The sequence below is a fragment of the Uranotaenia lowii genome, chromosome 2, assembly GCF_029784155.1.
Source record: "Uranotaenia lowii strain MFRU-FL chromosome 2, ASM2978415v1, whole genome shotgun sequence".
NCBI lineage: Eukaryota > Metazoa > Arthropoda > Insecta > Diptera > Culicidae > Uranotaenia > Uranotaenia lowii.
The window spans coordinates 162410096-162482184 of NC_073692.1; the positions used below are offsets into that span (position 1 = coordinate 162410096).

General features: G+C 36.2%; 2 protein-coding genes across 2 annotated transcripts; both read left to right on the plus strand.

The window, feature by feature from the left end:
- Positions 1-272: 272 nt before the first annotated feature.
- LOC129742043 (gustatory receptor 68a-like) lies at positions 273-44207 on the plus strand. The gene is made up of 3 exons (XM_055733889.1): positions 273-332; positions 42195-42356; positions 43533-44207. Exons 1-3 carry the CDS (start codon positions 273-275, stop codon positions 43653-43655), a joined length of 345 nt encoding a protein of 114 aa, XP_055589864.1. The 3' UTR covers positions 43656-44207.
- A 10473-nt stretch (positions 44208-54680) lies between these two features.
- Positions 54681-55196, plus strand: LOC129742044 (uncharacterized). The gene has a single exon (XM_055733890.1). The coding sequence runs from the start codon at positions 54681-54683 to the stop codon at positions 55194-55196; it is 516 nt and encodes a 171-aa protein (XP_055589865.1).
- The last annotated feature ends 16893 nt before the right edge of the window (positions 55197-72089 follow it).

A 72089-nucleotide genomic window follows, 5' to 3' on the forward strand; every position in this document is an offset into this window, starting at 1 on the left:
CAACTTTCAATTTGTTTATTATTGATGTAATCAAAACACACGTAGGATATTTGAAATACATCATCATTTTAAAAACTGATGTTAAAGATAAGTTGCATTTGTCGAAAAATTTAGAGAATTTAACGCATAGTATCGAACAGATTGCGAATTATCTTACGATTTCACTGTATTGGTGCACATTATCCTGCATAATTTTTGGAACCTTGGGAGTGTTTATGTTTACATGCCTATCGCTGCCGAATGATCGACTTGCAGCGCTGATTAGTTGGACGATGGTTATCACAATCCGGTTGGTGTTGGAATTGAGTATCTTCAGATATTTTGTACAGCAGGTGAGTTAAATTTTGATGAAATTTTTTATTGTTCAAGTTGTTTTTAAATTGGACAAAATTTGTTTTTTTTTAAATCATAGCAGATGTCATACACTATGTATTTGACCCATTCCAGCGTGATGTCACAACGTTTGCAAATTTTATTTTGGTATATTGTATGTTAGTTTTACAGGTCATATCGCACATTGAAAAAAAAATATACCTTCTATGGTCAAAATTTAATTCTCTACAAGTTGAAACCAAATGTATTTTTATAGAACAAATAGATCACGAAATACAAGCAAAAGGAAACGTGACGTCACAACGCGCTTTTTTCCATTTTTCAGTTTTTTTTACAACACCGCATTTTTCTGCTCTTCTTTTCGATCAAACTATATGAAAATTTCTGAAAAGTATCGATTCATTAAAACCAACAAATCGATGTTTGTGATTTTTTCAAATTTTGATTTCAATTTATTTTAGAGTGATTCAGTTTCGTGATTTGGTGATGAAATTGATCCATTTATTCCCAAAAAAGGGGAATAAAATCTCAAAGGCCCTTATAAGTAGATAAGGTTTTCAACACTGCTCACATCAATTTTATTCGATTTTTTTTGAGCGATCATGTGAATATCATTTAGAAAAAAACTAATGCTAGGAAATATTTATTCGTAAAAGCGTTAAAACGAGTTTTTGAATCTTTTAAATCTTTAAATAAATGATAATTTCAAAAGCCATCGATCTTTTATAAGTTAGCTAATGGACACTAGAGTGCCTAAATCAGCCGACTTATGAAAATCTTATAAGTTTATAAAATAGATTTTACGCCTAGCACAAAGTCCAGTGCCAAATTTGGGGATTGAATCACAGAAATAGATGGCACAATGAGCCTAAAATTTGTATGGAATTTTGAGAAATTAAGTTTGGAAGGAACATGAAAACCAAGTTTTGCACCAAGTTCCCTATCGGCTGATTTGTTTGATTTATAATCATTCACAAAACCTTCGTTATGACAAATAGTTCATCTTAAGGTCCCATTTCGACAATGGTTTAGTTAAAAAGGTTTTTGAGTTTCAAAAATTAGCTTCTGATGGGTCTTTTACAAAAAAATATTCGAATGATCGTTAATCGACGCTTATATACCCGTTTTGAACGTTATAGCTGATTTATGATAACTCTAATCGAAATGCGTTCTTCAGATGAAATATTGTCATAATTAAAGCTTTAAAATACTCAAATTAAAAGAAAAATTGGTTGATAAAGACCTAAATTATTGACGAAACTCTGTTTTTTTTTGTTCATGCCGAACAAAATCCACATAATTCCATATAAAGTTTTCAGGTGCGTTGCGCAACCTCTTTTTTTAGAATTATCCGGACCAAATTTTGCATGAGACCTTGTGCTAGTACAAATTTGAATTTATTTAACTTTGTAATTCAGTTAAAAGTCTCTTTTGTGAGATTTTATGTGAAAACGGGGTTCGATTTGGATTTTTAGTGACATGCTTTGAGTTGGAAATTTTAATTCAGGACAGTTTTTTATTAGAATAATTTTTAATTAATTTTCTATAACAGTCTTGTGTTTTTTTTTATATGAAAAGTTTTAGTAGAATAACTTCAAAGATTTTTTAAATCTCATTAGATAAAACACAATGGAATGGAACGTATTTTGTTTGAACATAATGCCAGAAAGAAATAGAAGCTACTAGCGGTGATTTCCATTCTAACAAAGATATATGAAGAACTTGATCTTTTGCAAGATTTTTATTCAAATCACAGATAACTACCTGCTTTATAATTCACAAATATTCATTTACAAAATCGATGAGGGTTTCATTTGTTTGAAAGTTTGTTTATTCTCGAATGAAGTGTTGAAGTAGAAATGTTCAAAACAACCGAGTTAATGCAAAAAAAAATTTAGTATCTTTAAAAAATTGATAACAGAATTCGTTTATTGAAGCGTATTGAACTTGTATTGAAGAAATACTATAAGAGTGTTGAAGTAGAAAGTCTTGAACGTTTTCGAAAAAAAGTAAATAAATTTTCGTGACGTCACAACGCATTCTTTACCCGGGTGCAACTCACAACTTCTAAACCGAAAAATTTTAAGAGACCTCCAATTTTCGACAATATGTGAAATTTCAGTAAATCATAAAATGAAAAACAGTAGAATTTTCGTGACGTCACAACGCTAAAAAATAGATACCTTTATCAACGATACAAGAGCGTAAACCAAGGTTGCCGAAAAAAATTCTGTGTTTTTGAGAAAAATAAATCTGTCTTTCTGTGATTTTACCCAAAAGTTCTGTGATGGTTTTCTGTGATGCTATTTCCTATAATTTCATTGAAAATTTATGACAAATTGGGTCTTTTTTATATTAAAGTTGATGAAAATGAAAAGATAAAGATGAAATCAATTAGAATTGCCAATCCTATCATACTTAACTGAATCACAAAGTTAAAATCTAAATTTTGTGTTGGCCAAAAAAATTATAATTTTGGAAATCCTTTCAAAATTCCAAAAATCTGTGAAATCTGTGAATTTTTCAAAATTTTGTGTTCTGTGACACAGATTCTGTGATGAAAATTTGCTCAAAATTCTGTGAAATTACAGATTTTTCTGTGATTTCGGCAACCTTGGCGTAAACTTGCAGTGACTGTTTTTTATCTAATATCATGCTTAAAAATGACTTTTCTACCATAATTTTGCAATAATTTTTTTTTGACATAGCTAGATTTTTGACAAAGTTATGTTATAAATCTTATATATAAAAATGGAGGCGTTTTCTTTGTAACACCATCACGTATAAATGGTCGGTCGGAATGAAGTGAAATTTGGTATACGAGGGTTTTTTGGGTCAGAGATTGTTTGTATAATAGTTTCAAGAATCTCACTTTTCATGGAAGGTGGTCCCAATACAAATTCAATTTTAAATGGGACACAAGCCATACAGATTTGTTACGATTTTCATAAAAATCGATTCGCGAGCACGATGAAGTTAAGGACGTTTAGATGAAATTTAACATTTATTACAATTTATACATTAGAAGGTAAAACGAAGTTTACCGGGTCAGCTAGTAAAGTATAATTGCAAAAATCAATTTAATTTCCTACTACTTTTTTTTAAATTTCAACGATAACATACTCAATTCTAAAAGAGGTTACTAAAAATCTTTTATTGGAAAATGACACTCAAGAAATAATCTTTCAATCCTTCTAACGCTTTGCAATTTATTGTTGGATAATGAAAAATAAAAATCGGGTCTCCAGTTGAGGGGTAATTGGACTGGGTCATTTGTTTTCGATTTGTGGTTTAAAACAGGGAATACTAAAACAGAATAGTAAATCAAACAAGTGATATAGAATTGTCACCCCAATAAAAACCTAAAGAACATGATATTTTCATCTAAGATTGTAAAGATTTTAAGAAATAATAGAAGTACCGGCATCAAGAAACACATAGCAACTTCAATAGCTTCTAAAGACTTAATTTGTCCACAGATAGTCATACCGTTTGTAAATCAAAAGTTTAAAGGATGATGAGACATCAAATTGGCGTAGTCATTAAAATTATTTGTTTCTCCAGTTATTTTTAACTTTACAAAAACGTGCGATTTTCACCCTTTTAAGAAAAGGGGCAAGTTACAAAAAAAATTGTCTGAAGAAAAACCAAATGAAAACGTTTTACAATTCATAGTTTTTGATATATTTGTGATGTCATTATGAATAAAGCATCAATTGCAGTAATTTTTTGTTTTGTTCGAACTAAATTTCACATTTTTTCTGGTAAAATGTTTTTTTTTAAAGCATAAGGATTGTGAATTCATTTAGGGGTAAAAAAAACTACAAAAAAATTCAACTAGCTGAAGTCATAGAAAATGATGTTTGGATGAATGAACTTTTAAAATAAAAAAAAACGCGTGATGCAAAACAATCATATTCGAGCCTAATCAAACGAAAATTTAAAAATTGAATCTTTGATATGAATTTTTATACATTTTAGCCCAAGCTGGATTATATATATATTTATTTAAAAAATGTTGATAATTTTCCGAAAAACATTATAGGATAACTAAACCAATATAAAGTTTGTAGATGATATCATTAAGCCAATCCGTCATATTGAGTCAAATTTTTTACGGCATCGAAAAACGTAGAAATTTGTACATTTAAAGCTATGATCATTAAGTATCCGAACACTTTCGGTGATAGCTACATTACTAGAGATCGGATATGCAAAACTTTAGTAGCGTTGTGTTGGTTTTGAAAAGGACTATCTTGTCTATTTTTACCAGATTTTTAAGTTATCGTGTGTTTGAGATATTTACGATGCAAAAAGACATGGTAAAAATGTTTTTGCACAAATTTGAAAGTGTGCAAAGATAAAAAAGAGATTTTATGAAAATGTAAGAGTATTTCTTGAAATTCTTGATAATATTTTTTATATATTTTTTTACATTAAATTTCATATTAACACCTTCATTTCCTCCATGGAAAGTTTTTCGATCAAATCGAAACGATCAAAAAAACCTACATGTTGAGTTTCAAATTGGGAAAAACTTGGTTTGTTTTTGAAAATTTCAAGTGTAAGTATAAATGTTATTTAAAAATCTTTAAATATCTATTTTTTCGAAGGCTCACAAACAAATAACCTTCCTGATAAGATCAAAACTTTTAGAAGCAGCAGGTTGATTTATGTGACGGTTCAACTTATTTTTCTTAGTAAAATTATAGTTTTGGTGTAATTTTTCTTGTACTTTGAGGTAAATTTTTGATACTTAAAAATAGGGATTTTTTCCCCGAGTAAGCCGGTATAGGACAAAAGGCTTGAAACCCTATCAAATGGTAATGTTTGAAGGAAAAAATAAAAGGGGAAAAGTGCCAGATCCTAGAGAATTGAATGAAGTCGAAATTTCATTTTTTTATTGTTAAAATTTTATAAGTAATGTTGAAAAATTAAGCCCCTTCGTTTATGCAGCATCATAGTCCATCTTTCGATTTTCAATTGTTGTTCGGCCCTAACACAGGAACTGCCTTTAGTTTATTAATGACTAACATTTGTAAATATTATGAAGGTGTTTTGTATCCTTTACGATCAAGAAAACTCGTTAAAACCGTCAAAATAGAGACTGATCTATGTTTCTCCAAGGCATCTAATTCTAAACAAAGACGAAATCGGCATAACAGAAAAAAATAATCGAGAAATATGAAAAAAAAAGTGATCAACCTCTGACTTATTTCAATTTTTTTTTCATTATTTTATCCTTCATGTTTTCATTATTACCCAGTGTTGAGAATATTTTCAAGAATTAATAAAAAATAATGAAATGAAGGGTTTATAACTGGGGTTCAACTTTTCGTCGCTTAGCTGAACAACGCAAAATTTGTAACAAAAGCCATGTAAAGCAAGTTAATGAATTTGAAAATAACTTTCTTTTAACAGGTTTCATGTAGTTGTAAAATTCTTTAATATAATTTCACAATGGATTCCGAATTGAAAAATAAATGAGTGAAATAGGATGATGTGGGTACCGGTAATTTTTATCTCAAAGTTGAATCTGGGAAACATCATCAATCACATACCTGCCAGAATTTCAAAAGATGGGCTGTAGGTAATTACCATGCTGTTGTTTTTTTTTTATCAATTAAGCGCTTACAAAAACTAACACTATAATAACAGTTCAGCAGCTTTTTGGTCAATTGTTTTAGTGGATGAAACTGTGAAACGTCAACATCAATCATGTTCGCGATTGATTTGTGTTCGGATGTTCTGCGACTTACTCGGCTTTTCGGGTACACAATGATTCAGTGGGACGAAAAATTACATAGCTTTAAACTTACGAAAAATCGTTGGGTATTCTTCGTTTGCAACTTTGTAGTAGTTTTTTCACTGTATGCGTTGTATACAAAAAATGCAATGATCTCCTTTTCTTATTATTCCCAAGCATTTGGAGTAGTGTTTTGTTTATTCGCATTATTAGACAGCGAGCTTTATTTTGTTATAGCGATTGTGACCATTTTCAACGGATTGTTTAATCGCAAGGATTTGCTTAAATTGTTTAATCTGTTAAACCAAGTCGTTGCTGCTAATACTAGCTTGAATGTCAAAAAGTTTAGAACTACAATTCATCGATTGATGTTTCTGAGCTTTTTCTACATCGTGGTTATCATCTATGGCTACCAATGTTTTTATGCCTTTTACTACGATTTTTGGGATGATGTGTTTACTCAATTAATTTTTATTACACTTGAGCTCATGAACGATCAGTATTACATTTTATTTTTTATCCTATTAATTGTTGTCAAGGATGAGTTGAACCTGGTGGAGGAAAATTTGATACAATCCATTGAAACGAATGTTAACATAGGCGAAACAGTCAAAACGTATCGGGAAGTTTTAAAGTTAATGCAACTGCTGATGAAAGTGTTTTCGATTCCAATTATTTTTTCGATTTTTTTAGTTTTCATTGAAGGGACCGTACAAATGTCGCAAATTTATCCGATGCTGAGTGATGAAAGCCAATGTTTCACCAACATTTTAATGAACACTTTTTCGTTCGTGGTGTGGTATATTCATTTGTCTACTAAAATTATTGTGACACTATCATTGGCAGACGAAATCAGCGGTCAGGTAAGAATTATTAAAAAAAAGTAAACATCGTGAAAAACAACAATATGATAACTTTAAGAATGTTTAAGTGTTCATGTTTTATGATTTTACTCTTGAATTTCAATCAAGCTTATCCTTTTTTCCTTTCAAATTTTTTGCATATATGTAGGGTAACTTATTCCTGGTTTTTTGGGTATATTTTGGGCTTGGTGTAGGCGGCAGTAGCCGTTAGTTAAAAAGCGCTTTTCTTTCTTCATTTTACATAGTGCATTCCGTTATAATGACCCCACAACTTGGTTTGTTAAAAATTAGAGATGTACCGAATATTCGGTCGGCCGAATATTCGGCGCCGAATACCGCCGAAAAACCGTTAAGCCGAATATTCGGCTCACCGAATAGTTGAGCTAAGTATTCGGCCGAATAGGCCGAATAGGCCGAATATCTACTACAGACTTGTAAAATTTTTCAAAGATTTTGGATAATTTATAAAAAAAAACCAAAAGTAATGTTGTAAAAGCTACACAATCATTTAAAACTTGTGGTTTCAGCAAAACATCTAAGGTGTATCCGTGTATCTTTTACTGTGGATCGTACAGGAGAATGCCGACAAGTATCGTTCTATACTTTGATTATAGTTTATCCCAGATTTTCTGAATTTAGGCTTGCCCATAAATCCAGTATAGATTCCAGATAAGTAAAATCAGTAAAGATTCCAGATAAGTAAAATCTGGCCGGGATGTCCAGATATTGTATAAAACTTCGCGGATTTTTTCTCGGATTTATTCAGATTATTTGCCAAATCAAATAAAAAACTCAAGTTTTTCTTTGAAAATTTTAGATTTGTGTTCAATAACGATTTTTACAAAATGTCTAAATAAACACAAATTTTAGCCTTTAGCCTTTTTTCTCGACGTCTGACCGTGTGAATACGTGTGTTTGAAAGTATGGAATGCTTAAGGTTAAAGATCTTTCTTTTCAACAACTATTTTGAAGATATCTTGCTCAAATTGGACCTTTATTCAATATCCTTGGATTCTATATCTAAGAAGTAATTTCAAATAACTTGGCACTTGTTTCGACATTTCTTGTCCCAGATTTCACGAGAACGCAATCTTTTTGGTGATAAACGCCCTAGAAGTGACTAGTCATCTGATGTCTTTTCAGTTATTGGTGATATTTTCAAATTCAGAACGACCCCAACTTAAAAAATATCTAGTAATACATCATCCGATTATATCATCTGGTTGAAAATAATCGACTTAAAACATGAGAGGCATAAATATGGAAGAAATCAAAATAATTAAAATAATCACTTAAGTGTTTTTCACTAAAAACTCAATAGAATATTCGACCGAATATTCGGCCGAATATTCGGCCGAATATTCGTTTGGCCGAATAGTTGGAAAGGTCAATATTCGGTATTCGGCCGTTCGCCGAATACCACTATTCGGTACATCTCTATTAAAAATCTTTGTTTAGTACTCAGGTGGATTTTCGTATCTCTTTTTACCAAAAAAAAATTAACAGCTTGTTCCAGGTGGTGTTTTAATTCGCAGTTCCATCGTTGCAAAACCGAATTTGGTCTAAATTATTTATGTTTTATACTTGTACTACCTGACCCGGCAAACTTTGTTGAGCCTGTATTTTCGAGAATTTTTTTTTATATTTTAGCACTGTTCCTTAGTCAGCCTTCCTTTTGAGTGGATAAAAGCAAGTGGATACTCTTGTGTCAGAAAAAAATCCAGAATTATAGTTCAAATATTCAAATAAGTTACGCTTACTATTGGTTAGCGAACTTATTTTCTTCCGGTAACTTAAGAACGCTTAATCTATCAAGTTTCAATTTAGTTTAGCCATCATTCCTATTCAAAAATTCCTATCTGATCTTGTAATTTAAAATTGATGAAAACTGATTTGAACAGAAAATGGATCTTTTTTGCTGGAGTCTTCATGAACAGAGTTTTTTTTTCGATTTGTGTTTACCTCTGTATTTAAATACATTGAAGTTTTCTTTAAGCATAATCGTCTGAATAGAAAACTAAAAAATGAATTGGACAAAACCAGAACATTCAAAGAATAATGAAAATAAACTTAATTTTAATTTAATTTTTTTTCATTATTTCAAATGTCGTTTTTTTCGGACTTTGTACTAAATACACTAATTTAATTTTGTTGTGAATTGACAGAACTGAGATTGACAAATATTTAACAATTCAGGAAAAGTCACTATTCATCTCATTTTACAGCAACACATTTCTAATCAATATAATGTCTGAAAATGTCTTTAAAATTTGTGTCAACATTATCTTTTTTCAATTTTCAGTTAGGGATTGACAAATTGCACTATAAATTATGAAATTAAAAAAAAAAAATTTAAACTGCCATGTTTTCGGATAACTTTTCTCTTAGCATTTGAAACCTTGAATGAAAGCAAATTTATTTTGAGTGTTTGGAAAAAAAAATTCAAAACAATCACAAATTATTTAAAATTTTAGTTTATGATCCTAAGAAAAGAAACTGTAATCCAAACAGTTAAATTTAATTCTGAATTTTATTGTTAATTTATATCAATATTCTGAGTTTGGCTTCATGAATCTGAATTTTCTGTTATATTTGAACGTAAATTTAAAAGCTGATTTTCTTTTATCTTGATTTTATTTTTGTTGATCGAGTTCAAGTGTTTATATTCTTAAGCTCACTTATGCTTGATAGATTGTTTTTTTGATCTGATATCTGGTACGAAACTTTTTTTTTGTATTTTTGTGTATTGGTTCAGATTTTTCTCTATACTTAAATGTTTCAAAATTTTAGATGGCATGCTTTTTACTTAAATGTTAAATTTTTATATTCTTTCATGTTTGATGATATTTTTGATTACGATCCTTTTTTCTGCCTTTTGAAACTGAGAGTTGGATCTAATATCAAGTTTAAGTCCTATATAGCTTAACTTTGGAAATGTTCCTTTTAACCACTGAGCATAAAAGGTAGTGTGCATTTTTCAATGTTTCCTGATCCTCCAATCTGTTCTTATGATAGTGATGCAATTTACTTGGAATCACAAAATTGATAACATTCAATTCTCGAACTGACTGGATAAATTCCTAACATCTTCTAAAAATCAACCAAAAATAAATAAAGGTGATTTTTTATCAGTTATATGGCTTTCTATTGGTGTTATCAAAACTCATCAAAAATGATTTGGTAATGGTAATGTTTTGAGTCTATCGAAAATTTTACATCCCTATAGCTTGAATTACTAAAAGAATTTGATATTTCAAAAAAAAAATTAACGGTGCACGACAGGCCCGTGCGAAGCACTTGTCCAAGGGGGAAGAGGGGGGGGGGGGGGGGGGGGGGTAGGGTTTCGAAATTCAAATTAAGTTGAAAATAATAACAATTTTTTTTGGGGATATAACAATAATAAAAATACTAAAAATATCCAGTAAATAAAGAAATGGATTTCTAACATAATTTTCTAACTAATTAACTTACAAACTGACAATAAATTTTTAGTTTGTCTGATATAATAAATACGAATTTTCAAATCTAGATAATTACCCACAATGAAAGTTGCAAATCAATTCTTTTTTCGGTAAGTCATCGATAAATTTTTCAAAATGATATTCCTTATTCTACATAAGAAATTTTCTTCATAAGAATTTCTATGCATTGAAGTTTTCAAATTAAAAAAAAAAATTCCAAAATACACATTCATACAAATCTGAATTCTTAAATATCTATCCGATCAGGTAAAAAATTACCCATGATAATAACAATTGTGACTAATAATTAATCATAATTTTCAATTCTTTTCTTCATTTTCAACTGAAGAGTTGATTGAACAATTCTATAGGATTTCAAATTTTAACAAATAGTTCTTTTATTTTTATTTTTCAAAGTAAATTTTCGATTAGTGAATAATATCCATTTTGAGCTTATTAAATTAAATTATTAAATTAAATTAAATTAAATTAAATTTTATTTGATAAAAAGAAGAATATATTGAATCTTATTTCAAGAGTGCAAGTGATCGTACACAGATATACAATCTTTTTTAAAACATAAAATAAAAGGGATAAAAATTCAATTATACTGACAAGGAAACGTTAGAAAATGGGTGATTTCGTGAACGATTAATGAGAAACTGATAAAAAATAAAAAAATAGAGATTTCCAAGTCTTGTTCTAAATATTGAAAGCACACAGCACAAACAAATTTAATTAACATTTCGCATTAAAATTCAGTTTTAAAGTTACTACTTAGAATCTTTTTTCGGACTTTTTAAAAATTAATTAAAAAACCATGATCGATTCAAATGAAAAGTTTTTGTTTTTCAATCGCAGGTTTTAAAGTTTAAAATTACAAGCTCTGAAGGTTCTGTCATTTTCAATTGTTTTTTTTTGTCCTGGAAAGAACTAAAGGTAGAAATAATGTTTTTTTTTTCAAATCTGATTCGCATTCTGTTTATTTTAATATATTCAATTTAGGAATAATGTTATGATAATGGTGATGCATAATCTAAAGAAGTAAAATTCAACAGTCTTATTAAAATTTGGGAAGAAATCATTACAAGTATTTTTGACATAACTGCAGAAAGCTAAAAAATAACTTGATTTCATTTAACAAATTTGCTGAAACGGGAAAAACGATTAAATTTATATTTTAAAAAATATTTACACTTGAGGAGCAATGTTGGCCTTGACCGAGAACGGTCGTTTTTTTTCCGCGACCGCGTTTTTCTTCTGTGGTCTTCAAATTAAATTTTTGTTTTCCATTATTAAGATTTTTTTCGAAGTTAGTCATTGTAGTGTTTAATTAACTTAAACATATTGAAAATTCTTGATGTGTTGGTGTAGATAGATTTTCGGGAAAACCGGTAATAGAAATCGAGTTCAATCCGTGCATTTTTGTCGAGTTGTGGAGTGAAAAAGATGTCAATTTAGACCGGAAGGAATTTTTATCCATTTGAATTAAAGATTCAAATAAAAAATATTTTGAATCAGTGATGAAGATGCAGAAACTTTAGTGATTTTTATAAAGTTCATCATCTTTTTGAAAAGGGAAAATATTTCCGGGTAAAGTAGTGAAATAAGAGTGCCAGCGTCGAAGCTTTTTTATGCAGATTGCTTGGATTTCTTCAAGGCGAAAGGAATAAAATCAGCTAAGTATCATTTGAGATTGATCATTTTAAATTTTATTATATTAAATAGTAAAATAGCTTAACTCTATTATTGGGGATTAGTGGGGGGTAGGACAGGGCATCAAACGAGCGGAAAACTGATATACAATGGATTGTGGGTTCAAGCCAGCCGGAGTATCTCGGCAAATTTGGAATCTGGAATAGGTTCCTTAGGGACCTTTCCAGGTATCTTTATTTGTTTCGAACAGTTGGAAGGGAGTAAGATGAGCCAAACCTGTCCCAAACCAGTGGTAACGGACCCCTTGGTTGTGCTGCAATTATTGTTGATGAGTTAAGAATGAACAATATTTGAATGTGCGATCGAGACTTCCCGTACCGCCCCGGGTCAAAAGACCTATCAGCCACTGGTGGGTTGAACATACATACATGCATATACATACATTTTAAAAAATATTTACACTCAATTTGATTTACAACTTTTTGAACACTTCGTTAAATGAGGCAAGCTTAACAAATAAAAAACTTTTAGGACGTTTTTCAGGGAACCCGAAATTATTTGAAGTCTTGAGAAAGGTTGATAATATTGATAAAAAAAAAAGTTTAATTGTATTGTTTTAAAGTTTTGTCAAAAAAGTGGAGAAATTTCTCAAACGTTCTATTTTGAAGAGTTATTTCAATAACAAAAGCTTATAGAAATATATTTGGATTCAGGGCACTCAAATAAGTCAAAATTACCTTTCAAGTTCATTGCACCTAAGAAAAATGTTAATGTGTGTGCCTTGTGTAGTTCATCAAAAACTTTTAAAATATTATGTTGAGAATTTAGAAGAACAAAAACACGAAATAAAATTGAGATTTGAGTTGGTTTCTTGAAAAATATTTCATATCAGCGTAACATTTTTATAACATAAACTTTCATTCAATCAAAATTTGTAGTAATATTAGATTATAGATATTAGATTTTAGTTTTTTTTCTGTTTATTCTGTTGACCATCGTGAGAGGTGAAATTAGTTTTAAAGTCAAAATGGATAGTTTCAAACCCTGCTCTTGTTTAGTTACACTTCTTAATAAAAACCATTTCTAAAGACAAGGTACGATTATTGTATATCAAGTCAAAAAATTGATTGAGTTTCAATTCAAATTAACATTTTGAAATTAGTTTCAATTCATGAACGTCTTATTGTGTCCTAAAATGAAATGTGTCTAGCCTAGGGTGATTTAAGTCTAAAAACCGCCGGAGGCGAGCCAAGTTTATGACTTACTTGATAACACTTATTTTTAAAAACCTTTTAAGATTAAGTAATTTTCCTGTACTACATTGAAAATTTTACTTGGAAAAAATCTCCATGGGGGGGGGGGTTAAACCCCTAAACCCCTCCCCCCCCTCGTTCGCACCAGAGGACTGAACCAGCTGTCAAATCGCATACAAACGCACCGTACCAAATTTTTGGTACCAGAACGTCAGTGTGGTTCCTGAAATTAAACACTTCACCCCATAACAGACTCGAAATAGGGTAACATTTTGGTTGCCAAACGCATCTGTTGTTGTCATACTGCAGATTTAGAATCAATTTTAACAAGGATTATGCTGAAAACTCTGCATTTTGTGCCCAACCATAATTTATTAATGTTACCAAAGATCCCTTTGATTGACATTCCCGAGCCGCAGATATCATTTTAAGGATTATTAAAAAATTGCCTCTGGTTGAAATTTAAGCAATGAGGACGCCATGTTGCCCCTATACGTGTTTCACTCGTTTCATTTTTCTTCTTCCTGCGGGTTTCTTGACTGAAAACTTGGTACGGGAATTTTTGTTTTCTTCAGCCCCTTGGTTCGCACGGCCTTGGTGCACGAACAATCATCTAAGAACTGATAGTACATTAGTAAGCCTTGATTGCTTTTGGCGCCTTCCTACTCTGGGAGATTCGAATAAAAAAAAAATGGAAATTGGGTGCCATGACTTTTATTTCATACGAATAAAAACTAAACATTAATTTTCAAATTCCACAAAAACATTTTCGAAACTATCTCTCCGTTGTGTTTTTCTTCGCGTGAAAACGAACACAACAAAAAAATCGCATGCAAATCGGATGATCCAAAGAAGTGTTTTGCGTGTTCGTACATTTCTGTCTCTCTCCCTGTTTTATATATATACTAGCTGATCCCATACGAACTCCGTTTCGCTTTAAACTTGGAATATGTCATGAACAGTTTGTATGAAAGTCAATTGCCAAGCATTTTCCAGATTCATTGTCGTTTGTCGTCTGCTACTAAATATGAAATCATGAATTAACAACCACGTGTATAAATTTCGACTAAATCATTGCATAACAACGCAATTATTGCCAAAAAGCTAAACCCCTTTCGGGGGCTCTTATATAAGCTTTGATAACTGAAATCGATTGCCCTTCCCTCAAAACTCCCGTGTGCAAATTTTCAAAGCAATCCATTGTATAATAACGTCAATATGGCTAAAAACAGTGAAAAATTAATTTATATGGGCAACTCCTTTCGTCCACCCCTGGCAAAATATTTGACATCTGAGATCGATTGTCCGTCCCTGAAAACTACCGTGTGGAAATTTTCATCCCAATCCGATGTATAATAACGTCGATATTGCAAAAATATTGAGAGGTTTATATGGATGACCCCCTTTGCCGGCCCCTTAAACTGAATTGAATACCTGAAATCCATTGCTCATCTCTCAAAACCCTCGTGTACCGATTTTCTTCTGAATCCGATGTATAATAACGACAATATTGCATCAACAGTGAATAGTTAACATGGACGATCCCTTTGGCCGACCCCTGATTTTAGTTTGGATAAGTGAAATCAGTTATTTGTCCCTAATAACTCCGATGTGCAAATTTTCATCCCAATCCGATGTATAAAAACGACAATATCACTAAGATACTGAAAATTTAATATGGACGACCCCTTTTGCCGGCCCCTTACACTAAATTGGATACCTCAAATCGATTGCACGTCACTCAAAACTATCATGTACCAATTTTCATCTTAATACGATGTATAATAACGTCAATATCGTAAAAACAGCGAACAGTTAATATGGACGACCCCTTTGGCTGTCCCCTTACACAAAATTTGACACCTGAAATCGATTGCTCGTCTTTCAACACACTCATGTGCAAATTTTCAACACAATCCGACGAAAAATAACGTCAATATCGTGAAAACAATATTTGTCTTGTATGGACGACCCCCTTCAGAAGGGGTCATCCAAAAATCTGAAAACAATTTTCATCCTTCCTGGTCCTAATGAGCATCCATGCCAAACTTCAGCACTCTAGCTCTTAAAACGGCTGAGTCTATAGAGGACAAACAAACAAACAAACAAACAAACAAACATACAGAAATTGCTTTATATATATATAGATTTATAGATTTGCGTTTTCGTAGTAATAATCCTGTTAAAAAATAAAAAAAATATTTTGTTTGCCGGTTTACATGCACACGCACAGTGCTCGGCTAATTCATTCGAGTATTAGACCGAGTCGATTTGGGGTCATTTTTGAATTTTTCAAACCCTGGGTTTCAAAAACCTTCGTTTGGATAAAAACTCAACCATGATTTTTTGCAGAACTTTTAAGTAACGTTTACATGAGTATATTTGAACATTAATGTTTGTATGGGAAAATTGAATATTTTGTACTGAAAAATCGACATTATTTTTGTTTCTTTTGCAGAACCAAGCCTGCTAATGGTGTTTGTGCCAATTTATAAATTTTATAAAGTAAATTTTCCGCTGAAAAACATTGTCGAAGACTGTAACTTCGTATTTTATAAGGCAAAAAAAAATATTAGCAGTTTCTTTTCACATTGATATACAATAAATTCAATTGACATCACTGTAGTGATGCAATACCATGATGAGATCTACCCAGCAAACATTTTTGTAGGTATATTTCTCAACAACTTTGTTATACGTTTCATATATCTACATTAAAGAATTATCGTATGAAACTTGAAAAAACAGCATTTACCTACCAAAGTGGAGGCATTATACATACAAATTTTCAACTTCTGGCTAAAGCGATAAGAGTATACGATTTAGACACCATATTCATACATACTGAAAGAATGCAAGAGAGCACAATATTTTCACCATCTGATTTTTAGCAATCTGGTTGCACTGCTGGTCGCTGAGAGAATAACAAAGCTGTTCTCTCTTTTGACCCACCCGGAAGAAAAAAAAGGAACGAAATCGTCTTCAAAATCTGCAAACATGGCGGACTTTTAATCATATCCGATTTAAGCCATTTTATCCGACTTCGAGTAACGATTTATACGACTTTTACATGCGTTAGTTGGAATTACGATTTGCAGTAACGTTTTTAAAGACTTGAGTTATCATTTTTAATGCGATTTTATGTTTGCTGGGTAGATATGGTGGTCTCACTTTGGCAAAAAGTAGAGGGTTGGATGCGGAGGAGGAGCCGAAATTTGGCAGCTGGCTGTTTGGCTGGCTGCTGGCTGGCTGGGATGCCAGGTGCTCTAATTTTTTGTAAAACACGAAGTTTTGCCAATAATCAAGATATTGCTTAGACAAAGATTTCGCCTTGATTTTTGCAAATATAATTCATGGAATCGAAACCAAAATCTTCCGGCTGAGCTCCGGGCTGGTAAGCAAAGCTGGAAGAGGTTGGACCTATAAACGACGATGCCAGTTTTGTCGGTAGCATGGCGAGGCGTTACATTCCATCGTCCGAGAAGCGGCTGGCCCTCCTGCAGGAACATCCGATCTTCATCGAGATGAAGAAGCTGCTTCAGGAGGACCCCATCTGTTGCCATCGCTGCTTCAGAAGATCCAATCGAGTAATCCGGATCTGATGGGTAGCATTTGGGAAAACCAGATGAAATTTTTGGCATTTTTGAATGGGGGAACCGATGAGCTGAAATAGGAAAATAAGCGCAACGTTAGGCGCCTGAGCAGCATGACGATAAGTCCGATAAGTGGGTTGGGGAATCAGTTCGATCCACTGCAGACTGTTGATTGTCCAGAATGGTTTGAGCCCCTGAAGGATTCTGCAGGTGATGCTGTCCAATTGCTAGTCATCCTCAAGTGCAGCAAAGCTCCAGCTCAACGCTGCTCGTGGGTGGTGGTGAAGGTAGAATAACTGAATATGTTAATATTAAAAAAGGCTTAAGCAGTATTTACATGATGCAACAGTTATTTGAGAATAAAGCTTCGAATCATAAAATCGTTTATCATTTAATCATGAAAATAATTAATAGCAGAATTTATAGCATTGCTTTAGCAGAACCGATTTACTTTTATTTTCATCCAACACTTTTCGATTGGAGGGAAACAAAATAGCTCTTTGGATAAGGTAACAAGAATAAGGAGCAAGCAACATCCGGTATAGGGTTTTGGTTGTTTGTTCCACCCTTTAAGATCCTTTCTATCATAACGGTCAATGAAAAGTTTTTTTTTTTCGGAACATACTGGTAGACCGAACTGTATTAAAATTTTATTTAAAAAAAAAGTGTTTAGAATACAAATTAATTCATTGAATATACTCATATCATTGCATTTTTCCGGAAACTCAATTTAAATATAATAAAATAAACTAAACCCCAGTACGGTTTTAAATCTTTTGATCTTTCGTTTACGATTAGCTTGTGCACATACACACACTTTTTTGCCATTTGATTTTTTATCTCTAACACCTGGCATACCTGGACCCCTTTTTTCGTAAACACTACATCTAGCTGTCAAATTTTTTTTCAATATGGCGGAATGGCGATTTGGCATATGAGATCACCATACTAGAGCCATCATGCTCCAGTGTGCTTGCAAAACGTGGAACGTGAGAAAAGTACATTGGAACGGGCGGAAATTCACCAGATGTGCAACCAAATTCATTAGAAGTGCGGCAGAATTCATCGAGTGTGATCAAAATTCACCAAGTGTGCAGAAAAGTTCAGCAGATGTGCATCCCATTTTTGATTTTCGTGCTGAGTTTTGCTGCATATCTGGTAAATTTTCGCCTGTTCAAATCGTATCAGGAATGATAACTTAAGCCGTTAACAATGGTGTTGCGAATCGCAATTCCCACTGCGTAGAGAAAAGATCGTATAAAATGTGCATTCAGATGGCTAAAAATCAGATGGGAATTGGGTAATATTTACCAATGAGAGAACTGGAAAATTTTGTCGCTGGCAACGATTTGAAGGTTATGAGACAAAAATCTTGCGCTCTCTTGCATTCTTCCGATAGGTACGAATAAGGTGTCGGATAACCCCCAATTAGTGTAGTTTTCTTCGCTTAAGAAAGAAATGAAAATTACGTATTTTGCCTCCACTTTGGTAGGTAAATGCTGTTTTGTCAACTTTCATACGATCTTTCTTTGATATATATGGAACGTATATCAAAACAGCTTAAGAATATAGCTTCAAAAATATTTGCTGGGGCACAGTTCGTGCACTTCGTTTTTAATGAACATTGCACATGGCTGGCTGGAAAGGGCGCAAATTTTAGCAGATGTGCAGCAAAATTTAGCAGATGTGCGGCAGAATTCATCAAGTGTTAAAAAAAATTCACAAAGTGTGCAGAAAAATTCACCAATTGTGTAGAAAAGTTGATCAGATGTGCGTTCCATCTTTGATTTTCCATTTACCTACATGGAATTCGATTCACACCTCTGGTTCTATCAAGCTCTATCGTAAAGATCATATCGTAAAGATTATTCTGATTATCGGGTCCAAAAAAACACTTTTAAGTTACCTTGATGCAATTCTCATTATTTGATTAAGTGTTCCTGGAATTTCCAAGGCGTTCACGCGGTACCAAGTACTTATCTTTTTACCAAATCCATCCAGCACACCCTAATTAATCCCGGATAATCGAAAATGGGTCTTAATTTTATTTACCAGCAAGGTCGGGCTGCCAAATCTCTTAAAACCCCCTCTAAAATATTTGTAATATTTGAAAACGTCTACAAATGTAGCTATCTACTAATCTTATTTCGCACCTTTTTTTACATTAACGATCCTCAACGCCAATTGCTCCATCAAAACAAAAAAGAACATATACTTGATTTATTCGTTGAACAAATTTAAACAATTTGTAGAAGAAAATTTTGATGATTTTCAATCATTCATATTTTAACAGGCCAAATAAATAGTGGACCTAATTCTTGTGTCGCTCACTGTATAACCGGAACAGTGCACAAATCAATAATTTATGATGGAAAGATTTCCATTCTTAGCTACTTGATATGCAATATCCAACTGGCGACTGACATCTGGTGTTTTGTTTGATCCCAATCGCTACTTCTACCGCACTCTACTGTGGTTGATTTTTACTACGCCACAGTTAGCGGTTACGCAGAACATCGATAATGTCCGCGGAAGGTTTGCTCACTAACATCCTTTGTGTAAATCGCGCTTTTTCCTACGTGCCAGTGCAATGGAATAAGAAACTACAACGTTATGAACTGTCAAACTTCCTCTGGGCGATAGCAATTTCAAATCTTGGTTTGGTCGCTTTGCTTCACGGAATTCATATTAGGAATAGCTACGGCTCAATCAAGGCTGACACAGAATTTTTCGGTCCAGTGTTGTATGTGATAATATTATTAGACAGCCATGTGTATTTCTTTGTCGACTACGTAACTGTTTTAAATGGGTTGCTCAACCGGAAATATGTTTTGCAGTTTTTTGATTTGTTGAACGAAATGTGTAAAAAATCCACTTGGAGATCTAGTTTAAAGCTAAGGAAGTATAAAACTATCGCTTGGAAGCTCATGTTAACTAGCTTCATTTCCGTTTTTCTCAGTACGATCGCGGTTCAGTATTTTTACACCATTTCTTACGACGATTGGTCGGATCTAATCGTTCGAATTATTTTCGCGGTAATCATTATAAGGAACGATCACTACTTTATACTATTGTATATATTGTTGCATTACATAAGAAACGAACTAACGTTGATTGAAACAAGTTTATTGAAAACTGTCAGAACAAGTTATAACATGCTTGAAGCAACTGGTGAATATTTCATGATGTTGAAGTTGATTCACTTATCGATGAAATCCTTCTCTGCACCGATAGTTTTTAATGTTATTTTGCAATTTTCTGAAGGTACAGTGCAATTGTATTTGATTTACAAATTGATTGGTGAAATCTGTTCAGGTGATATGTACAATCGCATTCTCGAGACGCTGACCTTCATGATTTGGTTCATACTGTTGTCAATCAGATTTATTTCTATAGTATCGTTCATGGGGAGTATAAGCGCTCAGGTAAGATTGTGTGTTTCATAATTTTTACAATATTTTTATATGTGATGTATAAATGATCCATTTTATCCATTTGTATAAATGATCCATTATATAGCTCACTAGCATTAGGATGTTTTATTATGGTTTAATAATGACATATTTTTGAGCAACTCGTTTTACGACGGTTTAATTATGGTCATGCAAAACGCTTATATTCTTGAATCGACCATATGTTTACAGATAATTTTAAAAACGCCTTTAAAGCTTTTATAAACATACTGTTTTAGTTCTTTTGAAAGAGCTATGAATGCTTTGTTTAAACTATAATTGTTCTGGGTTGTGGGAGGAGAAAAACGCCGCTTTGATAGCAGTTGATAACAGTTTCAAACTGTGAATTTATTTAAGTGTAATTAGGTTTTATAAATTTCAGAATTTATCAAATTTAGATGACTTACATCTTTTTATATTTCCGACAACCGGAAGGGTCCTTTAACTGAAAATCTGGCCAAATGCGGTTACGGAAATGCAGGAAGTGAGCTACGATGAGAACGAAGCATCGCTGCTGTGTTAGCAGTGCCCCCAGTTGCCAACAATAATAAAACACACACTAAGAAGTTTGCTCCAAGCTTTCTTTTGCATGTTCTATAATAGCACTCAGTGCATGATTTTTAAACCGCCATAAAACTTAGTGACAGTTCCCGATCAAGATGTCAAAATAGGGCAGGTTAGGTTAGAAAGGGATAGCACATACATATTTGAATTGAAATTCCCATTTTTACACACTTTTGATAAGTTATGTGTGCTGGTTTTGAGTTAAAATTAAAAAAAAAATATATAAAAATCATTGAAAACTTCAAATTACCGGAAGTTGTATGAATATCTTTACAATACGAGTATTGAGTGGAAGAGCCAAAATAGTAGGAATTTTTTTTGCTTAACGCCATAATTAATCCAAGATGGCGGCTTCCGCTTTTATTTCCAAAGCTGTTATTTAGTAAATATATCATGAAACCTTTACAATATGATTATTACGTGAATGGGATAAACGAGTAGAAGTCGAATTTTGTTGTCCGTCGCAATCTTAAATTCCAATATGGCGGCTAAAACTCAACTTCAAAATACTTCAAATTAGAGATGTATTTTAAACAGTAACAGAATTTTCAATTTTTTCAACTTATGTTAGATGAATTACAAAATATGCCAAAGTAATGTTTAAAAGCTCATCAAAAACTTTTGGTTGCAGTAAATCATCTTAGATGTATCCATAGATCACTATGAAAGCTGTTCCAAGCTCGTGTGTGTTGCCGCAGCTCTGGTAGATGGCACGAAAGTACGGAAGTACCGGTGACGACAAAGACGAATTCTACGCGCAGCTGGAGCGTGAATACGACCGTTGCCAAAACATGATATCAAGATCGTCATCGGGGATTTCAATGCTCGGGTCGGCCAGGAGGAGGAATTCAAACCGACAATTGGGAGGTTCAGTGCGCACCAGCTGACCAACGAAAACGGCCTTAGACTTATTGATTTCGCCGCCTCCAAACGAATGGCCGTACGTAGTACCTTTTTTCAGCACCGCCTCCCACACAAGTACACCTGGAGATCACCGTACCAAACGCAATCACAGATCGACCACGTTTTGATTGACAGCCGGCACTTCTCGGACATCTTAGACGTCAGATCCTGTCGGGGCGCCAACATCGAGTCGGACCATTATCTGGTGATGGTGAAGATGCGCCCAAAACTTTCCGTAGTGAACAACACGCGAAACCGGCGCCCGCCTCGGTTAAATATCGCGCGACTGAAGCAACCTGAGGTCGCATCAGACTACGCGCAATCGGTCGAAGCAGCGCTGCCGGCAGAGGGCGAGCTTGACGAAGCTCTCGAGGACTGTTGGGATACCATCAAAACAGCCATCAACAGTGCTGCGGAGAACGTCATCGGTTATGTGGAGCGATCTCGACGGAACGACTGGTTCGACGAGGAGTGTAGAAGGGTGATGGACGAAGAGAATGCCGCGCGGGCGGCAGTAGTGCAGAGAGGCACCCGTCGAAAGGTGGAAAATCACCGACAGCGGAAGAGGCAGCGAGTCCGACTTTTCCAGGAGAAAAAGCGCCGCCTGGAAGAGGAGGAGCTCGAGGAACTGGAGCAGCTGCATCGTTCCCAAGAAACGCGAAAGTTCTATCAGAAACTCAACGCATCCCGCAAAGGCTTCGTGCCGCAAGCCGAAATGTGCCGGGATAAGGACGAAGGTATCCTGACGGACAATCGTGAGGTAATCAAAAGGTGGAAGCAGCACTTCGATGAACACCTGAACGGCGCACATGCAGGAGATCAAGACGGTGGGGGAAGGTACCCCAAGCAACCAAAAGTTCGAATATCACTTAAGGAACGAACTAATAAGTTCATATATAGCTGTACAAAAGTTCTGTGGAACTTTTTTGCTGTTCAAAAGGCTTTTTCGAGGTCCATGGAACTTCATTCTTTATCAAGTTCAGCCAATACTCAAAAAAAGCTTTAAAGTACTGTTTTGGTTTCTGTTTCTACTTTTTGGGAACTTTAAAGTTTGTATGAAGAAAAACAATCTACTTGTTACGTACTTCTCATTTTTTTTCAAAATCAAGTAGCTATCAAAGGGTTGCAAGTCTTTTTGTACAGCTCAATAGTTCGTAAAAAGTCTCTGTTGTACTATTTTGTAAACTTGAAAGTTTTTAATCAGTCCCAATGGGCGTTCAAAAGCAACTTCGTATTATAGAAACTTTGAAGTAGATTTAAAGGCTAAAATCTACTTTTTTCAAACTTCAACACGTGTTTGCATAAATAAACACATCGTTACTTGGGAAACAACTATATGAAGTACACATTAAGTTCCGGAAGAACTTTTTAACAGCTTGAAAGTGGGAATTAAGTAGAAATAAAGAACCTGAAAGTCGTTTTAAAGAAAATCATCACATCGAGTAAAATCGTTGCCTACTTATGATGTTCATATAGGGCAACAAGTATGGATCTCAACTTTCAAGCGGTGAGCTCGGGTTCCAGGCTTGGTAAGAACATGTTTTTTAAATGTAATGTGAGTTAGTAACAAATATAGTTGATTTATATGAATCAAAATATTCTTATCTAAGTTTGTGGCATATCGGCAAATTGAAAATCTAATTAGAGAACAATTAAGACAGACATGAAAATTGATAGGTGGAAAGGTCAAAGCTAGAGCGCTTTGAGCAGAAGAAACAAATAGATGGTGAAAATGTGAGCTTAGGGCATTGTTTTTTATCGACAGCATGAAACTGCTTGTGTGATTCTTTACCCAGCACCTGCTGGCTGTTTGTAGTAAGTGACGAAGAAGCCACATTGCTACCCACAACCAGCTCAGATGGGTCGAACACATGAGGTTGCGTTCGACCGGGCAAAAAATCACACAAGCAGCGCTCACAAGTGCTGTTTTAATTGCTGAAACAATTCTATCGATGCGTGCTACTTGTTCAGGTACATCAGATGGTTGCTACTTATTGTTTTTTCGCATGTTATCCATCCGCTGCCTTACTTTTTCGCCAAGTGCCTCGTGTTGAATTGTGTTGTTATTTGTTTTCCCATTTCCCCCCTTCTTTTTTTAGCCATTTGATTTTGTTATCTTATTTTGATCGCCGCTTGGATATATTCTTATCTAAGTTTGTGGCATATCGGCAAATTGATTGTTCTCTAATTAGTAATTAGAGAACAATCAATTTGCCGATATGCCACAAACTTAGATAAGAATATATCCAAGCGGCGATCAAAATAAGATAACAAAATCAAATGGCTAAAAAAAGAAGGGGGGAAATGGGAAAACAAATAACAACACAATTCAACACGAGGCACTTGGCGAAAAAGTAAGGCAGCGGATGGATAACATGCGAAAAAACAATAAGTAGCAACCATCTGATGTACCTGAACAAGTAGCACGCATCGATAGAATTGTTTCAGCAATCAAAACAGCACTTGTGAGCGCTGCTTGTGTGATTTTTTGCCCGGTCGAACGCAACCTCATGTGTTCGACCCATCTGAGCTGGTTGTGGGTAGCAATGTGGCTTCTTCGTCACTTACTACAAACAGCCAGCAGGTGCTGGGTAAAGAATCACACAAGCAGTTTCATGCTGTCGATAAAAAACAATGCCCTAAGCTCACATTTTCACCATCTATTCGTTTCTTCTACCCAAAGCGCTCTAGCTTTGACCTTTCCACCTATCAATTTTCATGTCTGTCTTAATTGTTCTCTAATTAGATTTTCAATTTGCCGATATGCCACAAACTTAGATAAGAATATATCCCAGCGGCGATCAAAATAAGATAACATGAATCAAAATAGCAGACTTGAGAAGGCAATTGAAGGAAGGAGTCGAAGAGTAATTTTTTCGATTTTTTATGCTGCTTATAAAGAGGATTTTGAAGCTGGTTAGAAGTTGTTTGGCGATTTATGCGAACTTTTTTTCAACTTTAAAGTTCGTTTAACTACTTAAAAATTGAGCTGTAAAGAAGTTGTATTAGCATACTCGATTAAGCTGATTAAACCTGATAGAGGAATGTTATCCGAACTTTTGGTTGCTTGGGACATCGCCGGCGTAGCCAACGACGAAGAGGAGCCACTCCCAACGATGAGTTAAAGAAGCCATTCGCCAGTTGAATAGAAACAAGTCGGCTGGGAAGGATGGCATTGCAGCTGAACTCATCAAAATGGGCCCGGACAGGTTGGCCGATTGCCTACACCGGTTGATAATCCGAATCTGGGACATAGAACAGCTACCGGAGGAGTGGAAGGAGGGGGTTATATGCCCCATCTACAAGAAGGGCGACAAATTGGACTGTGAGAACTACCGAGCGATCACTGTCCTCAATGCCGCCTACAAACTGCTGTCCCGAATCCTACTCCGCCGTCTAACGCCACAAGCAAACAGATTCGTGGGAAGTCATCAGGCCGGCTTCATGGAGGGACGATCAACGACGGACCAGATATTCACATTACGGCAAATCCTCCAAAAATGCCGGGAACACCAAGTCCCTACGCACCATCTATTCATCGACTTCAAAGCCGCATACGACACGATGGACCGTAACGAGCTATGGAAAATTATGGACGAGAACGGCTTTTCCGGGAAGCTGATCAGACTGATCAAGGCGACGATGGATGGAACGCAGTGCTGTGTGCGGATCTCGGGTGAATTGTCGAGTTCATTCGAATCGCGCAGGGGGCTTCGACAAGGTGATGGTCTATCCTGCATGATATTCAACGTGGCGCTAGAAGGTGTTATTCTACGAGCGGTGGGCGAAATGCGGGGCAGGATTTTCAACAGATCCAGTCAACTTATCTGCTTTGCCGATGACATTGATATAGTCGGCAGATCATCTGCGGCGATGGAGGAGATCTACCGCAAACTGAAACGCGAAGCAGGAAGGATTGGGTTGATGATTAATACGTCCAAGACGAAGTACATGCTGGCCTGCGGATCCGAGACCGACCGAACCCACTTGTCCAGTAGTAACAAGGTCACGATCGACGGCGACGAGCTGGAGATAGTCGAAGACTTTGTCTATCTTGGCTCACTGGTGACCGCAGACAATGACACCAGCCGTGAGATCCGGAGGCGAATTATCAGGGGAAGTCGTGCCTACTATGGACTCCACAAGCCACTGCGGTCGAGAAGACTTAGCCCTCGCACGAAGTGTAACCTGTATATGACGCTCATTAGACTGGTTGTTCTCTACGGGCACGAGACATGGATATTACTCGAGGAGGACCTGCGTACACTCGGAGTATTCGAACGACGAGTGTTAAGAATCGGCGGCGGCGTACAGGAGGACGGAGTGTGGAGGCGAAGGATGAACAACGTGCTCGCGCGACTCTACGGCAAACCCAGTATCCAGAAGGTGGTGAAGGCTGGCCGGATACGTTGGGCAGGACATGTTGCGAGAATGCCGGACGACTGTCCTGCAAAACAGGTGTTCGCTACGAATCCGGTAGGAACAAGACGAGCGGGGGCGCAACGAGCGAGGTGCTTAGACCAAGTGGAGCGTGATCTGGCGAACGTGGGGTGCCCGAGGATTTGGAGAACGGTTGCTATGAACCGAGTGAATTTTAGGAATTATGTTCGTCAAGTTATGTCGTGAGACGGAATACTATGTAAATAAAAATAAATAACTATTTATATTTCCGACAACCGGAAGGGTCCTTTAACTGAAAATCTGGCCAAATGCTGTAATGGTATGCCAAAGTTTCACTAATCGTACTTGCATGTGCATGACAAACTAACCTCAACGTACATTTCTGAACTCTTCAGCCTGGATCAGTTTAGAATACTACTTTTCAATGTATATAGTAAATTTAAGCACTATAGAATGTAAATACAATTAGTTTGAGGCAGGATAATTAATAATTTGCATGTTTTTACCAAAGAAATAATGCTAGTTAGTAACTATGACTTTGCACTTTTATCTGGAACGGCTGGATGTACGTCTGACACGGTTACGGAATTGCAGGAAGTGAGCTAGGATGAGAACGATGCGTGTCGCTGCTGTGTTACCAGTGCCCCCAGTTGCCAACAATAATAAAACACACACTTAGAGGTTTGCTCCAAGCTTTCTTTAGCATGTTCTATAAAAGCACTCAGTGCATGATTTTTAAACTGCCATAAAACTTAGTGGCAGTTCCCGATCAAGATGTCAAAACAGGGCAGGTTAGATAGCACATATTTGAATTGGAATTCCCGTTTTTACACATTTTTGATATGTTCTGTTTGTTGATTTTGAGTTAAAATAATAAAAAATTATAAAAATCTTTTTTTTTCTTTTTTTTTTTAAACTGCGACCCAGAGATGGGTCTTGACTCAAACATTCAATCAGCGAAACTTTTTTTGTAGAGAAATGATCCTGCACGGGTTGTCAGTTATGATGAGGATATGAGAAGGCAATGCAAATCTTGCCGTGCTTAAAAATGTCCAAACTTGATTCCAACTACCGTAAGATGAAATGATGGGAATAGAAATAGACCAAGAAAAATGATTATGATCACATGGGAGAACTATTCCCTTCATTCCGATAGACATCGACACTCAACCAGTATAATATTCACACGCCAGGTTGGTCTCCTGTAGTAGAATGTTAATACATGGGCCCCGGAGAGGCGCAAGATGTGGGTTCAAGTCCTACCGGGAGAGAAGGCGAATTTTTTTCGCATGTTTTTCAACATCGATTTTCTCTTATCTAGTCCTTGAAATTTCATCTAAGTTGGACTCATTTCTCTACAAAAAAATTATAAATATCATGAAACCTTCTTAATATTGTTATTAGGTGAAAGTAATAAACGAGTAGAAGTCGAATTTCGTTGTCCGTCGCCATCTTAAATTCCAAGATGGCGGCTACCACTCAACTTGAAAATACTGTAAATGACTGAAAATAGCCTCAAACCCTTACAATATGCATACCCATGGGTATTAGTTGAAAGAGATGAACCAGTAAAAGTCGAAGTTCGTTATTTGACGCCATCCAAATTCAAGATAGCGGTTTCCGCTGAACTTTAAAATGTTGTATATGACTTATAATCGTATGAAACCCCAACAATATTGGTATTGGGGAAAAGGGCTAAACGAGTAGTAGTCGATTTTCTCTTTTCGCTTTTCTCTGAAATGCTGTAAGTGACTCAAAATCGCACAAAACAACCACAATACAGACCCCGATCGTTTTTGGCAACATTCGATTTTGGCAACATCCGATTTTGGCACATGTCCCTAAATCAAACAAATAACAGAAACAACATCACCTTATAGTTTTTGCTATAATAGGACCAATACAATTTAGACATATTAGCATGATTGACATAATACAATTACATAAATAGCAAATATGGCAAAAAAACAAAAGCTATCGACAAAACACGAAAAATGCTAAATGCATCAAAAACATGATAAAAAATGTAGTAATAAGTAAAAACAAAGTTGGGAAAAAATCGTTCGATTTTGACAACACAAAATGTTCGAGCGGGTTGCCAAAACAATCAGAGTCTGGTTATTCTAGTTTATCCCTTTCAACGAATATCAATATTGTAAAGCCTTCGTGCGGTTTTTAGTCATTTGCAGAATTTTATAGCTCAAAGGAAGCCGCCATCTTGGATTTCAAGATGTCGTTTGATAAAAAACTTCGACTTCTATTCGTTTGGTCCTTTCACACAATGCCCATATTGTGGGAGTTTCTTGCGATTTTCAGTGTTTAACAGCATTTTAAAGTTCAGTGAAAGCCGCCATCATGGATTTCGAGATGCACCTGATAGCGAAATTTGACTTCTTCTAGGTTGGCCCTTTTAGCCAATACCCATATTGTGAGGGTTCCATGCGATTTTTAGTTATTTACAGCATTTTAAGGTTCAGCGAAAGTCGCCATCTTGGATTTCAAGATGATCTGATAGAGAAATTCCACTTAAACTGATTAAGCCATTTTACCCAATGACCATATTGTGGGAATTTGTAGTGACTTTCAATGATTTCAATCATTTTATAGTTCAGTGGAAGCCGCAATCTTGGAATTAAAGATGACGCCTGATAGCGAAATTTGTATTCTACTCGTTGATCCCTTTTAACTTATACGCATATTGAGGGAGTTTCATGTGATTTTCAGTGATTAACAGCATTTTAAAGTCCAGTGGAAACCGCCATCTTGGATTTCAAGTTGACGTCCGATAGCGAAATTCGACTTCTTATAGTTTAGCCCTTTCATCAAATACCAATATTGTGGGCCTTTCATGCGATTCTCAGTGACTAACAGCATTTCAAAGTTCAGCGGAAGACGTCATCTTGGATTTCAAGATGGCGTCGAAAAGAAAAAAGTCGGCTTCTTCTAGTTTAGGCCTTTCAACCAATACCCATATCGTGGTTGTTTAATGCGACTTTTTGTCATTTACAGCATTAAAAGTTCAGCGGATGCCGCCATATTAGATTTCAAGATGGCGTCTGATAGCAAAATTCGACTTCTACTCGTTTAGCCCTTCCACCCAATACCAATGTTGATGGGGTTTCATGCGATTTTAAGTCATTAACAACATTTGAAAGATCAGTGGAAGCCGCCATCTTGGATTTCAAGATGGCGTCAGACAACGAAATTTGACTTCAACTCATGATTTATTCCACGGGTGATTAACAACCAATCCGTTTTTATTTAAAATGTCTGTCCTCATTTACTGCACTAAGGATTACCAACTCAGAAATGAGGAACTCATTATAAGCGTGTAATTGGTTGGCTTGCGAGAGAAACGTCAAATCGAATTGACTAACGCCATGTTGGTTGCAAAATCGAAGAGCACAAAATGACGCAATGTTGATGGATCCACAATGCAAGCATTGGAAAATATTTTTTCAGGCCTATTTCCCATCAATTCCATCATGATTGGCCATCAGATTTGACGAGGCGCATTTATTTCAAGATACTATTTCATACACATTTTACCTAAAATTTTGACTGGCAGTACAAAAGAGGCTCGTAATATGATTAAAACATTGGTATTTTGGCTATTAATTTTACCAGATCATATCTCAATAATGCAATCATCATTCATCAACCATTATGGTTGCTGGAAAAAAAAAATAAAACTCCGAGAACTCACAGAATCGAAAAAAAACAAAAATTCCTCACATGTTTAATAATAGCTTTTTAAAAGCTTTGGTGACCAACAATGATATGTCATGATGACGTTTCTAGGGTAGGGCCAAATAGCCTAATTTTGGTTTTATTAGAGTCCAGGTGATGTTATAGAATGCGCTTTAGCTTTTTATGAAGATTAATGCGATAGTCCAAACGAAATTTTGCTGACCATCATGGAGCTAAAACTGTTTTATGCTAAATTTAAGTCATATAAACTCAATATTAACAAATACATACAAAGAATTTTGTTCACGATCTCTTGAATGAGATTAAAAGAATGTAATAAGATGGCTGAGATATGGCCGATCAAAATTTTCATGTTTTTAAGGGGGTGATCCGAAACTTTTGGCCGGCAGTGTATGTATAACTTCTCAAGCACTGAAATGTTAATATTGCGGTGTTTCATTTTTGATGATCAATCAATAATACCAGAATAGGGCATTGTCCTACATTTCGGACACGTGCTCACAATTTACCTCCTGAGCAAATAGCAATTTAATCATGTTTGTGATCGATTTGTGCTCAAATGTACTTCTTATTAATCGAGTATCTTGTTATACATTGGTGCAGTGGAATGAAAAATTGGAAAAATTCGAGCTGCCCAACCATTGTTGGGCGGTAGCTTTCGGAAATTTATGTTTGGTTTCTTTATTTCAAGTTCATTACTTTCATTATATTTGTAGCACATTTGCCGCCGAAACCGAATATTTAGATTTGGTGGTTGAAATTTGGAACAGTCAATTATATTTTTGTATGCGTTATATAGCAATCGTAAATGGATTTTTGAACCGGGAAACTATTTTGGGTTTATTTAATTGTCTTGATCAATTGACACGAGCTAATCGGGGAATTAGATTTGGAAAAATTCAATCGTTATCCCGCCGATTAGTTGTACTAAATTTCAGCTATACTCTTATCTGCATTATCAGTTATCATATATTTTATGGATTTTATACAGGCTATTGGACTGATATGAACATTCGAGTATCCACAGCTGTTGTTCTATTTAAGAACAATTATTTTTTCATTTTACTTCTTATTTTATTGGAAACTATTCTGCAAAAGTTTTGTACAATAAAACATTGGTTTTCGAAATCTCTTCGAACGAAGTGTAGCATCGAAAAGATTGTACGCGAATACTGTAAACTTTTGAAGCTAACACATTTGTCCATGAGAGCGTTCTCAGCCCAAATTACGTTTGCCACCTTGGTGTTGTTTACTGAGGGTACGGTGCAAATGTATCAGATGCATATACTCATTAGTCAAATTGATTCGACTAATGTAGCTGCTTCAGTGATTGAGTTGTTTTGTTATGTTGTATGGTCCGTTCCTATCGTGTTTATAGTAGTGGCAACGGTGTCAGTAACCCACAGCATTACCCGACAGGTAAGAAACTATTGTAAGAACATATTGTCTGAATTATGATTGAATTTGTTTTATTTTTTTTTCAATCGTTTGTGGAAAGCTAGAAAATGATTGAGGGGCTGAATATTTGGTTGCAGGTTATCAGATCGTTATGCGTTGGTAGCCAACTGGAAGGATATTTGGAATGCGATTTGTAAAGGGTGATACGGTCAAAATTTGGTCAACTTGAAGAATTTCTTTCAATTTTGCATTTAAAAAACCTGAACCCCCCTCATTTCGAAGGTGTGTGTGTGTGTGTAGAATGTTGCTCCTATTTTGATTTTGGAATTCACTCTTCAGTTGTCAAAATGCCGTCCAAGGAAGAAGAGCAGCGTATCAAAATTTTGCTCGCGCATCGCGAAAATCCGAGCTACTCGCACGCAAGTCTGGCAAAATCGCTAAAAGTTGCCTAATCAACCGTTACAAATGTAATCCAAGTGTTTGGGGAACGTTTGTCGACAGCCAGGAAGTCTGGATCGGGGGAAATCGAAAACCGGAAGCCGCTGAGACGACAAAGAGAGCTGCCGGTAGTTTCAAGCGAAACCCTAACCTCTCTCTCCGAGATGCCGCAAATAGCTGGGTGTATCGTCTACAACCGTGCATCGAGCAAACAAAACGAGCCAGACTATCGACTTACAAGAAGGCAGTGACCCCAAATCGCGATGATAAACAAAATACGACGGCCAAAGCACGATCCCGGAGCAGGCTTCCGAAAAGTACCGGCGAACGAAAGTATTCTTGCTAACGTCGCACAAGCACCTCGATGAAAGCTTCCCGAATATTTCTTCCTCGACAGTTTTAAAAGGAGTGGTCGTGCGATGTACAGCAATTCCTTGTTTTACCCCATGCGAGAGTTTGTTCGTGGGTATGAAAACTTTTTAAGCTACGTGACAGTTTTTCGAATATCTTCGTGACAGTTTTCAATGCGTTGAATTTTGCATGACAGTACTACTAACTCCGTTCGACTGTAGCCGAGATTAGCTCGGGCCGAGTTAATTTCGAACGAACGTATGAATTTTCCTTTTGCTTGAAGCTACTGTGGGCGGTGTTCACCCCAATAACCCTCCCCTTCCCTTTTCGCCTAACCTGCACCGGCACCACACATCGCGTTACGCCTCGGTCGTATGCTGCTGCTCGGTGTGAATATATGGCTCGTTCGATCTATTCGAACCGAGCAGCAGCACATACGATCGGGCATGGGTACGATATGGGCACGACAGTCACCCGTGACAGTCCTGCCCAAAACTGTCACGGCCTGCAGCCAACAGTTAGGATAAAATTATTTTCGAAACAGGAGGCATGAAGGGATGAAAACCGAACTGTCGATTTGGTTCGCTACAGCTTAAAGCACAACATTTTCGGCAACGCATGCTTTGAGCCGATTGTTCAGATACAGCCTGGGTTCTCGCACGTGTGCGATGTAGCCGAAGCGTTTCGATTCGTTGCCGACGGTACAGCAGCGAACCGAGTGGTAAGGAATACCGAGGCAGTTTGTTTGGCAAGAAAAAAGCTGTCATAGCAAAGCTGTACTTTTCGGAAGCCTGTCCCGGAGGCTGTACACGACGATGCTGATGAAGTTTGACTGCGTGGTAAAGGACGACGAAACCTACGTCAAAGCATACTACAAGCAGCTTCCGGGACAGGAGTTTTATACGGCAAAAGGAAGGGGAAAGGTAGCAGATATTTTCAAGCACATGAAACTGTCAAAGTTCACGAAGAAATATCTGGTTTGGCAAGCAATCTGTACCTGTGGCTTAAAAAGCAGCATTTTCATAGCTTCCGGGACTGTCAACAAAGAAATTTACGTAAAAGAGTGTTTGAATAAACGTCTGCTGTCTTTCCTGAAGAAACACGGTTGTTCCGTGATGTTTCAGCCGGATTTGGCATCTTGCCATTGCGGTAAAAAGGCCATGGAGTGGTACGCCGCCAACAACGTGCAGGTGGTCCCCATCCTGAATTTTATACTAATTAAACTTGAAAAAGAAATTTAATTTGATTTTTTAAATAAACGATTTCACAGATTAACACGCGTTTTCCCTTGACCAAATTTTGACCGTATCAGGCACATCGCACAGTTGCCCGACATGAATAATGAAATTGTAATATGATTTTAATCGTTGTAATTTTTATGATTCTAATTTTAAGTGTAGCATGCTCGGCAAAGTGAATAATTTGACCGGATTTTTTTTTATAGAATATGGATGAGAGGTGGATAGACAGGCATTAGGAGTTCTTATCAACTTTGCAACACTACAGTTTATGTTGAATTATAGAATTTCAAAATATCCTACTGTTCAGTTTGGTGACGTTTGATGTTTTCACAAGAAATTACTTACTAAACCAACGCATTTATTATTGATGAGCTCGGGAACCAGTTGACTCACCGTTGAGTCATGGAATCAATGCTTTGATAACGAACTGTACCAATTTGCTGAAAGTGGCGTCCTCAAAGGCAGTAATGAGCGTAGTGCATGCAGTGCTGAAAGAAATTCTTTTAACCACCAAATGGTTCGCCTTCTGCCCGGTGCAATGGAACCCAAACACGAACCGGTACGAAGAAACAGTCCATTCGAACGTCTTTTTTGTTGTGAATTTTTTGGAAATTTTTGCCATAAAGGTTTACTACATTTGCTACGTGATGGATTCCATGGGATGGAGATTGGCAAACGATGGGCCTTTTATGAGTGCTGTAGTTATCCTGGATAGCATTGTACTTATATCATACCACTACTTGTTGTTGGTAAATGGACGCTGGAACAAAACTATCATGCTGAAAATCTTAAACTCGTTGCAGAAAGTTTCATTCTCACAAACCGAATTGGAAACTATGAACAATCGAATGTGTCAAACCATGATACTTAGTGTGACCTATGCAGTAATTGTCGTTTTAGGATCTCAAGCACTGAAGTATTGGTCGTACAACGATTGGGAGGGCGTTTCCATAGATGTGTGCTTCACCGTTTTGGAAATTCAAAATGACTATTGTTTCATTTTGTTTAATAGTTTAATGCCCATTATGAAGGGTGAACTAGTGAAAAGAAAACATAGCATCTATTTAGCAGTGTCACATGGACAAGTCGATATTGATGAACTTTTATCTCGCTACTACGAATGGTTAACGCATATACAGTTATTAACGAAGGCTTATGCAGCTCCAATAAAATATGGTCTTGCAGTGATCACATATGAAGGAACATTTCAACTGTTTCAAATCTACGTTTGCCTATACGGTATGAAACTTGACATAGTGCAAACGATTTATGATGGTTTGCTCTACGTGGTATGGATCGTTCCCGCATTCGTGAGAATTATTTTCACAGTATCAACCATCGATAGCATGAAATCTGAGGTAGGAAATCTTTCTATTGTTATTATGATTGTCTTTATACCAATTTTATGAAACTAAAACTAGAAAAAAGATCTGATAGAAACGTATGTTAATAAATTATCTATTTCTTTCGTCTAATCCGGATTTGTATATAACGGGTACAGCTACCATTGAGAGTTGATCGGACTAATGATACGAAGTTAACAATATTCTGTTAGTATTCCCCTTTCTTTTGAATCTTGCATGCAAGTTTTCATGCAATGTTTGCTTTGGAATCAAGTACTTGTATACAGGGTTGCATTGTCTCCTACCTTGTAGTCAAACTTTCATGTTTTTGTTAAAAACTCTGGAAAGGTTGAGTACAGCCGGGATATTCGAACCTCAACCAATTAAAAAAAACAAAAATTTTAATGAAAGGGTCACAAAAAGTTAAAAAAAAAATTGGTCTGAAAAACCTACTTTTCATTCGATTGTTAGTAAAGACTGTTTGAGGGGCTGTTCAGTCCGACGAGTCGACTGAATAAAGAGCGAGCGACGATGGATAACCGCGAGAGAGCCGAACGGAATGAGCCAAGGCGTGTAAAGCTTCAGGTGTGTTCTTATACCAATGCACGGAATCGTCCATCTTGTGACAGGCAATCGTAATCGTAGGCATGGTAGGCGAACAATTCGCTGTCAAAAAGCGCTTCGTCTCCACCCCCCACCAATGAGAAACTTTTGGTACCCCTTGCCTACTTTTCCTCAATATGCATCCACCCGTAGCTGGAGGCACTGTGGGAATGAGCAACACGGCTGCTCTCGCTAGAAAGTTCTAGTTCTAGGAGGTTCCTTCTGACGCAAGCACGTGATTGTGTGCTTCCGGCTAGCCTATTTAAGGGCGCTTTCTTTGATGCGCCTGAGTTCAGTTCGCTTTTAACCACCTAACGAGAAACATATAAGAGATATTAAAGTGTTGAAAAATAGTCCAGAGAGAATAAAAACAGATATGAAGTGCTAAAAATTGTGTTTTCTGTGCTCGCTCCGGCATCTGCTCGTCCCGAATCCAGCTGCTGGAATTAATCGGCTCTTTTCAGAGCCATATTCGAAAGAGTACGATCTCGTAGGGACGAGGTCACCGAGAAGTCTTGGCAGCCAGGCAGCATCGTAATGATCTGCCTCCACTGATGAGATAACAATGCGTGATTGTCTCTTGAGGTCCAATCCCACGAGGGGAGCGGGCATGTTTCCCAATCAGTGGTAGTTTTCAAGCATCCGCATATTCAGTCCACACGCAACAGGGGCAGTAAAGTTTTTAAAATAATATTCTAATTCTATCATTTTGTTGTATTTAAATACCAGCAGAAGATAATCATCTGCGAATCCATAGGTTGGAATTCCACGGTCATTGAGTTTTCTCAACAAGCCGTCTGCAGCTAGGTTCCACAAAAGAGGTGATAGTACACCTCCCTGTGGGCATCCACGTGTGCTAACTTTTGTAATTGAAGCCTGTCTTAGAGACGAATGAGGATAGAAGATAAAAAATAGAAAATCACTCATTTTCCTTGCACAATTTGACCCATTTCTCCAATTTATATCGTGTAAATTTTAGGTACTTTAGCAAACTTCACTGGCATCGGGAATTCCCGAATTTTTTATTCTCGGGAATTCCCAGTCGGGAAATCCTGGGTAGAACACTCTAAACAGTACGATAATATTCACGGGTTCATATAATCTTCAACTTTTGTAGTGGAAATTCGAATTTGGATATTGCGAACGTAGCTTATATCCAGGGCTGGAAAACAGAAAAAAGAATTAAATCAATCGCTCAACACGGAAAATAATAAAAAGGTAAAATTTACCGAGATAGCAAGGTGAACGCTTGTGAAAGCCAAAAAGGTAACTTCTACCTCTTCAAGGTGAAACTCACCTCACAGTAAAGTAAAATTTACCATACAAAACGGTAAACAAAACGGTACAATTCATTGCGGAAAAAAATAACTATTTGCCGTATCCGTTTATTGAGGTTAAGCTTTTTTTTAATAATTCTTTAATTGTATCAATTCATCATTACATTTATATTACATTATTTCATTAAATTAGGTGTTCAGCTCAATAATGAACTGTTCAGAGCCCTATAGTTAACTAGATATTAAAAATTTATTTGTAAGAATTAAATTTGCTTAGCGCAATTAAGTATTTAATGTAGGAGAACATCCTGTTATGGCAAAAATATTTTAAACTTAAAACTAAACACTATCCTAAAATTAAACTAGTTATAAAGAGAACGGATCTCTGCGATGGAAGACTGCATCGATTTTTCTCTGAAGTTAGAGATGATTTTGTTGGCCATCTCTTCGATCGATTCAATGCCCGCAATCCGATGAAGATCTTCGGTGCTGTGCCAAGGTGGAAGCCGCAAAATCATTTTCAGAACCTTGTTCTGAATCCTCTGGATGGCTTTCTTCCTCGTCGCGCAGCAGCTAGACCAAATCGGAACTGCATACATTATCGCTGGTCGGAAGACTTGCTTGTAAATAAGCATCTTATTCTTCAGGCAAAGTCGGGATTTCCTGTTGATGAGAGAATAAAGAGATTTAGTATATTTATTACACTTGGATTGAATATCTTCAATGTGATTCTTAAAAGAAAGATTCCGATCAAGTGTGAGTCCCAAGTACTTCACGTGATCAGACCATTCTAATGAAACCCCATTAAAAGTTATGGAATGATTTTCATTAGGTTTTAAAAATTGAGCTCTTGGCTTATGGGGAAATAAAATAAGTTGAGTTTTGGAAGCGTTAGGAGAAATTTTCCACATTTTCAAGTAATTCAAAAAGGAATTTAAATTTTGTTGCAATCTACTGCGTACCACCCGTAAATTTCGACCTTTGGCTGAAAGCAAAGTATCATCAGCAAATAATCTTCTACCTTTTCCTTCTGGTACATCAGGAAGATCAGAAGTAAAAATATTGTATAAAATAGGCCCAAGTATACTACCCTGAGGGACCCCAGCTCTAATGGGTGTCCTTTCAGAGCACGAATTTTGATAGCTTACTTGTAAGGTTCGGCTAGTCAAATAATTTTGTATAATTTTGGTGAGATATACAGGAAAATCAAATCTAGCTAATTTAGCTACTAAACCTTTGTGCCAAACACTGTCAAAAGCTTTTTCAATATCAAGAAGAGCAACACCAGTTGAATAACCTTCAGATTTGCTAGCGTTAATCATATTAGTTACACTCAAAAGTTGATGTGTAGTAGAATGTCCATGACGAAAACCAAATTGTTCATCAGGGAAAATAGAATTCTGATTAATGTGAATCATCATTCTATTCAAAATAACTCTCTCAAATAGTTTACTTAAAGAAGGAAGCAAACTAATTGGTCGATAACTTGAAGGCTCTGAAGCACTTTTTCCAGGTTTCAAAATTGGAGTTACTTTGGCATTTTTCCATTTATTGGGAAAATAAGCCAAGTGAAAACATTTATTGAAGATTTTAACTAAAAAATTTAAAGTGCTTTCAGGCAACTTTTTAATAAGAATATAGAAAATCCCATCTTCCCCCGGGGCTTTCATATTTTTAAATTTTTTGCAAATCAATTTAAGTTCATCAATATTTGTCTCACAAGAACTTTCAAATACATTTTGTTTAGATAGAATATCATCAAATTCAAGGGAAATTTGAGCATCAATTGGACTTACAACGTTTAAATTAAAATCATGAGCAGACTCAAATTGTTGGGCCAATTTTTGAGCTTTTTCTGCATTCGTTAAAAGAAGTTTATCCCCGTCTTTCAAAGTAGGAATTGACTTCTGGGGCTTTTTCAGAATTTTAGTCAATTTCCAAAATGGCTTTGAGTAGGGTTTTATGTCCTCTACTGCTTTGGCAAAATTTTCATTACGAATGAAATTTAAACGACGTTTGATCTCTTTTTGAAGGTCGCAATAAATAAATTTCAAATAAGGATCCCTAGTACGTTGATATTGGCGTCAACGAATGTTTTTCAGTCGTATCAAAAACTGAAGATCATCATCAATTAAAGGTTGATTAAATTTATGTTTAACTTTAGGTATTAAAGCGGCTCTAGCATTGACTATTGAAGTTGTCAAATTTTCTACAGCCAAATCAATATCTTCTATTGAATTCAATGGAACGTTTACATCTAAATTACGTTCAATAAAATTCCTATATCGCTCCCAGTTAGCCTTTTGAAAATTAAAAGTTGATTTTGAAGGGTTTTCAATGGGACTTTGGGATAAAGAAAATGTTACTGGAAGGTGGTCTGAATCGAGGTCCGCATGAGTAAATAATTGACTACAATGCTCGCCTAAATCCGTTAGAACCAAATCAATTGTGGAAGGATTTCTAATCGAAGAGAAACAAGTATGCCCATTAGGATATTCAACGGTATAGTAACCTGCAGAGCAGTCATTAAATAAAATATTCCCATTTGAATTTGATGAAATATTATTCCAAGATCGGTGTTTTGCATTAAAGTCACCAATAACAAAAAATTTAGATTTATTTCTGGTGAGTTTTTGTAAATCTCCCTTCAAAAAATTTTTCTGTTCACCGCTGCATTGATAAGGCAAATATGCGGCAATAATTATAATTTTCCCCATAGAAGTTTCTAATTCAATTCCAATTGTTTCTAAGACTTTTGTATTGAAAGAAGGAAGAAGTCTAAATTTGAGACGACTATTGATGACAATAGCTACACCCCCACCTTGTCGATCAAGTCGATCATTTCGTAAAATTTTAAAGAAAGCATTGCTTTTCAAGTTATTGTCTGGCTTTAAAAAAGTTTCAGTGATGGCAGCAATATGTATGTTTTGTGTTTTCAAAAATAAAAAGAATTCATCTTGGTTAGCCAGCAAAGATCTAGCATTCCAATTCATAATATTTAAACATCTATTTGGATCCATGAGGGAATCGTAAAGTCATAATAATTTTGTTAGCATAATTAAAAGAAGTTTGGAAAGCTTCAAACATTGAATTTGCTTTCAACATAAGTTACATCATTTCCATTAAATTTTGATGCAAAAATTTTAATTTTTCCTCAGTAATCTCACCCAAATCAACAAAATTGTTAGAATCAGAAGAGGAAGGAGAAGAAAAAGTATTTGAATTTCGGGGATTTTTCCAAGCCTTCGCATGAACGTTGAGACTTGGTTTTTTCCCATTTTTATTAGTTAAACCTGCAGAGGGCAACCCATTTTCAACCACCTCTGAGAACGATAAACAACGAGTCTGTGGCGCAGAATCAGCCCAGGTAACATTAAAATCACTTCGGGTATTACCCAGCCGTGATTCCAATGTAGGCCGAGGCTGACTGCGAACAGGCAGGTTGTTTGCTGGTCTGACGTGTGTAGACGAAAAAGAGGAAGGAGGAGAAGAAACTTTTCTGGAAACTTTGGGGTTTTTCCTAGAAGCAACAATTTTTGCCCTAACGGGACAATCTAGAGAATTCGAGGAATGATTACCTGCGCAATTCGCACACTTAAAAAATTCTGTTTTTGGCTTATCACCACCAAAAAGGCATTTAGATTTTTCATGATCGAATGAGCCGCAAAACATGCATCTGGCATTCATTCTACAATTTTTAGTGCCATGACAAAAAGCTTGACAACGACGACATTGCGTAATATTTTGTAAAAAATTGGTATGGGATTACGAAAAGGTTCAAATTTTACTCAACAATGAAACATAAGACGAGCCTTTTCCAAAATTTTCAGATTATTAACCTGATCCTTTTTAAAATGGATCAAATAAAGTTAAGGAGCAAAACCAACACTACTGGTATTATTCGTGTTGGTTCTTTCCTCATTTGAATTACTTGAATTGGAGAAAAGCCTAACAAAGAATTTAATTCATTTGTGATCTCATCCGGTGTCTGATCGCCGGTGAGACCACGAAGTACAACTTTAAAAGGACGATCACCTCTAGTGTCGTACGTAAAAAATTGGTGTTTTTTATTATTCAAATAATTTAAAATTTTTTGAAAATCATTAAAAGATTCCGCCAATATACGAGCAGTTCCCCTTCGACCGATCTGAAAAGAAATCTTCACATCCTTGACGGAAGTGACGATTTCTTTTCGAAAGGCATTGAAGTCAGGAATCGTGACCGTTATTGGTGGAATCTTTTCGTTTTTAAGAGTATAAGAAGAAGAAGAAGGTTTCTTAGTACTCTTATCAGAATTAAATATGAATATTTCCTCATCACCGATGTTATGAAGGGCATCGAATGAATTGAAAATTTCAACTTTTTTGGCAGATGGCCCTGGATTAGGTTCAGCAATCCGTTTTCTTCCGGCCCTTGAGCCGGCCGAAGACTTCCCCATGCTGGAAAGAAAAGAGAAAATATGAATAAAAAAAATGAAAATAATTTTAGCACTGAAAAGTGCTGATTGAAATACAGGTAAGGAAAAAATAAATAATGTAAAATGTTCCTGCAGGTACACAGCAACGATACGATGCTCCGGCGTACGTGTTGACGGCTCAACGGTACAGATGGAAGTGGATGGGGAAACGGTATTATTTACTATTTTGCTAGGTGAATGCGAAAAAGGTAAAATTTATCTTTTTCCTAGGTGAATTGAAAAAAGGTAAAATTTACCTTTTTGCTAGGTGAATGAAAAACAGGTAAAATTTACCTCGATAAAGGGGTGGAAAAAAATCATCTCGCAAAAAGTTAAATTTAACTTTTTTTTTTATTTTCCGTGAAATGTCTAATTGCTCTGATTAAATCACCGATCAGTGAGTAGGTTACCAATTTGGTTTCTTGAAACAAACCATTATAAAACATTTTTAAGTGAAAGTTTTTAATTGAACATGCCTGCAAATTTCATCAAACGGAGCATGCCTCATACATAAAACAATACTTTTGTTAATTTTGTTTGGTTCCGGAATAAATTTTTATTTTAGATGGTTACAATTTTTTTCGAAAACTGCTCAGTTTTTTTTGTCGAAACTTAAATAAATGTTCCAAAAATGCTGCAGCGAATTTCTATTTGCCTTATCTCAAGGTGGCAGAATTTTCTCCGCACGTACCCGAGCCATACAAATCCGGGAAATTTTATCTAAAAACCTGGCAAAATCCGGACATTGGATTCCAAAATGTTGACCAAAAAACCGGGCAATATCCGGGCACATTTGGTTATAACCAAGGAATTACTCAACATAAATCAAGAAAAAAAACTTGATTTTTGTTTCATTAGCAGCTTTTAAATCGCACTTTAGGCTTTCAAAAATCTGTTGATGATTATTTTTATGAAACTTGCTCAATAAATTGGTTTTTTGTTGTTAGTTTTGGCAAATAATGGGAATAAATCCGGGCAAAACCTGGGCTTTTTTTAATGAAATCCGGGCAGCCGGGTCGGGTCGGACTTTCATTGTGTCTTCCTTTCATTGTAGAAGCGATCAGGTTCTCTTCTTTTATGGTTTTAAATATTCAATTGAAACAGATACACTCATTTAACAAAACTCCCTTTCTCTCCTTTTTAAACTTTAGGCAAACGAAACGGCCCTTTGTACCCGCCACTTCGATGACTACAGCATGAAGAACACCAAGATGGCGAACCAGATCAACAAGTTTCTGCTGAAAAATCTGCACCAGAAGAAAAAGTTTTCCGCCTACGGGTTCTTCGACATCGACAACAGTGTGATCTATACAGTAAGTTCTTATAGTTACATTAGTTAAGTTCTTATTTACCGTCAAACGGGGCATCGTGCAACAGCGGGGTTAGATGCAACATTTATATAACACCACACTGAATCAATTTTTAATTTAATGTATTGTCATAAATTGATCTTTTAATGATTAAAAAATGACGATGACATAATTTCTCGCATCTTAAGCTAGTTTTCTAAAGTTTTTTATTTTTATATAAATTTGAAAAATCGAGCAATAAATGTACAAATTTTAACATATTTCGATGCAGTATAAAACTTTACCCAGTATGACAGATTGGCTTAGTGATATTACGTACAAACTTTTCACTGGTTTCCTCATGCTATACCAACACTGTTGGTTTGAAAATATTTTTCGAACAATCACTCAATTTTTTTGAATTAATATTTTTTATAATTCACTTAGGTCTCTGGGGTAAATGCAACAAAATTTAAATCAAAGAAACACCTCGTATATCTCGTTTTCATGAGCTGGAATATGAATGTTCTGCATGACGCATTAGTAAACATTGAAATTTCATTCAGACAAACATTTATTTTAATGATTTCAGCTTGTAGAACTTTTCGTAGTATTATGTAACCCCTAAATGTATGCAGCATCCTTATTTTCAGAAAAAAAATTAGTTTTACATACCAAAAAATTACTGTACCCCATTTTATAAGGAGCATGAAAATCGCATGTTTATAGAACATTAAAAATAACTAAAGCAACCAATAACTTTTCTAACCACGCCAATTTGATGTCCCATCATCTTTTAAACTTTTGATGCATAAGTGGTTGGATTAACTGTGTACATAAGTTTTTTAGCAGCCATTGAAGTTAAAAATTGTTGCATGTTGCCCCAGTTGACGGTATATATTTCCTCTGAATGGAATATGATCATTGGTTATCATGAAATTACTAATATCTGTCCAATAAATAATATTTATCCAGTAATTTATCTGTTAATAAGGGCTAAAAATTCTGAATTTATCTAAAATCTAGAAAATTGCGCCTTAAAGTATGCAATGTATAAAGGGTAGTAGACAAACTTTTAGAATTCTCTTAGTCTGATACTTACAAACTGTGCAATAAAAACAATTAACCTAAAAACAATCCCCTAATTATTCCACGAGCTCCTCATTAATTACATGACCTTTTCTGTCTCTCATTCTTCAGGTTTTCAGTTCCATCATCACCTATCTTGTGATACTGATACAATTCAAGCAGCTAGAGACCGATTTAACGCAGGGTGGCGCCACTAACAACGGCAATGCGAACATCACCAGCAGTGGTTCATAATTGCAAAATGCGAAATCTCTGTTCCAGTACGGTGTAAATGTTTGTAGGTATAATAGGTACACATAAAATTTGGTTTCTTCATAGGATGCTTACAATAACTGTATTAATCAGGAATTTGAAACATCTTTTGACAACAAAATGGTTTGGCAAAAGAAGCTGTAAGTTGATTTTAAATAGTGGAACTTCTCATTTAAGTCATGCAAACTCGCTAGGTCACAAGGAGGTTAATAACCTGAAAACAGTCTAACAGTTGTAAACATCGTTGAGTTCGTAACAAAACAAAGAACGTGTATCTTAAAATGTATTATGTGAAAAAGAACAAATTGAAAGTACTTAGATTATTGGTAACAGTCGCTGATAAGAAAAGTGATAAAAGAGCTTTTTTGCACCATTTTTTTTTGTTTAAAAAAAAATGAATAACCCACAGAATGTTTAGTCCAAGAAAAATCATTAAAATCTAAAAGTATAATTCCTATTATGCCCCAAAGGGAATTTCTATGATTGACTGAATTCAATTTGTTATTGAAACTTGAATCGGTCACACTTTTTATTTTAAGGGTCCTTTATTTAGAAGAATTCTATGTTTTCAAACATTCTAGGGAATAAATAAAAAATAAAGATTCTGTATTTGACTTTTATTTAATGGTATTGAGAATACTTCCATTAGTTAATGTAGAATTAAGATAAAGATTTCGTAAAATAAACAACAGCTTTTTAATTGGAGTGGAATTAAGAATAAAGATGAAGGATATTTTCAAAAGATTTTTATTTATAAAATTAAACAAAAGTCGATATTCAAACGTTTCTGTTGAGAATGCAGGTGAGAAAGAATGTAAAGATGAGAGGAAGGGTACGTAGAAAATCAATAGAATTTAATTAAAATAAAATAAAATAATGTGTTTTCGGCAACACAAAAGATAAATTAATCAAAACAAACTTCTATAACAATGTTTGTTATTTTAACAACACTAGGCAAAACAAACACAGCAAAGTCAGTTATTGATCCATTCTTGTGAGCGACAGACGTGTCTGAGTGAATCTCTGAATTGAGATTTGTAAGAATTGTAAAATCACGACAGAGTTCTTATAGGTGTAATCTGTAAAGAAAGCGTTTACATTCTTTTACAATTTGTGTTAGAAAATTCTGAAAACTAAATAATATTTTTCCTGATTAGATTTGCTTCCCATGGCTACCAGGGGTGATTATATATATTCAAGATAATTCCCTATATAAGAAACAGTGGGTTTTCAATACGTTCGTTGGAAAATAATATTGTTTAATTCCTACGGATAATTGAAACTTTATTCGTAGAATTCTTGGGACATGTTGCAATGCTGAATGCACTTCTTGTCACCGAAATAACAAGACGATGATTTTCTCACTTGTTGCCCGTGCAAGAGAAAAAAATCGCAATTTTACCTTCTTGTGACCTATTCCAAAATTTATAAACATGGCGAACTTCCTAAAAATCCTATTTAAATCGAATCCAGATGTCTTTATACGATCTTTTCACTATTCAATTGTGATTTGCCATACCGTTGTTAACGAACTGTCATTTCTGATACGTTTTCATGTTTGCTGGATCATTGATAAAATACATTCCACGCACTCGCTTCATGAGAGTCGAAATTTGGGACAAACTTCTACAGCCAAAATTTTCTGACTTTTTTACATTTACAATCCTTGTCAAAATTGAGCAACACTTAATTAATTTTCTTGGATTTAGATTTTATCACCGCGATTGTTTGAACTTCGAAAATATCGATGTTTTTCGGTGAGTTTAAATAATAATCAAACAAAATTTACCAGTTGTCCATACGTTTCGAGCTACTCTGGCATTCGCTCCTCCTCAGTGGACAAATTGACTGGCTATCGTCCAAAACCAAAATAGATTAGACGATGGCCTGTCAATTTGTCCACTGAGGGAGCGAATGCCAGAGTAGCTCGAACGTATGGAGAACTGGTAAATTTTGTTTGATTTTTTATTTCAACTCACCGAAAAACGTTGTTATTTTGGAAGTACCAATTAATTTTCATGACACACCCGAAATGCAGGTCGAGCTCCAATAAAACACCAAATCACTATCACGAAATCCAAAGAATGACATTGATATGCTTATTCAATTTGAAAGGTTTAGTTTTTTGTTGATTGCGTTTGGGTTTGTTTTCTCTTAGGAATGATTTGATGAACGAACTTGAACTATAAGAACAAGTGCGTAGTTTTAAGTGTACCTCAGACAAATAAAAATATGAAACATTTGGAGTTGCCAGTGGTTTACAAAACTCTTTTTAGATTTTCCAATTTTTTGTGTATAAGTTCCATCGGATATGATAATAAAAATCGATGCTTCCGACGACAAAAATATTCCACACTATGGCTTGTTTCGTATTGTTCGCCATTGATTTTGATATCCTGTCACATGATTTTTCACGTTATAAATACTGGATTGTTTTACAACGTCGCACTCTCGGGGTTTGAAACATTGATTCAGGTGCTCAATGTTTGTTTCTTCTTGAATGCCAATCTTGGTGGCATTATAGATGGTTACATGAACAATGCTTCAATCGTTTTATCAGTTAATAGACTGATAGAAGTTCACGAATTTTTAAGGTTGCGTTATTTGTATGAGCTAGACGTCAGAAAAGTGCATATCAATGTCAAACTGCTCATAGTTTGTGGAATTTTTTTACACGTTTTACTAGGACAACTTTTATTTACTATTTACAGTTTCATTATTGGTCAATTTGACTTACTTCTACCAATATGTTTGGTTTGCTGTTATTCTATGAACTCTGCCTCAAATGCAATATTTTTGTCAACAACTGTAAGCTTGATCCAAAATCAGTTGGCATTTTTAAAAACTTTAGTTAAAACGGAGCCCAGCTTGAAAACTGTATTCCTATCGTTGTACATTCAGCATCGTCTTATGGCAACTATAAATGACTTAATAAATCGGTTTTCAAAAATGTTTGGATTTTTTATGTTCTACCTTATAGTGGTAGGTAGCATACAATTCTTTCAAATTTTCAGTATCATTTTTTTCTCGGGAAACGATCTGAAATGGGCTGATGGTATTTACATTGTTAATGGCTTAATTTGGATTATGTTTCCACTGATGGAATTCGTGATGGCGATTAGCGCCATTGAAGCTACCAACAAAGAGGTAAATAATTGCCAAAAGAATCATAACTTTTTTATTTATCTTGGTGAGTTACGTTTTCAATTGCTAAAAAACACATCTAAAGAATGAAGGATAAATTCAACATCTTTTGCAGGTCGATGAATTGGCACTCCAGGTAGGTCGATTAGAGCTGGAAAAGGATTTACCGTTGACGAAATTTATCGATAAATACTTGCTAAGGCGTTACAGTCGATGTCAGAACGTGATTATTTTTGGTTTTTTAAATGTGGACAAAAGATTAATCTACGAAGTAAGTGTATTATCGACGAATTTCACACATGATTTTCACCGATTTTTTTTGTAGATTTTTTCCTACATCGCCAAGTATCTCGTTATACTGATACAGTTCAAACAACTAGAAATCGAAATAACCCGTAAAAATTCGCATCATCCTGAAAAATTCGGTTTAACTCCTACAAACATCGAAATTGAATAAGTAAATATTTGTAACGTTCATAAAAAAAAGAACCTAACAAAACATTTCTTGAGATGACATTAAGAATAGTTTTAAAACTTTTTGAGAATTTCAATATTTCCCAATTTTCGATCTATTGGAAAAAAAAACCGGGCTATCTGGCAACCCTACATTAGATATTTTATAATTACAACATTCGGAGCAAAAACTAAGGTTTTTGTCGATGACTAAAACGAAACCACGAACACGGCATTGACGCCACATGACCGTTTTTGCTAGAATGTTAGCAAACGTTTCACTCATTTTATTTAGCTCCATAACATTCCTTTCCTCTACATTGAAGTGCGGTTAAACGTGAATAACGATGTTGAACAAAGCACCCCTGAGAACGATTCTTCGTTTGAACAAATTTTTCGGTTATGCTTTAGTTGAATGGGGCCATGTGTCGAAATCTTTTCAACCAGTATCAAACTGTTCACTTTTCATTCCCATAAATCTTATTTTAATTTTTATTTTAAATCTGTTTAATAATTGGTTTATGCGAAGAGCATTCGATGTTTGGGCCAAATACTACGGATACATTTTTGTGCTGCTCGTGGTAACGGCCTGTCAGATGGTCTATGGTATCGCTTATCTCACCGTATTGAACGCAATCGCATACCGGAAATGTATTCGCAAATGTCTCAATACTTTGCATGGAATCGAGCAGAAATTTGGAGAATTTCAAGCCACAACCTTTAATCGAACAGTTAATGTAACAATTTTTGCTAACATAACTTATTACGTGGTCGTATTCAGTATGCAGTTCACATCAATAAAGCGTAGCAGTAATTTTCTCCGTATGGTTTGCATTTTGATTCCTATGGTTTTGGACGTGATGAATATGATATATGTTCAACTGTTCAACTGTCTCCTGGCGCTTTCGAGTCTCGCCTTGTCTCGTATAAGTAGGCTGATTCGATGTTATTCCACTGCTGCTGTTGGAGATGTTATGCCAGATCTTTTCAACTCATATTATGAAGTTTTTGAATCTATGCATTCGCTGGAAAACGCATTTGTAGTGCCTATAATAGCGATAGTTTGGTTGTTATTTTACGGTGCTGTTCGCCATACGTATCAACTGTACGATCTGACGTATGGCCAAAATATTCCGATATTTAAACTTTTGGTTGATTTCTTTATCATATCGCAATATGTGTGGCCTCATCTGGTGAGAGTTGTTGTGACTATGCTGTTGGCTGATTACGTCATCGATAAGGTAAGTTCAAACGAAAACATATGGATGGAACGTGTTGAAAAACCAAAATCGTGATGAAGTATTTGGTAATTATTTTTGAAACATTAAAAAGTATTACAATAACTTATGATGATTTGTTAGATTCATAAATGTGTGCGTAACGACACACCCGTTCCAGAAATAAATAAATAATTTTTTAACTTAAACTTAAAATCATTGTCTATGTATAATTTTTTTTTATTTTACAAAAGGTTTTATTACGGCATTTAACTTATAAAGATTTTATGTGCCGGGAGTACTTTTCCTAGCTTTGGGCTAGTAAGAGGGGGCCGTAATCTTTGCGGCTTATCAACTATTAATTAAATTCTTATTATAGGAAAGGGAAAAGGGGATTGACTGGGGTCACTTCCAAGAACAGTTCCCGTCAGGGTTCAGTGGTGGCTTCCTGTAGCTGTGGTTTCGATAGCTACCTCTAGGTTTTCGATTTCCTGGCCAGCCTTCTTTGTGGTGTTGTAGGGCCCGTCGGATGAAATTTTGTTCTAATAAATATATTAGAATAGTAAGCACTGATCTAATTATGATGATCGTAGCAATCTTAGAAATGTAACAAGGCGTAACCATTCAATAAAATTTTCACTCTTGTTTGAACACTCTTAAAAGCAAGTCGCATTTATTCCTTGCGCCCCACATCTGCTAATAGGTTATGGGCCTATTCTGAAGAGTTTTTCAGCAAGATTTTCAAAAAGTAAAACCAAATCGAAATGGCTTCAAGTTCTTCAAGCAATTCCTCAAGCGCAGCTGGAAACAACGCAGTCCAGAATTCAGCGAGTTTTCCTGGCATCGAACGCCTGATTGGTCGCGAAAATTGGGCAACCTGGAAGTTTGCCGTCCAAACGTTCCTGGAGCTCGAAGACCTGTGGTGTGCCGTAAAACCAAACCAGAAGGAGGACGGAACGTTAGAGGCTGTCGATTTAGCGAAGGATCGCCGAGCAAGAGCCAAGATTATTTTGCTTCTTGACCCAATCAACTACGTGCACGTCCAAAATGCACCAACGGCCCGGGAAGTTTGGATTCAGCTGGAATAAGCTTTCGAGGATTCTGGATTGTATCGCCGAGTGACTCTTATCCACAAGCTCATCAAGACCGAACTTTCTTCATGTGGATCAATGACGGAATACGTCAACCAGATCATTTCCACCGCCCACCAGCTCAACGGAATCGGTTTCGTCCTGTCGCAAGAATGGATTGGAACATATCTTCTGGCCGGCCTGCCCGAAGACTATCGTCCAATGATAATGGCATTAGAAAATTCTGGTATCCCCGTGACTGGCGACGTGATCAAAACGAAACTTCTCCAGGAAACTCAAACCCCAACAGCGAACACAGCGTTGACCGCTACCAAGAAAGCAGTTAGTAGTGTTCCTGTTAAGAAGAAGAACGAGAATCCGAAGGGTCCCAGGTGCCGGAAATGTTCGAAATGCGGACACATTGCTAAGGAGTGCCGATCAGCGCGAAAGGAAAATACATTTTGTTCTGTCCTTTCCACGTTTTCCTCGGCAAACGACGACGATTGGTTCTTCGACTCGGGAGCCAGTGCACACATGACCAAACAACGGAATTGGCTACAAAATTTGAAACCGTCGAATGGAACTGTGGTAGCAGCGAACGGTGGTTGTATGAAGATTGTTGCAACTGGTGAAGCGATTTTGCAACCGACGTCCAAGGCTGGTCCAATTCCCGTGAGCGACGTCCAATTTCTACCTGAACTTTCTGCAAATCTGCTATCAGTCAATCAGATTGTGAAGAAAGGTCACACCGTGGTTTTCAAGAACACCGGATGTCAAGTCATCAACCAGTGCGGCGATGTTATTGCAACCGGAAGTCACAACGATGATTTATTCAAGCTGGAACAACGGAAGCAGGAGACCCGATGCGCGTTATCCTGCGCAGCCGCTGCTAGTCTTGATATTTGGCATCGGAGACTAGGTCATCTTAATATTCAAGGCGTACGCAAGTTGGTGACATCTTTGGCAAATGGCGTCAAAATTACTGACGAAATCTTCGAGGACTGCAAGATTTGTCCGCTGGGTAAGCAGTGTCGGAACCCATTCAGCAAACAGGGAAGCCGAGCGACCGAGATTCTGGAACTGGTACACACAGACATCTGCGGTCCAATGGAGGTCAAGTCCCTAGGTGGCGCTCGATATTACATCGTGTTCGTCGACGACAAGAGCCGCCGGATGTGGACATATTTCCTGAAGTTCAAATCGGAAACCGAAGTCACTGGAATTTTCAAGCAATTCCACGTCATGGCTGAACGGCAATCTGGAAAGAAGCTGAAGGTAATTAGATCTGATAATGGACTTGAATTTACCAACGCAGGCTTCCAGGATTATCTGAAGACACATGGTATACGGCATCAACGAACGACTGCGTACACTCCAGAGCAGAATGGCATGGCCGAACGAGCAAACCGGTCCCTGGTTGAGCGAGCACGCTGCATGCTGTTTGAAGCAGGATTGAGCAAACCATTTTGGGGTGAGGCCGTGTCAACCGCAGCCTATTTGATGAACCGGTCTCCATCGAAAGGTCACGATGTCACTCCAGAAGAAGCCTGGTCGGGAAAGAAGCCGGATCTTTCACTTATTCGCATCTTTGGTACAACGGCGATGATGCACATTCCCAAGCAAACTAGAAAGAAGTTTGATCCCAAGTCGGTCGAATGTGTTTTAGTTGGTTTCGATGAAAACACGAAAGGCTATCGTCTGTACAACACCAAATCCAGGTCGATAGTAGTCAGCCGAGAGGTCCAATTCATCAACGAAGCGAAAAGTGAACGCAAGTCGCCATCCCAGGAAGTACGAAAAACAACGGTTATTCAACTGGATCCAGAAGAGAGCATTCCGTTGTCCCCTGTTCAAGTAGTTGGTCCTACTCCTCAAGCCGATGATGACGACGAGGACGATTTCAACACGGACTACGACACAGCTGCTGGTTCCGAGGATTCACTAGTTGAAAGTGATTCCTCCAATGAAATTGTAACTGACGTGACCGTGCTCCCACCGCGACAATCTTCAAATCCGTCTTGGTCACAGACGTTGAGGCGCAGCGGTCGGGAGCACAGACTTCCAGGCAAGTATAGTGAATTTGTCCTACCGAGCAAAGGTTTGCCGTTTCACAATCCTCCACAGATAGCTGATGGTGAAGGTCCTTCCAACGAATGCCCCGATTCGTTCAGTGGTGTGGCAACATCCATCGAGGTGGCGATACCTACAGACGACCCGGTGACGCATCAAGAGGCTTTATCCCGCGATGATTCCGATCGCTGGAAGAAGGCGATGCTCGAGGAATACGAGGCCCTGATGAGCAACAACACCTGGACGTTGACGGATCTCCCGGAAGGTCGGAAGGCGATAAAATGCAAGTGGATCTTCAAGACGAAACACGATGCAGGTGGGAACATCGACCGTTACAAGGCGAGGTTGGTTATAAAGGGCTACTCGCAGCGAAAGGGGGTGGATTATGACGAAACATATTCTCCTGTTGTCCGTCATAGTTCGCTCCGGTACCTCTTTGCCCTGGCTGCCAAACACAACCTCGACGTGGACCAGATGGACGCCATAACCGCTTGTAACGGGGATGCCAAGTCGAAACAATTTATTTATAATTTTGCTGAATATACTTAAAATCAATTAAACAACTCATTTATTTTCATTACTTAAATAAACAAGCCCTTCTTAATTCAACAATAACTAAGCAACGTTTTCAAATATGCCAATAGAAACTTCGTCTTAATTAAAACAATTAAAGACTAGAACGAAACAATCACCCATTACCATTTGAAGCAACACCCTAAATGAACAATCATCAATCATCAATAGCACATCTGAGTGACCGACACAATTCTGGCGGCGAGCACGTGACTTTCGATGCCATCTTCTGTAGGCCACCGACCACTTTCTTATTTTGGCGTCAGGTGAATGACCTCTTTCGGGGGCTTTTGTGAACTTATTTTGGCAGAGCAAAAGTTGGGCCTCTATTATTCGGGTCCAGAAGAGGAAGACGAGGACTACTCGAAGAATTCGCGAATTGGGATGTAATTGTTTGACTTCGCGATTAGACTTGTTCGTATCGGGTAGTTCCGGTTGCGAAGTCAAGCTAGATCAGGTCGATCAGCGGACGATTGAGACTCCAAGCTCACTTACGTCCGGTGATTAGAAGTGTCAGGATCGAGTAGTTTTCAATTTCAATTGCGATTAGGTAATTAAAGTCAGAGTGTGATTCCGAGACCAGGTGTCCCTTATTCAAAAAGCCCTCTTTTTCGCTTTAGTCTGTGCTAGGTAAAGGAAGCTTAGGATAGTGCAGTGCAATAAAGTAGTGCATTTGAGAATAGGTAGGTGGAGACCCAAATGGGTCGCAACCGCTAAATAATTAGACCCGACATGCGTGCAACCCGACCATCAGCCACAGGTACGCACACTCATCGCAGCATCCACCCTAGAAGACGGACAGCGGGCCCGTCGCGAGCCACAGCGGGGTCCCGCAACATCAACCCCCTCCAGTTTGGCCAAACATACAGCCGGCCACCTTGAAGCGCGACACCACAGCCACCCACGCCACGAGTGGCCGACAGCAGGCTGGTTAGCGGCTGATGGCCATACCAGCAGTCGCCGAACAACCCACCACAGTCAAACCATCACCGGATTCCATTCTTCCCAACCAGTCACGCTACATAGCTGCGCAATTGCTATGCGGTGACCGGTTGAACAAAAAAGGTTCTGATCGCCCCGTCTTAGCTACCTGCATAGGCCTCGAGCAGCGAACATCAGCCGGGAAGCCGTTAGGTAGCCGCAAAGGAGCGACCGAACAAGACGAGACTTACATCAAGTCCCGCCAACAGCTAGCAGTCCGAGTGAGTACTCATAATCAGCCCACCCATATCCTCTAGCGATTGTTATACAATCTGATACATGTGTTTTCGCAGCTTGCACCGTATCTTTTGGGCCGGATGTACAAAGTGCTTTTTGCATTTTCTGGCCGGAAAATCTAGTTTTTCGGACCGGTGAGCCGACAAAAGTAGCCTTTTCACCACCCACGAGGTGGAAAAACCGGAAAATTAAGCAAAAATCAAATCATTTTTCTTCGCAAATTTTCTAAGTTATTTTGCGAGAAACCAAGCGTCTCCACCGAAATGCACTGCTAGGTAGAAGTTTGAAAGAGGGAAAAATAGTTTAGGCCTAAAACAGTACTATGTAAACACAACACAACACACAGGAAAATACAATAAATCGAACTAATTATTGTACCTAAGCAAAATGCGAATGTTTTCACGATGAGAACCTAATTGGGGTAACTGGAAAGGGAGTCACACGCTGTTCGTTGTTCGGGATTTTTTTGTATCTTTACTGCGGAGATTGGCCGCGAATCCAATCGATTTCTGTCTCTTTTGATCCAGGTAAGGGGTTTGGTCTTGTCCGATGATTAGCGCCCCTAGCTTGCTTTCGTAACGAACAGCAAACTCTCTTTTCCACGGATTTCTCCCGGGTTTTGTCTCGACTTCGGGGCGGCCCTTAGGGGTCGAAGTACGGATCCCTTTTTAGAGTCCCTTCCGCTTCTTTCCCAAAATCGGGAATCAAAAGGAACTCGCGACCGAGTCTCATCAGCTGGGCAAGATAAGAAAGGGTAGGTGGTCTTCCAAACGGAAGTGGCGCTTAAGCCACCTGCTTAAAACCGGAAGCGTGTCGGGCCTCTCGTTATACGCTTTCCTGTAAGGCGAGATGGAGGAGGAGATTTATATGGAGCAGCCCCCCTGCTTCCAAGACTCAAGCCAAACGAAGGTGTGTCGCTTGAACAAAGCGCTCTATGGCCTGAAACAATCCAGCCGGATTTGGAACATCAAGCTAGATGCAGCTTTGAAGAAGATGGATCTGAAGGCTTCAGGGTACGATCCATGTTTCTATCACCGGATAAAAGATGGCAAAATTCCCTTTGTTGCTATCTATGTGGATGACCTCATCCTTTTTAGGAACGACAATCAAACTAAAAATGAGCTCAAAAAGAAACTTAGCAGCGTTTTTCACATGAAGGATCTCGGGCCAGCAAAAAGTTGTCTTGGTATCAGAGTTACACCAAAGACTCCGTGTTGCTGGACCAGGAAGCATATATTGGAACTGTACTCAAACGTTTCAATATGGATGATGCGAAGCCTGTGACGACCCCGATGAACACCGGAGAGAAGCTGACCAAGGAACCAACACCGAAACCCGAAGAAGCGGAGCAGCTCAAGAAAATCCCCTATCAGGAAGCCGTCAGAAGCCTGATGTACCTCGCACAGTGTACCCGACCGGACATCCTGTTTGCCGTCAACAAGCTGAGCAGATTCAACACCAATCCCTCTCTCAAACACTGGGAGGCCGTTAAACATCTACTGAGGTACCTGAATGGAACTGCGGAATACAAGCTGCGGTATACGAGGCAAGGCGAATCGAAACTCATCGGTTACTCCGACGCAGATTGGGCGGCAGATCTCGACGATAGGAAATCCACAAGCGGATACATTTTCCTATTACAAGGCGGAACCGTGTCCTGGTGCTGTAAGCGTCAAACTACGGTGGCACTCTCGACCTGCGAAGCTGAATATATGGCACTTTCAGCTGCCGTACAAGAAGCCTGTTGGTGGTCCGGACTTTTGTCTCAGTTCGATTAACCGGAAGCAATCGAGCTGAGATGCGACAACCAGAGCACCATTTGCATCGCAAAAAATGCTGGATACACACCTCGGACGAAGCACATCGATATCCGGCACCATTTCATCCGAGACGTGCTGGATCGCAAAACCGTGGCATTGTCTTTCGTAAGCACTGATCAACAAGTTGCTGACGGATTGACAAAACCCCTGCAGCGGATCAAGTTGGAGCGGAATCGAATCAAGATGGGTATCCTGAATATATCAAAATGAATAGATCAGCTTAAGGAGGAGTATTAGAATAGTAAGCACTGATCTAATTATGATGATCGTAGCAATCTTAGAAATGTAACAAGGCGTAACCAATCAATAAAATTTTCACTCTTGTTTGAACTCTCTTAAAAGCAAGTCGCATTTATTCCTTGCGCCCCACATCTGCTAATAAAATAGATGAAACGAGCATTAAAGAGAGTACAGATTGAGGGGAAGAGGACTATACGACTAAGTCAGGCAGTTTGAGATATTTGTAGATGAGTTTGCCAAGATGTCTAGAATTAGAACACCAGGTTTACTTCGGGCCCTAAGGGTATCCAGTAGCCAAACCCTTGATCGATCAAACTGTCCACACGTCCACACAGCATGATCAATGTCTTGGTAGCCACCTACACAAACCCAAACATTATTGCTTGTAACTAGTTGTAAACGAAACAAATTCGCGTCAAGCCGGTAGTGATTTGACATGGGCCGAGAAACCACGCGAATGAAATCGAGACTCATGTTAAAATGCTTGAACAACGCCTTCGTCGAAACCTTAGGGATAATCGTATGGAGCGTTAATCGCTAAAATGCGAGGTATTGAAAAATATTCATTGTAAGTTATTATCCTCTCAAAGATTTCACCTTGTACACGCCCACCTTAGCCAATGAGTCTGCATTCTCATTGCCTTGAATAAGACAATGAGATGAGATCCAAGGTAAGGTTATCCTATACGAATTTTCGATCAGAGCACCCAAGAGCAAGAAATGGGAAGAGAGTTTCATCAGTTTCATCGATCGAATCGCCTCAACGGAGCTGAGACTATCCGAATATTTAGATGAAATAGTGGTCTACGGGCAGTGTGTAAATGTGTTCCAAGGTAGCGGCTAGCTCAGCAACGTCATCCGTTTACATGGCGCTCGAAGTTTGAACGAAGCTTCAAAGCGCTCATTGTACACTGCGAAATCAGTTGCGCCGTCGATTCGAGAACCATCAGTACAGAACATTTTTGTTGGATCTATTTCACCTACTTTTGATACAAAGATTGAAGGAATGACTTTGGTTCGGACGTGATCTGGAATTCCACGGATGTCATCGGTCATGGACAGATCTAATTTTATTAAGGAACTGCTAATCGGGTTAAAGTGACTCGTGTCCGAATTTAATAAAGAAGGATTTATTTCTAATTGACTTAAAGTATGATAATTGTTTACATATTTAACTTGTGGATTAATATTCATAGGACACATTCCACGCGCTTGTACCGCTCAAAAGTGATTTTTATCCGTTCGCGTATCAAAAAATTTCAAAATTGTCTATAATTTTGATAATTCAAATCACACAAAACCAACGGAAAAAAGAGAAAAAAATTTTTTTACACATGTTTTAGATGATTTTGAAAATCAGTTTTTTTGTTGAAAAACGTGGTGTTTTTGACAACTTTTATAAAATCATGAATTTTAATATATGGATGATTTTTTTTGGAAATATTTTTCAGAAGCCAAAAAACACGGCTTCATTTTGTAGAAAAAGGAATTTCTTTATATCCAATGTAGTTGGTTTGAAAAGCGAACAAAAACAGTCGCAAATGAGTGAATTCACGTCACAAAAAAAAGGGAAGTTTTTAATTTTACGAGAAAACTCTGACTTTTTTTTAAATAAAAAAGGAGATTTTCTTTGAAAATGACAAGACAATTTTAAAACTCTAAAATTTATAGGAATCGTTTGGAATCTAGCTGAGTTACAACAGCGCGAATGAGTGAATTCACGTCACAAAATATGAATTTTTGTTAAATTTTATATGAAAAATGTGCTCTGAAAGCTTTTTTGACCCTCCAGATGGTCGAATTTTTACAAATCGAGTATAATTTAGTTGATTTTTTCAATAAGTTCATTATTTTCAAATAAAAATACAAAAATATTGAAAAAAAAATAATTTTTTTTTTGAATCTTTAAATAAAGATACACCCAAAATTCAGCCTCTGTGCCAATGGCGTGTAGTCAATTTCATAGCATTATTGGTACAAGAAGATAACGCGACCGGCACTGATTCGATTTGCGCCCACCGGCATTAACCTCCCAGCGCAACCGAATTGCGTATGTCTGAATGAAACAAAATAAAAACGTTTTCGCGTCCCTCCCCATCGCATCACAAGACGAAGAAGGATGGAAATAAATACCGGCCAACACCAGGCAGCCAGCGAACCGAGCACTGTGCGTGTGAATGTAGCAAAAGAAACAACAAAAACATCCTTTTAATTCAATCCACCGGCAAACACGGCTAAGCTGTGCGTGTGTATGTAGCAAAAGCAACAACAAAAACATTCCTTCAATTCAACGGCAAACAAGCACCGGCCAAGCTGCCCGGCTTTAGCAGCTGTGTATATGTAGCGTGTATATGTAATAGCAGGCAGTAAGCAAAGCACAGTTCTCATTCAATGGGTTTCCCGTTCCTTCTCTCCCGTTCCCTTTCCCGTTTCCATCGCAAGACAAAGGAATGCATTGAAAGGAGGCCAAACGCCGGGAAGCCGCCGTTGTACGTTTGTTTTGTGATTGATCGGTAACAGAAAGCCTATGACAAATGTCCCTCGTCCTGCATGAAGCTCGAATAGTACACTGGTTAGAATGTCGGACTGGCAAGACGATTTAATTGGTGATTTGAGTTCGATTCTCACTACGGCGCTGTGGTTTTAATTTCTATTTTCTTGTTTCTGGGATGAATTATCCAATAGGAAGGAAATCCCATAAAATGTTTTCTTGTTTCGCTTGAGTGTAGTGGTCATCATTTTGGTTGGGAGCCGAGTCCTTATGCCAGTTACGGTTTTTCAAACATTACGTCTTCGGCACAGTGCACATTTCAGCGCATTATCGGCACAGAGATTTGCTAAATAGGCATTGGATTTTTGCAACCTCTTCTATGGGTGTAGGAATAATTATAACATATGATCCCTCAATATGTTGCTATTCAAGTGCCAATCAAAAGGAGAAAGTTAGGTGCAGATACTGAAAATTTATGATTGTAAAAGTCGGAACAACAAAATATCGTTTTTGAAAGTGTACATAAAATTTGAAGACTCCAAAGAATGGTTCAGTGAAACCACAGTATAACTTTATATTTCGTGACGTGAATTCAGTCAACTACCCTGTTCTGTTTGAACTGAGTGAATTCACGTCACAACTTCAAATAAGCATAACTTCGTTCGTTGTTGTTCAATCGAGAAGCTCTGTACATCAAATTGTGGGTAATTATTTTCTCTACAACTCATTCGAAGACACCGATACTCTATTTCCACAGATAGAACAGGAAATCAAAGTTGTATGTACTGAAGTCAAAAATGGTCAATTCTAGCGTGAATTCACGTCACAAATGTAATCGATCACAACAAAAACAACTTAAAGTTTGAATTGACCAAATTATATTTATTTTGAAGAAAATTCAATTTGAGACCGTTTGCTACATTTTTTTTCATTTTCAAGTAAATTGGTTGACTTCTAGAATGATAACAGTGCAGAAAAATCCGGAAAAGCGATTTCACGTCACGGTGGAATGTGTCATAGGACTTTCCAAATTTTCTATCACCAAAGGATTCATGATTACACTTCGAATTAGTAAACGTAGCGATAAACTGAAGAACCAATTTTTCAACGGCTTTATTCCCGCCAGTACTTCGAAACTCATCGTATGTGCAGGCGCGGTCCTATGGGGGGGTGATCGGGGTGATCACCCCCCCCCCAAGCGGCAAAAAACCCGCTAAAAATACTCGCAAACGCTGGAATTTCTATAAAAATTTCGAACTTTTCCTAGTGGGTGTTCTTTCGAATTTTCAAAATTTTCCACTCCATGGGGGTGATTGTTAAATAAAACAATTTATTAATTTCTTAAATTCTTAAAATTGGAAAAATTGGGTCCGCCAAACTAAAACAGCTGTAACTTGCCATTCCCCTAGACCAGTGGTCGGCAACCTTTTGAGTCGGAAGAGCCAAAAACTTAAAATTTTCAAAATTTCAGAGTTTAAAAGAGCCACATCAAAGATTTACCTTTTGTTTAAAAAAAAATCAAAATGAACATTAGATTTACGAAAATAACTTTAAATTCATTAGAGTGCTCTTGGATTTTTCTTTTTAATCTGGTTCTGATAACCATTAAGTACATGGATTTTCTTCTGGATCGGCAACTTTTCTAACATGTTTTGATTGTTTATCAATTTTAATACGTTGGCAAATATCGAGTCAAGAAAACTTCAAATTCATTTTAAGCTCAAATGAATACTATGCATGATATTAAAGTAAAATATTTGAGCATATTTACAAAGGCAGAATATTTATGATTTCTTCGGCAAAGAAAAGCTTTTAAAATAACAAAGGAAAGGGATTTTTTTTTAATTATCAAGCTTATTTAAGTCATTCCCCGGATTTAGATAATCCTTTCCAAAATCCAGAAGTATAAAGTAAAATTCAACTAAAACTTATATAGTTATTAATTTGAATCTTCAAAAATTATGCTCCTGACAACCTGTAGAATTTTCAAAATGACATCAAGCGAACGTGTCTTCGTCTGGAAAATTCAACAATCTTGTATTTGTCACATATGATTCTAACGACTTTTGCGTTCAATTGAATGAAAATTGAAATTCAATAATTCTATATTATTCAACAATGCATAAGCTTAGATTATTGGATAAAAATTGTGGTTTGACCAGTATAAATATGAAGCCTTGATTGAAAATTCGTTACAAATAATTTAAAAAAAAAACAGTACATTTGAACTCTCAAAGTCAGATCATGGATATTTTTGAAATTTCAAAACAAAAGTTAATAAAAATTAATTATCGGTGATCAACTCTTAATCGAAAATAAAAATTATGTCGGTTCCCGAACTTTGTTCAAAATTTGTGTGTTTTTATTAAATAATGGCAGCATGCATGACACTTGAAATTTTAAATGTGATCCAAGACTCAAGTCTTTAGTCTGTGATTAAATTTTCGAATAGATTTTCAGAATTGAAATTTTCATTCATTCTTAATGCTGATTCGAGTTTGAAAAGCTGTCAAAATTTGCAATTCTCAATTCTTAGTTTTGGAATTTTGTATTCAAAGTTTTCTAAATTTTAAACTCAAATCCAGGAAATATCCGGGCAAATGTAGCCAAAATCTACGTATTTTCCATAACAAAGGCAAGAGAAAAGCTGAAAAATAAACACATAAACATGATTTTTACCAAGGCTTATCAGCGGCGTTCAAATCTTATTTCACAATATCAAAAATTGCATGCGAGTTTTTTTCGCTAAAACATGTTGAAAATTGGAATTTCGTTAAAAATGTGAATAATTCTGGAAAAAGGGGTCTTTTTTCTCGATATCCGGGCAACCGGACCGGACCTGGCATTTTTTTTTCTTTGAAAATCTGGGCAAGCCCTGGGTAAACCGGGCAATCGGTAATCAATATTCAGATAACATTAAAATTATCGTTTTCAATTCAAATATGAATAAATTTAGGTTGCTTTTCCACAAAATTTATGTTAAAGATGTAAATATTTTTCAAAATTCATGATTAAATCTATTAAGGTTTTGGAAATTTCAACTGATCAATTTTTATTGAGGGCAAAAAAAATGATTTAGGAAATAAATAATTTAATTTAAGCTTTGTTGTTTAAAAATAACAGCTATTCTTTGCATTTACGGTTAATGATAAATTAAATCGCCGCCGCTCGTGGCGTAGAGCCTTCAAGTCTTCTGAGCCAGGGGGTATGAGATCGAATCCCGGTCACGTCATACATAGTACACTTTCGGTGGGTTGGTGGTTTTAGCATGTGGAAGATGCTAGCCATCATATCCTCGAAATATGTATACGCTTTGAGTTAAGAAAAAAGTAATCTCTTCGACGAACATCATGTTTCATTGAGATCCTGTATGTGTTTTTGTTCGTTTTTAAAAATCTTGATTTCTGTGCGGATGCTCCAAAAGCAGTAAAATGTAAAATTAGGCTTCAAAAAATGCTATTTTGCCATTTAGTCCTTTCCGATTGTTTCCTAGAGCTGATGACATTTTTAAATTTTTTATGGACCTATGAAAATCCGTGTGCCAGTTCACAAGACTCAATTATCGCTTTAGCACGATTTTATAAATATTTTATTCAAGAATATATCAGCGCAGAGAACTAAAGAGCCGCAGCTTTACATCAAAAGAGCCGCATGCGGCTCGCGAGCCGCAGGTTGCCGACCTATGCCCTAGACCGATTCTCACCAAATTACTTTTGTCAAGGCACTTACAGTGTTCAATTTAATTTGCTGACCATATATGTACATATGTTTGTTTCTTTTCTACATTTTTTATACATTCATATGTATCTATTTAATTTTCTAAAAATATAAAAAATTCTACTTCTAAAATGAGAGGTAATGAACAAAATCTGATAAAAATTGAGTTCAAGAATAAACCTCCAAAAACAGTTTTTAAAACATAGGCTCCAAAAACATGCCTATGTATTAATTTTTCCCAGATGAGATTAAACCAGTGATAATAATATCCCGTCATCACTCGACTGTTTTCTCGGGAATAAGGTAATCGCTTAAGATATTTCTCTAATTTTTGAACACCACGGCTGGAGTTCCAAATTCACACCAATTTATCACCGATACTACTTATCAACACAAAAATAATTAAAATTTTAAGAAAAAATCTAGCTTAATAATTTAAGTTGAAAATCCACCCTGAATCTGAAAGTTCCTTTATTTCATTTGGAATGGATTAGGACTTCTCATTGAAAAATAATATAGCTTTAAGAAATAACCCATTTAATATTTTTTTAATGTTGAATTGCTTAAGTTTGACAATGTTGAGTACATGATAATATACAGTGTACGAAGCAAAAATAAGATTTTTTACTAAATCTTTCGTTTCAAATTTTCAACTATATCTTTCGATTCAGTTCCAATAAATTATGAAATCTATGAGAGCTTGAAATTTAAAAGAAATAAAATAAATATAAAGTACCGAAAGCTGCATACCTAAGAATTTGATTTTAATATTTCGTTTTAGAATTAAATGTTTATTTAGAAATTGAAGAATCGAAACAAGAGTTTATATTAATTCGTTTTTTCGAATCACCATTCAGCAATATACTTCAGAAAAATAATAAAATATTCAGTTTTAAATTCAAAGCAATTGTTAACACTTTCTCAAATAAATGTTTGGATTTCCAAAGGTATTGTTGCCAAACTAGAATCTCTTAAATTTTGGTGAGAGTTTTGCGGTGATATATAGCTACTCAAGAAAAATATTGCAGATAACTTGAGATTTTTTTCACATTTTCTTCTATAAAAATGTGTGTATTTTTTCATTTGTAAAATTACATTTATATCGGAAGATTCTTTAAAGAGCTCTGAAATTGATAATTTTTAAACTGCTTAATATACAAATGACGAAAATGATCTTTTTTATATCATCCATTGTTCGCAGTGAATATTGAAGATTCGCAGATTGTTTTAAAAAGAGATGTATAAGTAGACTGAGTCGATTTTGGGTCATTTTTGAATTTCTCAAACCCTGGGGTCTTAAAAGCTTCGTTTTGGTCCAAAACTCATCCATGATTTTTGGCAGAATTTTTAAGTAACGTTTACATGAGTAAATTTGAACTTTTAGGTTTGTATGGGAAAATTGAATATTTTGTACTGAAAAATCAACATCATTTTTGTTTCTTCTGTGGAACCGAGCATGCTAATGGTTTTTGTGCCAATTTATAAATTTTTTTCAGGAAATTTTCCGCTGAACAACTTTGTCGAATACCATAACTTCGTATCTTTTTAGACAAAACAGTTATCAGCTCTTTAACAGGTGTATGTCTTTTGGCATTGATATACAAGAAATTCAATTGACACCACTGCTGGGTGCCTAGCGAAGTATTGCAAGACCACTTTTCATGCCATACTTCGTGGGGCACAAGCAGTGGTGTCAATTGAATTCATGGTTTATCAATCTAAAAAGACATACACCTGTTAAACAGCTAATAACTTTTTTGTCTAAAAAGATACGAAGTTATGATATTCGACAAAGTTGTTCAGCGGAAAATTTCCTGTAAGAAATTTATAAATTGGTACAAAAACCATTAGCAGGCTCGGTTCCACAGAAGAAACAAAAATGATGTTGATTTTTCAGTACAAAATATTCAATTTTCCCATACAAACCTAAAAGTTCAAATTTACTCATGTAAACGTTACTTAAAAATTCTGCCAAAAATCATGGAAGAGTTTTGGACCAAAACGAAGCTTTTAAGACCCCAGGATTTGAGAAATTCAAAAATGACCCAAATTCGACTCAGTCTAATGTATTAGTTATTTAAAAGGATATCAAAATATGTATGTAGAAAAAGTTTGTTAAACTTTTCTAATTTCAGTTTTTTTTTAATACAAACTTCTAATTTAGTTGCATGAAATTTGAAGGGAAGAGTGCAGATGCAGTGTATCTTATCAAGTTCATTCATTACTTTGATGATTAATCATTAAGTTAAAAAAAATTGTTTGAATCATAACAAATTTTATGCTGATATGATTTTTTTTTCAAGAACCCAATTTCGGCCTCTATTTTTTTATCTAAATGTTCAACTCTACATTCAAAAGTGTATTTATAAATTCACAAGGCCACAGAATTAACATTTTTTTAGAAGAAAAGAATTTAAGAACTCATTTTGATTTGTGTTGGTGCTGTTGAAGTTTTCTGTTTGTTTACTTTTCCCAATTCTGTAAAATAATAGACTTTTAACGAATTTTTAAAGAAGTAATAACTACATTGAATTTAAGATATTTCTCAAGGCTAAAACCCAATCGTTTTTCAGACTTAAGCAATTTTTTTTAATGGAATAAAATCTTTGTTTTTTTTTAAACTTTTATTAGTAATGTCAGAAATACTTGTCTTTCCGATTTATTAAAGACTGTAAATTTTTCAGAATCAGTTTTTTTTTCATGTTAACTTGTAAGTTCATCAGTTATAAATGATTAACTTCACTTAAAACTGATTCATTTAAAAATGTATAAACTCCATATTACCAAAACGAGAGGTGATAAACAAAATCTAGTTGAAGATTCGAGTTCAGCGCACGAAAAACTACTAAATCAATCATTAAAACATAGACACCAAAATGCTATCTCTTGAATTGTTTTGGTAAGACGTTTTTTTTATTAGAAAAAAATCTTTTTCAAATGTTAAAAACTAAGCTTTTTTATCTTCATATTATATTTTAGTTTATGAAGAGTTTAATCACCGTGATTTTGTTTGTTAATTTTATTTATCGACATTATAGGTAAAAATTGAAAGAACATAACTAAGAACATTTCAAAATAATGAAAACTCTTGGCAACTAGAAAATTAGAAGAAACGTATGGATATTAAAAATGAGATATTAAATAGAATTTGATTAGAAGCATTTTAATCACATGTCATAAATTCTTTCCTCATGGATCAATAAAATAAATAATTAAATTAATATGGTTAATAATTAACATTTTTATCAATTATTCTGACCTGATCTGATTTTTTTAGAATTCAAGTTTTATTTCTTATCAAATCTGGTGTTATATTCGATGTATTTTTTTTCTGGCTCAAATTCTGACTTTATTCCAAATTTTAATTCGCATTCCGTTTCTGATGTTTTGAAAATACCTACTTGATTTTTTTAAATACAGAATATGAACCAACATTTCGAATAATTTATTAATGACTTACCAGAAATATGAATTTTGATTCTGATTTATTTTGATTCGTATTAGTAATTTTTTTTGTTCGAGTTTGTGTGATGATTATGGGTTTGAATATGGTTTCCTTCGCACGGGTATGGTGTGCAGCAAATATTTAAGTCTCATTTGAAACTGCACACTACCCCCCCCCCCCCTCCCCCCTTCCTCCACTCGTTCTCTCCAAATGAATCTTTTTTCGCCATATACTTACGTTATTGACTGATTTTTGAAAATTTGGAAAATCACCCCCCCCCAAGAGCCAGCTCTAGGACCGCCCCTGCGTATGTGTCGAATGCATACAGACCATGGCAATACGCAAACAACGATACTGTATTCGTTCAAGTGGGTATCCGCAGCGGACCCAAAACAAAAGCTTCCATATTCTATGACCGACAGTATCGTTGTTTGGTATAATCTGATGAGGTCCTGTGGATGAGCACCCCACCAGGTTCCAGTAATCGTTCGAAGAAAATTGATTCTCTTTTGGCATTTGTATGTCAAGTACCTAATACGTTTTCCCCAGAGCGTTTAGAGTCGAACCAGGCACCCAAATATTTAAAACTAAGAGATTGAATTAGACTTCTACCCATCATAAGGAGCTCTATTTGAGGAGGGGAATGTTTCCTTGAAAAAACTACTAACTCGGTTTTTCTAGGTGGAAACTCCATACCTAGATTCCTAGCCCAATGTGATACATTAAATAGAGATTTTTTGTAAGGAGGTTTTATTTGAGTGTCTGTTTTACTTGTGATATGAACAACACAGTCATCTGCAAGCTGTCTTAGCGTGCAATTTTGTGCCATACAAGCATCGATTTCTCGGACATAAAAGTTGTATAGCAGGGGACTTAAATATGAGCCTTGGGGTAGGCCCATGTAACTAATTCATTCAACGTTGGTTACTCCATGACTAAAATGTATGATTTTTTTTTCAGACAACAGGTTACATAGAAAAAATTTCAATATTGGTGAAAGACCGCAAGAGTTAAGATTACTAGACAGCATTTCTATGGACACCGATACGAATGCCCCTTTGATGTCCAGAAATACAGCCCCTATTTATTTGCTCTTTTTGGGGAAACGCCAATTGAATGTCTGATGAAAGTAATGCAAGACAGTCGTTCGTACCCTTTGCCTCTACTGAATCCAAATTGTGTACTAGATAACAGATTGTTCGATTCAACCGAAAGTCCAGCCGAAAGAGAATAATTTTTTCGAGCAATTTCCGGAAACACGAGAGCATTGCAATCGGCCTATACGAGTTGTAATCAGAAACTGGTTTTCCCGGTTTTTGGATGGCGACAACTTTCACTTGTCTCCATTCATGCGGAACAATGTTTATCTCTAAACAATTATTGAATAAATTCAACAAGCGTTTCTTAGCGGTTTGGCAAATTCTTCAACAAGTTGAATTTGATTCTCTCTAGTCCGGGAGAATAATTGTTACAAGACCAGAGCGCAAGTGAAAGTTCGACCATCGAGAATTGATCCTCCGTTTTGGAACTATTTTCTATAAACGATGCAAATCGTATTCCCAGCGCCAGTCACTCTCCACTTCCTCAAAGGATCTCTGCGCTCCGAAAATAATAACAGCAACAAAAAAACCGTCTCCACCCCGGCTAGGGCTGAGTAAATGGTCTGGATTTTGTACAAAAAGCACCATACACCATACCACAGAGGGTGATTTGTACAAAATATTTCGATCCAGACCGATTTCACTCAAACCGTTTGCGCGATAGTTCAAGCAGTGCCATACACGATGCAAATCGTGTTCACAGCTACAAAATTTCATCGAATTTCATCGCATTTGTACAAATGTTGTGTAGAGGCCTCCCTGGGAGGGCTCACTATGCGTGTGACGATTTAGAGTTACGTTCGAAGCAGGAATTTGCTTGCTGATGGAGTAGAAGTTTCAAAAATATGATATGATACTAACGAGAACAAACAACGAAACTAAAAATTCTAGCATCGAATCAGTAAAAATGATCCTGCCGAATAACAATTATCCACGAGAAATGGTAGATCATATATTTAAAAAAGGACCCACTCTATGTACAACACGCTCGGATCCAGCAGCGTCGTCGAATCAGCACCACCGAAGATGACATCCATCCCAGTGTGGCAAAAATACTACGCAAGCATGATGTGATAAATCAAATCGACAATATTCACAAAACTTAAAGACCTCATCTCCAAGATGCATCAAACGAATGTTGGTTCAATGCTCATGTGGGAAAGAATATGTTGGTCAAAGTTTTCCAAACTCCGGAGAAAAGTAAGAAACTTCTTTTTTTCTTTTTGATAGGAATGTAACCCGTTAAGGTCATTCTTCTTCGATTCGATTGGTTGGTTAATACATAAGGGTCATGCTTCGTGGTTGCTCTCTATATTTTGTAAATTAATCCGGCTTTGTGGAGGAAGGCAACTAATTAGGATTCTTCTTGGGGGCAGTTGCTGAGAATCTTTCGCATGAACCTCGAAAAAGTTTCAAAAACCAAAACAGATTTGCAACATGTTTGATAATCAGCTGATTTGATTTAATTGAAGGACGACTTTAAAGTTTGAAATGACTTGGAACGAAAAGAAAGGTAGTTATGTATGTATGTATGTAAGGTTCTCCCGTCGGTAGCAAGGTCCAGCCTATGGCTGTGTAGCTTGGCCTTCGAATTGCTTCTAGGGCTTCCACTGCCGATAGTTCGTCGAGGGAAGTCATCCAACCTTCAAAGACCTACAATGGTTGGCAATCCACTCCGCTTGCAATAGTCTCTTCAGATTAACCCCAGATGTATTCCCTCTGAAATATTTATTATAGGTATTTAATTATTTATAATGATTGAATGAAACCACATCTTACCTGTCGGCAACTCATGGGATTCGAACCCAAAAGTTTTCTTAACGATACCGGGAATCGAACCCAGTACGCCTGGGTTACGAGACTCACGCCAGCCTATCCGCTAGATGACATCAGCGCTGGAACGAAAAAAGGTAGTTGTGTATGTTTAAAAAAAAATCAATGGATTTAAACAATGTATCTACTTTATTTTCAGCGTAGCTTCACATCAAATCTGAATAGGCAAAAAGCGATATTACCTATGGAGCTGCAATTTAATTTACATTAGAAGGAAAAAAATTGTTTTTCATTCTGTTGTCTGCTTAATTACAAGTACTCCCTTGATAATTTTCACAGTAGATAGTTGAAATTGATTAAACCAAGCGAAACTACCACAAGGAAGATAATAAGCACTTTTGAAGTTTCAAACTAAATGACATTTGACTGAGGTGTAAATTAAAACTGTAAATACTTATGAGTTAATTGATTGCACTTCGCTCTAGCAAGCATGTTTCGATGGAACGATCCATTGGGGAACGTTTTAAAGATCGGAAAATTTTTAGCGTACTCCCTAGTCCAGTGGGACTCCGAATCAAAATGCTATAAACCAGCTGAAAACTGGAAGATGTTGGTGTTTATAAATTTGTGCGTTTACTTTTCAATCGGAGGCTTCTATCAGTGGTACGTCTATACGAATTCAGAAAGACGCACCAGAATCTACGGAACAATTCAACAGATTATGCTATTTGTCGACGTGCAGTCGTGGAACGGTATTGGTTGCTTAATGATTTGGAACGGAACTTTCGGAAAAAAATCTTTTCTAAAAGTGTTTACTAGATTTTATCGTATTAGATATCAAATAAAAGGGAAATTCGGTAAATCTAATTATGAAAATGTGTCCAGATTTTCTAATTTAAGTTCAATTTTTACTGTTGTGTACAACATCGGAATCGGGTTTGGGTTTCAATTTTTATCAGCAGGTCGCAGCGCTGATTGGCAAATCTTAACAGTTATGTTCGTTATTGTGGTAACAGAAATATTAAGTGACTATTATGTTATTTTCTACTGCACTCTATTAGGTATTGCAAATGTGGATCTTACTGTCATTGAACGAAACTTTTGTGAAACATGCCATTCTCACACGCAACTGACAGAACTATCGAATCTTTATTTCGATTTTTTAACATTAGTGCACAAAATAACAAAAGCCCTAGCGAAGCCCTTGGTGTGTATTTTTGTGCTGACGATTTTCGACGGGACTTTCCAAATGTTTCAGTTTTATAATTTAATCGATCAAAATTCTCTTGGTCGAACGAGTTTTCTAATAGAAGTTGGCAGCTACATGGTTTACATGATACCGCTTTGTATGAAAATAGTTGTGATTGTACTGTTGAACGGGAATATTTCTGATGTGGTAAGTAGAGATTATAAGTGAAAAGATTTTTTTTAAATAATAAGTAATACACGGAAAGTTTTGCAAACAACTTCCAACATGAATGCAACCATATACTTGATTGATTTTCGGCTTTTTCTACCATCTTCAATTGTCTATTTGTCTGTCTGAATCAAAGCAATCGAAAGATTTCTTATAATTCAACCACGGTAAATGAAAAGTTCATATACCGGTATTTCGATAGCAACTTACTACCTTCTTCAGTGAGCGTTTTCGATTGATGAATCGAAATACCGGTATATGAACTTTTCATTTACCGTGGTTGAATTAAAAGGAATCTTTCGATTGCTTTGATTTAGTTAAATCCTTCAACCAAGTAGGCTCACAACACAACAAAGTGTCTGTCTGTCAGTTTGTCTGTTACCTATAAACTCTTAACCCTTCGTTTCATAAAGTAAATAATTTGCATTAATTAATTCATGGAAAAAGTGAAAAATCGAGAAAAAAAACATGAAGTGAAAGGTTAAACTACTGAACAGATTTACGTTAAAATTGGTAGGTGGAGGATTAAAAGACCTGGAAAGATTTCTAACACAGTTTAGAACCCCTCCCTCTAACTGGAAGGGGGGGCCCTTTAACAAAAGTAAGAAGTCTTCATAACTCGAGAACTGATCATTCAAATAGGACCAATTTTGGCATTTTGGTACAAAGAATGTTTTCATGTTATAAAGTTTGAGATCCTTACTTTTTTAAGTAGAACTATAAGAAGGGGGCATGGAAGGATATTTGGGTACGAGAAATGCTTCTATGAATATTTGTTATTCTTCACATATTCGAAGAGGTAGATTAAAACGGGCTTACAATTTTGAGTATAACAAGAGAGCTGATAGAGTAGATCGAACCGAATTTGGCATGTGAGGGTATTTGTATACGAGCTTTTATGATAAATTTGAACCCTTTCTTTTTTCAGCGGGAAGATATAAAGGGGAAAGGGGGGCTTTCATACAAGTTTGTTACATAATTCGAGAAATAATCAAGCAAATGAGACCAAATTTAGCAAAGAAAGGGTATTTGAGTACGGCAAATAATTTCTTAAGTTTTCACCCCTTCATTCAATGGGTCGATAGGGAGGAGGGATGGAACTCATTTTCAATTTTATGCATAATTGAAGAACTTACTACGCAAATAAAACCAAATTTTTCAGGGGATGCTATTTTAATGCGAGAAATATGTCTATGAGTCCTATTCAAGAAATTGACAAAACATTGAGGCCATGGGAAACTATTTGGATAGATTCTATGATAATTTGACGCACCATCCTCCTTCCTGTGATAAAAAACGTAGGAAGATGGAGGGGGGGGGGGGTCCAATACAATTTGGTTAAGTTCTCAATTTAAGCTAACGAATCCAACAAATAGAATCAACTTTGGCTTGGAAAGGTATTTGGTTATGAGATAAATTTTTTATTACGATTGTTGAAGACCTTGCACCTTACAGTGTGAAGAGGAAAGCAAAGGAGGGGGCTCCATATATTTTTTTAAAAGTAAAAAACTTATCAACCAATGGAACTATTTGATATGTGGAGATTTTTGGGTAGGAAAAAAAATGAGTATGTTTTTCAAAACCGCAGCCTCCTCTTGACAGGGAGATGGGAAGGACACTCAGAGCTCTTACCAGTTTTTTAATAAAGCGAGGTTGTTTGCGTATGAATAATTTGATACCCTCTTTTTCAAGGCGGAATCTGGAAGAAGGAGGCAGGTTTTTTTATATTTAACTAGCTGACCCGGTGTGCTTTGCTACACCTTTCAAAATCAAATGATATTTTCAAAAATTATTCAAATTTATATTGTTTTATTGGCATTACTTTAAATCAAATTATAACATAATTTATAAGCAACCGCTATAAAATAAGAGCTGCAGCTGTAGTTTCGAATTGCAATACAAAAATAAGTTATACGAATATTCTAAATCTTGCTCTATAAATGTGTGTTAAAGATCTGATAATTTGAAGCTGTCTGGACGGTCTCAAATTAATCGTACGCAAACAATCTAACTTATAAAATATGGTTGTTTTTTCTTGATATGTTCTGGATTTAACTGAAAAACTGATAAGAGAGCCCCTCCCCTGTCCTTACCTTCACCCCCTGCTGAACGGAGGTCGTGATTTTTAATAATCATACCTATTTTTTTCGTTCCCAAAAATCCTCTTATATCAAATATAGTTCCATTGGTTGATAAGTTTTCAAGCTTTACAACAAAATTTATATGGACCCTCCTCCTTTCTTCCCCTATCTACACTGTAAAGCGTAAGGATCTATAACAATCGTAGAAAGATATCTCGTAACCAAGTACCTTTCCATGCCATTATTGTTTCCATTTGTTGGCTTCGTTAGCATAAATTGAGAACTTTTGCTAACACTTTTGCTAACACACTGGCTTACCTCCCTCCTCCTATGTACCTATTCACTGAAAGGAGGATGGTGTGTCAGATAATCATAGAATCATACAAAAATGATTTTCCATGTAAAGTTTTGTCCATTTCTCGGATTTTGTAAAAAAATAGTTAAATGTAAGCCTCCTCTTCCCTTCCTTTATTCCCAATTCTATCATCCTACTGCAAGAAAGGAATTGTTTGAAATAGAAAAAGTATTTTCGTACTGAAATACCTTTTGATGTCAAATTTGATTTCATTTGCTCGATAAATTTTCTT

Bases quoted from the DNA above. Each gene is read 5' to 3' on its own strand.
- LOC129742043 (XM_055733889.1), top strand. From the start codon at position 273: ATGGTTATCACAATCCGGTTGGTGTTGGAATTGAGTATCTTCAGATAT. The intron at 333-42,194 runs GTGAGTTAAATT...TTTAAACTTTAG, and splicing joins TCAGATATTTTGTACAGCAG to GCAAACGAAACGGCCCTTTG. The intron at 42,357-43,532 runs GTAAGTTCTTAT...CTCATTCTTCAG, and splicing joins ACAACAGTGTGATCTATACA to GTTTTCAGTTCCATCATCAC.
- LOC129742044 (XM_055733890.1), top strand. From the start codon at position 54,681: ATGGATGATGCGAAGCCTGTGACGACCCCGATGAACACCGGAGAGAAG.